Raw genomic sequence first — 52,898 nt, 5'->3', positions numbered from 1 at the left:
CACCCCGCATGGCATGTTACAGGGGCTGTCGATCACCATCTTCCCACAGCCCTCACATATGAACTTGGAGGTGATGTCCAATCATAGCCCGGAACTTTCGGCATTGGTATTGCTTTCTTTTTATATCATGTGGAAATGCGCGGCTGTTCTCTTGCGATAACTGGCCTGTCTCCATTGTGACCAGCGTTCTAATCCCGCGAGGACAAACGATTGCACCCAGGGCCCTGAGCGCTGTCTTCACCTGCTTGTTCATCTGTCTCAACGCCACCCCGTGTCTATACCTGACAGCAACCGTGGGCAGTTCCTTTTGGTGTTTTTAGTTGTGTTTACACACCGATGATCATTTTGGCTATAGCGCTCGGATTTCTGGTGCATCTTTCTCCTAGTTTCTGATCATGTGATCACTGAAACGGTGACGATCATGTGATTTTTGCCTACAAACAGACCTCCCGACTTCTGCTGTCACTGTGCTGCCCACACAGGAGGGCTCCATGACCTCTGAACCCAGCAGCCTTCAGATGTCGCAGTGCAATACGGTGTGTAAAAATGAATTTAAATCAAAGTTTACAAATCTGTAAGGCTGGTAAATATCAAATGACCAGAAATTTTGTTTTATTTTTTTTTCATTTATTTTTTATATCTGTATGTTGCTTTATAATTAATACAATTTGTGAGCAGGCAATTTATTAAAGTGGTTCTATAGGCAGAGGATTTTTTTTTTTTTTTTTTTTTTTCTTCTTAATATAACCTTCATGCATTCTCTCCCTCCTGATCGGCTCAGATGCAGCAGTGGAAGCCATTGGCTCCTCCTGCTGCTGTCAGTCGCAGCCAGTGAGGCGGGGGCAGGGCTGTGCTGTGTGTGTGTGTGTGTGTGTGTGTGTGTGTGTGTGTGTGTCAGTCAATTGACACACAGAGCGGTGCTCAAGAGCAAGCATGCGTGAGTGCTCATAGCAAGTGGCTTGCTATGGGGGCACTCAGAAAAGGGGAGGAGCCAGGAGCGCCAACGGGGGACCAGAGGAGGATCATCATGGCTGCTGTGTGCAAAACCACTGCACAGTGCAGGTACGTATAACATATTTATTTGTTTTTCTTAACCGCTTGCCGTCTAGCTGCCCGTCATTATACTGCGGCAGGTCGGCACAATCCCGCCAGCCGTCGTAGCCATACATCGGCCCCTTTAAGCGGGATAGCAGGCGCACGAGCGCCCGCTGCATTGCGGGAGTGCCGATGCTCGTGGCCAATGACCACCAGCCATGGGCGATTGCAGGCATGAGAGGCAGAACAGGGACGTGTGTGTGTGTGTGTGTGTGTGTGTGTGTATATGTATATGTGTGTGTGTGTGTGTATATACATACATACACAAATCCCTGTTCGGTGAGGAGATGCAGATTGTGAGTTCCTAATAGCTAGGAACCACGATCTGTCATCTCCTCTAGTCAGTCCCCTCCCCCTCCAGTTAGAACACACAGTCAGGGAACACACTTAACCCCTTGATCGCCCCCTAGTGTTAATCCCTTCCCTGACAGTGAGTAATCAGTGCATTTTTATAGCGCTGATCGCTGTATAATTGTTAAGCATCCTAAAAATGTGTCAAAAGTGTCCGATGTGCCGGCCATAATGTTGCGGTGATGATAAAAATCGCAGATCGCCGTCATTACTAGCAAAAGAAAATAATAAAAGTGCCATAAATCTATCCCCTATTTTGTAGACGCTATAACTTGTGCGCAAACCAATCAATATATGCTTATTGTGATTTTTATTAACAAAAATATGTGGAATACCTATTGGCCTAAACTGAGAAAAAAAAAATAGGGATATTTATTATAGCAAAAAGTACAAAATATTGTATTTTTAGTTTTTTCGAAATTGTTACTTTTTTTTATAACGCAAAAAATAAACCGCAGAGGTGATCGGATACCACCAAAAGAAATCTCTATTTGTTGGGGGGAAAAAAAGACGTCAATTTTGTTTGGGCACAGCATTGTACGACAATACGCAATTGTCAGTTAAAGCGCTGCAGTGCTGTATCACAAAAAATGCTCTGGTCATTGAGCAGCCAAATCTTCAGGGGCTGAAGTGGTTAAATTAGAGTTTACAATACTATATAAGGTGCCTATTGAATAAGTGGTAATGGAGTGGATCTGTGAGCATAGCTTGCTTAGGCGTCGGGCTGTCAGGAACTTCTGCCATTTTGCCCTTTAAATAGGCTGGTGATCGCATGTCTTTAACAACTTACAAGAGTCTGTTCTCAGCCTCACCCGACCCACAGAGCCTTGAATGGAGAAAATGCATGAATTGCAAGAAGCACAGTCTGTATTATTATTATTTTTAATATATAATGTGTGTGTTGTGTACACCGGCATACATACAGGTGCATCTCAATATTTGAATATCGTAAAAAAATTATTCAATTCAAAAAGTGAAACTCCTATACAGTGCCTTGAAAAAAAATTATTCATACTCCTTGCAATTTCCCACATTTTGTCACGTTACCACCCAAAACGTAAATGTGTTTTATTGGAATTTTATGTGATAGACCAACACAAAGTGGCTCATAATTGTGAAGTGGAAGGAAAGTTTTATAAATGTTTTTTCAAATTTTTTTACAAATAAATATGTGAAAAGTGCATTTGTATGGCGCCCCCCGGAGTCAATACTTTTTAGAACCGCCTTTCTCTGCAATTACAGCTACAAGTCTTTTTGGGGATGTCTCTACCAGCTTTACACATCTAGAGAGAGACATTTTTGCCCATTCTTCTCTGCAAAATATCTCAAGCTCTGTCATATTGGATGGAGAGCGTCTGTGATCAGCAATTTTGAAGTCTTGCCACAGATTCTCAATTGGATTTAGGTCTGGACTTTCACTGGGCCATTCTAACACATGAATATGTTTTGATCTAAACCATTCCATTGTAGCTCTGGCTGTATGTTTCGGGTCGTTGTCCTGTTGGAAGGTGAATCTCCGCCCCAGTCTCAAGTCTTTTGCGGACTAACAGGCTTTCTTCTAAGATTGTCCTGTATTTGGCTCCATCCATCTTCTCACTCTGACCAGCTTCCCTGTCCTTGTTGAAGAAAAACATCCCCACAACATGATGCTACCACCACCATGTTCCACAGTGGGGATGGTGTGTTCAGGGTGATGTGCAGTGTTAGTTTTCCACCACATAGAGTTTTGCTTTTAGTCCAAAAAGTTCGATTTTGGCTCATCTGACCAGAGCACCTTCTTCCACATGTTTTCTGTGTCCCCCACATGACTTCTTGCTAACGGGATTTCTCAAGGCCCCTTTCACACTACCACGACTTAAAAGTTGCGTGATTTTACTGTGAATTTGCCACAATTTCAGGGAATGTCTGTTTAAACGAGGTCTATTGACATCAACTCACATGAAAGTCGGACCAAAGTAGTACAGGGACTACTTTGAAGTCGGCACAACTTGAAGTCGCACATATATGAATGGTTATCATTGGAAATCATGGGGAACAACTTGTCATGTGACTTTGCAGTCCCAAGTCAAACAAGTGTGAAAGGGGCCTAAGGCTTTCTTTCAACAATGTCTTTCTTCTTCCCACTCTTCCATAAAGTTCAGATTTCTAGAATGTATGACTAATAGTTGTCCTGTGGACAGATTCTCCCACCTGAGCTGTGGATCTCTGCAGCTCCTCCAGAGTCACCATGGACCTCTTGGCTGCTTCTCTGATGAATGCTCTCCTTGCCCGGCCTTTCAGTTTAGGTGGACCGCCATACCTTGGTAGGCTTGCAGTTGTGCCATATGCTTTCCATTTTCGGATGATGGATTGAACAGTGGTCCCTGAGAGGTTAAAAGCTTTTTTATTTTTTATAACCTAACCCTGCTTTAAACTTCTCCACAACTTTCTCCCTGACCTGTCTGGTGTGTTCGTTGGCCTTCATGATGCTGTTTGTTCACTAAGATTCTCTAACAAACCTCTGAGGGCTTCACAGAACAACTGTATTTATACTGAGATTAAATTACACACAGGTGGACTCTATTTACTAATTAGGTGACTTCTGAATGCAGTTGTTTCCACTAGATTTTAGTTAGGGGGTATTAGAGTAAAGGGGGCTGAATACAAATGCACATCACACTTTTCACATTTATTTGTAAAAAAGATTTAAAACCATTTATAATTTTCCTTCCACTTCACAATTATGTGCCACTTTGTGTTGGTCTATCACATAAAATCCTAATATCCTATTGTATGTTTTTGTTAAAAATTGTCGGTGTAACATGACAAATGTGGAGAATTTTAAGAGGTATGAATACTTTTTCAGGGCACTGTCGTATGTAAATTCATTACACACAGAGTTATATATTTCAAACATTTCTTTCTTTTTAATTTTGATGATTATGGCTTATAGCTAGTGCAAGCCCATAATTCAGTATCTCAGAAAGTTAGACTATTGTGAAAAAGTTCAGTAGCCAATGCCAGTGTGACATCGTGAGTAGACTCACGGTGTCACACTCGAATTGGCTACCTAAAAGGGTGTCTCAGTCTGGTTTAGTAGGTTACACAATCACGGGACAGACTGCTGTCCAGAAGACGGTCATTGACACCCTCCACGAGGAGGTTAAGTCACAAAAGGCCATTGCTAAATAATCTGGTTGTTCACAGGGTGCTGTATCCAAGCATATTAACGTAGAGTTGAGTGGTAGAAAAAGGTGCACAAGCAACAGCTATAACTGCAGATTTGAGAGGATCGTGAAGCAAAGGCCGTTCAAGAATTTGGGGGAGATTCACAAGGAGTGGACTACGGCTGGTGTCAGTACTTCAAGAGCCGCAACACATATACGTATCCAGGACATGGGCTGCAACTGTCGCATTCTTTGTGTCAAGTCACTCCTGAACCAGAGACAATGTCAGAAGCATCTTACCTAATCTAAGAGAAAACAAAAGGCCTGGACTGTTGCTCAGTGGTTCAAAGTCCTCTTTTCAGATGAAAGTAAATTTTGCATTTCATTTTGAAATCAAGGTCCCGGAGTCTGGAGGAAGAGCGGAGAGGCACAGAGTCCAAGTTCCATGAGGTCCAGTTTGAAGTTTCCACCGGCTGTGATGATTTGGGGAGCCGTGTCATCTGCTGGTGTTGGTCCACTGTGTTTTATCAAGTCTAAAGTCAGGGCAGCCCTCTAGCAGGAGATTCTAGAGCATGGGTCTTCAAACTCTGGCCCTCCAGTTGTTCAGGAACTACAATTCCCTTCATGCCTAGTCATGTCTGTGAATGTTTTACAATGCCTCATGGGATGTGTAGTTTCGCAACAGCTGGTGGGCCGTAGTTTGAGGATCCCTGTTCTAGAGCACTTCATGCTTCCCTCTGTTGACCAGCTTTATGGAGATGCTGAATTCATTTTCTAGCAGGACTTGGCACCTGATCACACTGCCAAAAGTACCAACACCTGGTTTAATGATCATGGTATCGCTGTGCTTGATTGGCCAGCAAATTCGCCTGACCTAAACCCCCCATAGAGCAGGGATATGCAATTAGCGGACCTCCAGCTGTTGCAAAACTACAACTCTCATCATGCCTCTTCCTCTGGGTGTCATGCTTGTAGCTATCAGTGTCTTGCTATGCCTCATGGGAGTTGGAGTTCTGCAACAGCTGGAGGTCCGCTAATTGCATATCCCTGCCATAGAGCATTGATGGCAAACCTTGGCACCCCAGATGTTTTGGAACTACATTTCCCATAATGCTCCACTACACTGCAGTGTAGTTGAGAATCATGGGAAATGTAGTTCATAAACATCTGGGGTGCCGAGGTTTGCCATCACTGCAATATAGACTCGATGGGGTAATGTCAAGAGGAAGATGGGAGACACCAGGCCCACCAATGCAGAAGAGCTGAAGGTTGTGATCAAAACAACCTGGGCTTCCATAACACCTCAGCGGTGCTACCGGTTGATCCCCACCATGCCACTCCCCATCAATGCAATAATTCATGCAAAAGGAGCCCCAACCAAGTATTGAGTGCTTACTGTACTGTACATGGACAAACTTTGCAGGAAGCCAACATTCTTGTATTAAAAATCCTTTGATTGGTGTTATGTAATAATCACATTTCCTGAGATACAAAATTTTTGGGCATTCAGTAGCTATATGCTGCCATAATCAAAATTAAAAGAAAGAATTGCTTGAAATACAGTATATCACTCTGTAGTAAATCTATATAATTTGAGTTTCACCTTTTGAATTACTGAAATAAATGTAACTTTTTGATATTCAATTTTTTTGAGATACAACTGTGTGTGTGTGTGTGTATGTATGTATGTATGTATGTATATATATATATTTATTGTGTGTGTTTATATATATAAACAATCTACACACGCATGCGGCCGTCCATGTATAGAATTAAGAAACTACACCAGGATTTTTATTTTTTTAAACAGATATATAAATCTGTAATAATTTACATTAAACTGATCTGATTCACTCACAAGAACTGTAAAAAGTCTATAAACCTCTTTGATGTCAGGCTGTAGTTTTAGTGGGGTGGGTGAGGACCTTGGCTGGGTGATAATAAACAGGGCGAGCGAGGAGATGGTGCTTCTTCTGCCTTTTCCTGATGGCCAGGTGGACCGGGACAGCGAATGAGCCGAGGGAAAGTGCCAGGAACGCCACATGAATCTGCAAAAAAAAAAAACATTTATTTATTTTTTATTCTTTAATTCTTTTCGCCAAGCTAAATATGTGCGGGAGGATTAGGCCATAAAGAATGCTAACTCATAGTCATAAACTGGTGGGTCATCAACCCGAAAAAATTCAATGGAGGAAGCGTAAAGAATGATGAGGTTTTTTCACGGATGATTGACCAGTATTATAGTACATAACACCAAATTCATAAAGGGTAGATATTTTATTACAAAAAATATAGCAAATAAAAGTAGCCATGAGGGTGATAACCCAAGCATAGTATCATGGAAAATAGTAAAGGCAGTTATGTAGCCAGATGTCAATGATTTCTTTGATTCCTTTCCACGCTTATCCATTTCAGTTGTGTTTTGAAACAGCTGCCATTTTCTCTGGTGTCGTATTAAAATGGTACCCCGGGTCTGGAATATTTGGCCTCATTTAAACCCTATTCCACGTTACCATTCTAAAGGATGCTTGGATAGCTCTTTCGCATGATACAATTCAGGGGATTGCTAACAAAAAAATATACTATAGCTCAGTGATGGTGAACCTTGACACCCCAGATGTTTTGAAACTACATTTCCCATGATGCTCCACTACACTGCAGAGTGCCTGAGCATTATGGGAAATGTAGTTCCAAAACATCTGGAGTGCCAAGGTTCGCCATCACTGCTATAGCTAAAGCCTGAAAGAAGACCACATTAGACTTAGTTAATGGGTGCTCAACCTGTGGCCCTCAAGCTGTTGCAGATCTACAAGCCCCATGAGGCATTGCAAGACTGACAGGTACAAGCATGACTCCCAAAGGCAGAGGCATGATGGGACTTGTAGTTGTGCAGAAGCTGGAGGGCCACAGGTCGAGCACCCCTGACTTAGTTTGTGGGTAAATAAGAGAACGCATGAATACAGTGCTAGTCACTGAGAAACTATACATCTACCCAGCACCCTCATAAGCGGGCCTTCTCCAAAGTCAAAATGCCACTTAATCAACTTCCCACCCCTGTCCCTAACCCTTTTTCTTTTTTTTTTTTTTATAGCGAGTACCTTTTTTGACAGGTACCTGTTCCCACTTCTTTAACTCTTGCTTAGGTGAGAATGTTCTGCATGCTCCCCACCTGCAGCCTCCTGGGACACATCACACATCCCAGGAGATGCAGGACCAGTCCCGCGCCATGTGATCTCTCTAATGTGTAGTGGAGAGTTGGCTGTGTTTCCTTAGGATGTCACTGTTGACTCCCATATCCAAAATGGTGGTGCTGAGGACCCACAAGGGTAAGAAGAACCAGCTGCTGCAAGACAACAATGGACCCAGGCAGTGGTAAGTTCTTTATTGTTAAAAGATAGCAGCTACAATATTTACTGTCATCTTTTAATTTGTAAAAAAAAAAAAAGGATACACAATCCAAATTCCTCAATCTGGGAACCCTGGCTCAATTACGCCCTTTCCTCTTTTAGCCCTGCCTATCTATACATTTTTTGCTGCATGTTAAACTTAAAGCCCTTGTGGGAAACCCCACCCCCTTTACCTCTCCGTTTACCACCCTGTTCCGTCGCACTGCCTCCCTTCCTTCTCTTTTTTCCCCCTCTCTGCCCCCCCCCCCCCCCCCATTCTTACCTTCCCAAAAGGTCCTCATCTTTTTGTGGCTCCAGCTTGATATTCCCATGTTTTGGAAGTTCACAACCCCTTCAACTTGGACTTGGACAACTCACTGGCCATTTTAGTGTAGGTAGGCACCCTTCACATATATACCGTATCTCACAAAAGTGAGTACACCACTCACATTTTTGTAAATATTTTATTATATCTTTTTCATGTGACAACACTGAAGAAATGACACTTTGTAAAGTGTTGAGTGTACAGCTTATATAACAGCACACTGCATCAAATTGGTCTGCATGGCTGTTGTCCCAGAAGGACAAGGATTACTGGAACCATGTCCTGTGGTCTGATGAGACCAAGATAAACTTACTTGGTTCAGATGGTGACAAGCATGTGTGGTGGCAACCAGGTGAGGAGTACAAAGACAAGTGTGTCTTTCCTACAGTCAAGCATGGTGGTGGGAGTGTCATGGTCTGGGGCTGCATGAGTGCTGCTGGCACTGGGGAGCTACAGTACATTGAGGGAGCCATGAATGCCAACATGTACTGTGACATACTGAAGCAGAGCATGATTCCCTCCCTCCAGAGACTGGGCCGCAGGGCAGTATTCCAACATGATAACCACCCCAAACACACCTCCAAGATGACCACTGCCTTACTAAAGAAGCTGAGGGTAAAGGTGATGGACTGGCCAAGCATGTCTCCAGACCTAAACCCTATTGAGCATCTGTGGGGCATCTTCAAACAGAAGGTGGAGGAACGCAAGGTCTCCAACATCCACCAGCTCCGTCATGGAGGAGGGGAAGAGGTCTCCAGTGGCAACCTGTGAAGCTCTGGTGAACTCCATGCCCAAGAGCGTTAAGGCAGTGCTGGAAAATAATGGTGGCCACACAAAATATTGACACTTTGGGCCCAATTTGGACATTTTCACTCAGGGGTGTACTCACTTTTGTGCCAGTGGTTTAGACATGAATGGCTGTGTGTTGAGTTATTTTGAGGGGACAGCAAATTTACACTGTTATACAAGCTGTACACTCACTACTTTACATTGTAGACAAGTGTCATTTCTTCAGTGTTGTCACATGAAAAGATATAATACAATATTACCAAAAATGTGAGGGGTGTACTCACTTTTGTGAGATACTGTAGGTGCCAGAGGTTAGAATTTGGCAAACTTAAGCAGGTCTAGCAGGAAGTTGCGCCTGTTTGTTTTTGGTTTGTGTGGGCTGGGAGTGGCTCAGAATAGCAGCTATGACTCATAGACCGTATCACTTCACTGTTACCTCCCTCTTTCTTCTATATCAGTGGTCATCAACCCTGTCCTCAGGGCCCACTAACAGACCAGGTTTGCAAGATAACTGAAATACATCACAGATGATATAATTTTATGCTCAGTGATTGCAGTACTCTAGTCTGCATCTCCCCAAGGTAATACATAAAACCTGGCCTGTTAGTGGGCCCTGAGGACAAGGTTGATGACCACTGTTCTACAGGATTCTAGAAGAAGAGGAGGGAAGAGAGGTGGAGCTGTATGGGGTTTCTCAGAGAGCCCTGACCAATTCCCAGCTAGCATTGGCAAGGCACAGGCCTCCTTGAAATACCCAGGGTCAGCCCATCTGGGGGGAGTTGACTGGGTGGAAGAACTGAGGATGGAGTACTAGGCTGTTGGGGCCTTTGAGGGAGCTCCTCAGTCTGAGGGGGGTGACCTTGGGCCTGTGACTCGGGTTCAGGATGGAGCTTTTCAAGTACTCATGAAGGATCTGAACAGGAGGCATAGGAGAAGTTAGAGAGGACAGCAGGAGCTAGTACTGCCGGGGAAGTCTTCAGGAGGGAACCACAAGTTGCAGCCAGGAGGGCTGGTGAGTGACATTCATAGTCAGGAGGACTGGGAGTGTGCAGTCTGGGAAGGGTGCAGAGCCAGTAGTATGGACTGTGATGTTGCGGGCAGTGAAGTCAGGCAGCTGCAGCCATGGGGGCTGGCAGGACCTGAGGAAGGTTGTCTGGGAGCAGAAGTCCATCTGTTAGGACAGCTAGCACTAAGGAAACTTCATATTTTCTACTTCACTATAGGCGCCTGCGGTCCCTGCCTGCAAAGGGCCATTCCTAAGGCCTGGCTGAGCCAGTGTCAGGCCTAACCATGTGAGAGCAATAGTCTGCAAGCACGAGTTGTGCAGGAGGATTCTGGAGAAGTGTACAAAGGGTGTATACAGTTGGCAATTTTGCTATTATTCTACTGGGCACCCCATATTTACCATACCCCATCTAAGTTAAATTCCCTCAATAAAACAACAAAACAAAGCCAAAGGACTGTTCATTGTCTTGGAGTGTCTGGGAAGTGAAAATGTTTAACCATTTGAAGCTTATGATGATTCCATTTTTCACTTGCACTCTGTGAGCCCTGATGAATGGTTGCCTTTCAGAACCTCCAAAACGTGTTGGCTCGTCATTCTAGAATTTGATGAATGAACTCATCGATTGGTTTGGCGCTCTTCTGACCTAAGAAAATAGCTGCGGCCGCCTCTTACCCAGAAAGGATCACTCTCCAGTGGGCCAGTAAGCAGCAGGAAGAGCGGATGTTGTAGAAGTGTAAAGAGGGATGTGATGACCATATGGATTCCCAGCAGAGATCCAAAGTGATCCTTGTGGAACCTGGATAAAAAAAAAAGAAAGAATTAAATAGATGAGCGATCCTTATCATTGTATAGATCCCAGCAAACCCATAATTCCTGTTGTCAGGACTATACTCACATGACGTGATACAGGCTGGTGCTAACCATAAACATGGACGCCCGTACAATGATGTGAAAGATGAACGAAAGGATCTGAGAGATGAGAATTAAATAAGGTGGAAGTCAATAAGATACCATACAATCTTAGAAATTCTGTCACCAACTTCAATGACATGCCTAAAATTATTTACATTCATATATGATCTTAAAGGAAGATTAAGGATATTGAGAAATAAATGGTCTGTTGACAGAGCTGTCAGAAATAAATAAAAAAAAAGGAGGTGGAGAGCTGATTGGACGGAAGGGACTACCCCTTCACACAGCAAAAGTGTCTGTCAATCACAGGCTGTGTTCTGGAGCTCCTTTTCCCTGTCACCTTTTTCCTCTTAATGTCAGGAAAACTTGTCAGAAATGAGTCACGCAGATAGCAGAGGAAGGAAGCAGCAGACAGAAATCACACTTAGTGCTCTGGATTGAGACAAGTACACACTATAGAGCAGTGATGGAGAACCTTGGCACCCCAGATGTTTTGGAACTACATTTCCCATGATGCTCAGGCACTCTACAGTGTAGTTGAGCATCATGGGAAATGTAGTCCCAAAACATCTGGGGTGCCAAGGTTCGCCATCACTGCTATAGAGGGATAACCACTTCAGCCACGGAAGATTTGGCTGCTCAATAACCAAGCCATTTTTTTTTTTTTGCAATTTGGCACTACGTCGCATTAAATGAGAATTGCGCGGTCATGTGACGTTGTACCCAAACAAAATTAATGTCCTTTTTTTCCCACAAATAGAGCTTTCTTTTGGTGGTATTTGATCACCTTTGCGGTTTTTATTTTTTGCGCTATAAACAAAAGAAGAGCGAAAATCTTGAAAAAAAACACAACATCTTTTACTTTTTGCTATAATAAATATCCCACATTTTTTTCCATAAAAAAAAAAAAAAATGTTTTCCTTAGTTTAGGCTGATACGTATTCTTCTACATATTTTTGCTAAAAAAAAAATCACAATAAGCGTATATTGATTGGTTTGAGCAAAAGTTATAGCATCTACAAAACGAGATAGTTTTATGGCATTTTTATTATTATTATTTTTTTTTTTTACTAGTAATAGCGGCGATCTGCGATTTTTAATCGGGACCGCAATATTGCAAAGGTCAGATCGGACACTTTTGACACATTTTTGGGACCATTGATAATTATACAGCGATCAGTGCTATAAAAATGCACTGATTACAGTGGAGCCTTGGATTACGAGCATAATCTGTTCCAGGAGAATGCTTGTAATCCAAAGCACTCGCATATCAAAGCGAGTTTCTCCATAGAAGTCAATGGAAACGCATGTGGCCAGAGATGGGGGGGGGGGGGGGCACGGAAATACTCAGGGACAGCTCAGCTGAACTCAGAAACCCTCGGAAAGGCTTGGGAATGGAGTATGCGAATGGCTTCGAAAGTTTTGAGTGTCACCGGCGCCCCCGAGCCTCTGGCCAAATGTGGTACTGCGCAGCCCATTAGCTTGAATTCTGCTTGTTTTGTGAGACAACACTCGCAAACCGAAGCAGAATTTAAAAAAGAAACAAATTGCTCGTCTTTCAGAGCGCTCGATAACTGCGTTACTCGTTAACCAAGGTTCCACTGTATTTTATAAATGTCACTGGCAGGGTAGGGGTTAACACTAGGGGGCGATCAAGGGGTTAAATGTGTTCCATCGCTGTGTTCTCACTGTAGGGGGGGATGGGACTGTCTAGGAGGAGAGAGAGATCGGTGTTCATACTTAGTATGAACACATGATCTGTCTCTACTCCCCTGAAAGAACCAGAATCTGAGTGTTTAAACACACAGATCCCGGTTCTCCCTCTGTCACGAGCGATCGCGGGAGCCCTCGCATCGCACCCACTCGCATCGGCTCCGGGCACGAGCTGTGGGTGTGCGCGCGTGCGCCCCTAGTGGCCAGAACGCGAAGCGACATAAGGTTACGTCATTTCGCCCAGCCGTGCCATTCTGTCGCAGGAAAACTGCGGCGGCTGGTCGGCAAGTGGTTAAAATGCATTTTTGTGAGTTTTGTTACATTAAAAGCAGACAGGTAGCTTTTAGGTGCAACGTATGCTAAACGCACTTGAATGGTGTAAACAAGACACATAGATAACAATTGTTTTCTCAGTGTCCTTGAATTGATCAGGGCAGATCAACACAAGCCTATATCACCCGGTGTGTGTGAGCCAGAGGTAAGTGACCCCCGAAGGTCCTAGCGATTTTAGCGGTATTACTATATTGTAAGCACTGACCTGTTTTTGATGTAAAAAAGGGAGGATGATAGTTTTGTGAATTTTCTTTTAGGCGGGGGGGGGGGGGGGGGGTCACAATGCAGACGGATGCGGCCGACAGCGGGGGTCCGGTGCATTCCTGTTCTCTGTATCAGGGACTGAAACAGAACCAAAGACGCACAGGACCATACCTCCCAACTGTCCCTGATTCCGAGGGACTGTCCCTGATTTGGAGCAAAGTCCCTCTGTCCCTCTTTCCTCCTCATTTGTCCCTCATTTTGGTCTGATCCATATAGATGTATATAAAATGCACTTTTTAAAACCCACATCCAATTCGCACTTGTGTGAACCCGGCCTTAATGTCAGTTTTCTGCAAATTTTTCACATCCTGAGCAATTTAAACACTTCCCCAAAATCTGGTTCTGGCAGGAGGCTATCGCTAGATTTGTGGTTTTCTTCCCTGGCAATTCAGTTTCGACCAGAATAAATTACAGATTTTAGCACGCTAGTAAAGGTTTCTGAATAGGGTAATATGGGCTGAATTCCTTTTTTAGGGTTCAAAGTGAAATATATATATATATATATATATATATATATCTATATATATATATATATATTTATTTTAAATGATTATTATACCTAATATTATATAGATATATTATGTCAGAATCAATTAAAGATTTTAGCATGCTAATAAAGGTTCATGAATAGGTTAATGTAGGCTTTTTTAAATTTTATTTTGGATTTCAAAGCGATTCATAAAATGTATTTATTATTATTGTAATATAATTAATACTATATAATGTATTTATTTGTGCTTTCAGATGCCTATAAGCCCCCCCTGCCCGCAGACCCCCCACAACCACCGCCCAGGGTTATGGGGAAGAGGCCCTTGTCCCCATCAACATGGGGGCAAGGTGCTTTGGGGAGGGCAAATTATGAGGGCATGTGGCCTGGTAGGTTTTAGGGGGGAGGGGTCACTCGCCCATCCCCCCGCCCAAGTGTCTGGTATGTATTTTTTAGGGGGGGTGGCACGCCTTTTTTTTTTTTCAATACATTTTGCAATGCTAACAGACCCCCACAGCAACACACACCACAGCACATAACAGGAGGGGCTACAGGAGTCGGGGGTCATTCGGGGAAGTTTGACCTCGGAGCACATGTTGGATCATTTAAGATGGGGATCAGACTTGGATGCGACTTTCATTCTACATATGCATTGGTAAAAACCTACATGTGATGCTGAGCCTCCATGATGGAAAGAACTGAAAGCCAATGAATGAAAGAGGTGAACCAAGGCCAGTCAGGCTGGAGAGGAAAGGGATTGATGCTGGACATCCCCCATCCAGGAAATTAAGAGGGCTTTATTGGACTTGTTGCAGCTTCTAATGCACATTGTGAGAAGCTCACAGTGTGCAGTGAAATCAGAGTTAAGCCATTTCAGTCCAGGAGAGGAGCCGGTACAACTATGCAAAAAGGGAAGGATGGGGGTTGGGTTGGAAACATTCAATTTGTATCAGTATTTACCTGGAGTTCCAGAGATGAGACCAGACACACCACACCAAAGCCACAAACTACGAGAGTCCTGAGGCTGTAGACTACGCAGAGTCTCTTCACACTGCACACAATTCGGTATGAAGCCCTGAAAAACATTCAGATCATCGGAAGTAAAAAAAACATGGACCTGGAACCCTCAATGGGACAGGATCAGCCCTGCCATCTATGTATGAAGTACGCAGATATCTAACTTGAAATGTCCTTCATAAAGGATTCATAGACTGTCATTTGCCAGCCGTTTACCCGTAAAATGATTTTCAGGTCTCCGGGAACCCTGCTAAAACCAATACATTGGTGATTAGTGGGAAGAATGCTCCTTACATTGGTGGTCACTGGGAAAAGGGCTCTTTATATTGGCGGTCAGTGGGAAGAATGTCTTACATTGGCGGTCAGTGGGAAGAATGTCCCTTACATTGGCGGTCAGTGGGAAGAATGTCCCTTACATTGGCGGTCAGTGGGAAGAATGCTCCTTACATTGGTGATCAGTGGGAAGAATGCTCCTTATATTGGTGACCAGTAGGAAGAATGATCCTTAGATTGGTGATCAGTGGGAAGAATGATCCTTAGATTGGTGATCAGTGGGAAGAATGATCCTTAGATTGGTGATCAGTGGGAAGAATGTTCCTTACATTGGTGATCAGTGGGAAGAATGATCCTTACATTGGTGATCAGTGGGAAGAATGATCCTTACATTGGTGATCAGTGGGAAGAATGATCCTTAGATTGGTGATCAGTGGGAAGAATGATCCTTAGATTGGTGATCAGTGGGAAGAATGTTCCTTACATTGGTGATCAGTGGGAAGAATGATCCTTACATTGGTGGCCAGTGGGAAGAATGCCCCTCACATTGGTGGTCAATGGGAAGAATGCTCCTTACATTGGTGACCAGTAGGAAGAATGCTCCTTACATTGGTGACCAGTGAGAAGAATGCCCCTTACAATGGTGGTCAGTGAGAAGAATGCTCCTTACATTGGTGACCAGTGAGAAGAATGCTCCTTACATTGGTGACCAGTGAGAAGAATGCCCCTTACAATGGTGGTCAGTGAGAAGAATGATCCTTACATTGGTGGTCAGTGAGAAGAATGCTCCTTACATTGGTGATCAGTGAGAAGAATGTTCCTTACAATGGTGGTCAGTGAGAAGAATGCTCCTTACAATGGGGGTCAGTGAGAAGAATGCTCCTTACAATGGTGGTCAGTGAGAAGAATGCTCCTTACATTGGTGGTCAGTGAGAAGAATGCTCCTTACATTGGTGATCAGTGGGAAGAATGCTCCTTACAATGGTGGTCAGTGAGAAGAATGCTCCTTACAATGGTGGTCAGTGAGAAGAATGCTCCTTACAATGGTGGTCAGTGAGAAGAATGCTCCTTACATTGGTGACCAGTGAGAAGAATGCTCCTTACATTGGTGACCAGTGAGAAGAATGCCCCTTACAATGGTGGTCAGTGAGAAGAATGATCCTTACATTGGTGGTCAGTGAGAAGAATGCTCCTTACATTGGTGATCAGTGAGAAGAATGTTCCTTACAATGGTGGTCAGTGAGAAGAATGCTCCTTACATTGGTGGTCAGTGAGAAGAATGTTCCTTACAATGGTGGTCAGTGAGAAGAATGTTCCTTACATTGGTGACCAGTGAGAAGAATGCCCCTTACAATGGTGGTCAGTGAGAAGAATGATCCTTACATTGGTGGTCAGTGAGAAGAATGCTCCTTACATTGGTGATCAGTGAGAAGAATGTTCCTTACAATGGTGGTCAGTGAGAAGAATGCTCCTTACATTGGTGATCAGTGGGAAGAATGTTCCTTACAATGGTGGTCAGTGAGAAGAATGCTCCTTACAATGGTGGTCAGTGAGAAGAATGCTCCTTACATTGGTGGTCAGTGAGAAGAATGCTCCTTACATTGGTGATCAGTGGGAAGAATGCTCCTTACAATGGTGGTCAGTGAGAAGAATGCTCCTTACAATGGTGGTCAGTGAGAAGAATTCTCCTTACATTGGTGACCAGTGAGAAGAATGCTCCTTACATTGGTGATCAGTGAGAAGAATGCTCCTTACAATGGTGGTCAGTGAGAAGAATGCTCCTTACAATGGTGGTCAGTGGGAAGAATGTTCCCTACATTGGTGATCAGTGGGCAGAATGCTCCTTACGATGGTGGTCAGTGGAAAGAATGCTCCTTACAATGGTGGTCATTGGGAAGAACGTTCCTTACATTGGTTGTCAACAAGAAGAAGAATGCCCCACTTACAGATAACTAAAAAATCATTGGTGCATTGCCGCTGATCCTGCCAAGTGATGTTGGCCCAGGAGCTATGCCTTTACATCAAATGGGAGCTCAATTGGCTACAGCTCAGGAAGCCCCTAGCAAACTCTTGGGGGACCCTAGAACCCTTGTTGAGAATGGCTACCATAGATGTTTTAGAGACACTGCTATGACTCCCTCAGCTGTTTATGGAAATTTCAGCCTGAGCTGTTGAGCACTATAAACATCAGAGCTTACACAGGGATAACTTATCCCTCCTTCTCATCAGGTGACAATATTCTGAGCACTGCATTCAGAGAAGTGGCCATGTACTCCCGATACGCAGAAGCAGCGATGGCTCCTGAATGGGCAAACTGACAGGTTCACTCTGAAGCCCACGTTTGTTCAGAAAAAAAGACAAAAACATTCCTCTCCAGAAAACGTATGGACTTTGTGAACACAGCCTTGTGCTACCAACCTGTTCTCGCCCTCTGGGTGCTTCCCGGGTCTCTTCCGCAGGTGGTGGTTATGGAGCAGGATGCAGATTAGAGGGGCTGCGAACAAGCCAAGCATTTGCAGAGCCCCAAACAAGGAGGAATAGATATCTGCAGAGACAAGGTGCTGTTAAAGGAACACCCCAGCCAAACATGAACAATTATAATTCAAGCTCCTTTATGGAATTCCACCAACTTCCTAATCTCTCTGTAGCTTCACCCATTTAAATGATTGATGTTATGAGTTTATACAGCCTAAACCACACTTTGAAAAGTTACTAGATGGATGTGGCTTGGCGTGAATCCTTTTTAAAATGGCAGTTCCTTGGCTTTACCCTTCCCAGAGCACTATGGGTTTTCCAATCAAAGAGCAAAACAAAAATGACTCGCTTTCAGACTCTCGCTCTCTGATTGAAACTACGCACAACAGCAGTCTGAACAGAGCAGCCAAGGGAGGGGGAGGAGTCACTGATTGTACTTATTCAGATGTGTATGTAAATTTCAGCTTGAGCTCCTGAGCTCTATAAACAGGAAAATCTGGTAAAATAGTCTGTTAACAAGGTAAGTTCACCTTTTTGGAACAAAAATGTAATAATGAACTAACTCTGAATACCCTCCCATTCACCCAGTCTCCGCTATTGGTCCCAAGCCTACATCCTGCACCATCCACCGGTCGCTATAAAAAGGGGATATTTACTAAACAGCCCCAGTGGCAGTCTGGCCTAATCGTGATTGGTCAGCATGGCCAAATGACTGTGCCAACCAATGGGAATCTCTACACTGCTCAAAGACCAGATCCTGAAAGAAATACTCAGCATGGCACACATTGATCGCCACATGCACTTTAAACACAAGAATATAGGAGCCCAGCTACCAAGCTTCTGGATGAAAATGAGAGTGCCATATATTCATTAGCAGTTGTTCATATTTACCTGTCTTAATGCAAAACTCTAATAAAAAATAGATCAGTAAAATAAAAGAAGAGCTTTTGCTGCAATACTTACCTTTGACCTGGTGCTGTTTCCACAGTACTTCTTTTCCACCACTAGATGTCCTCAGTCATCTGTAATACTTACCTTGGTGTTGTCCTCTATGGTACTTATTTGCCACCACTAGATGTCCTCGGTCTTCTGTGATACTTAGGCCTCATGCACACGAGACGCAGTTAAACGCGCGTTCAGATGCAGTTGGACAGTTTTTTTCAACTGCCCCTGAACTCATTCAATGTTATCCTATGTGTCCATGCACACAGTCTCGTTTTTTTCCGTTTTTATGCAGTTGCGTTTAATCTCGTTTTTCCAGAAGCAAAAAAATGCGTTCAGAAGCAAAAATTTCCACGTTTCAGACGCAAAACGCGGCTAAACGTGGCTAAACGCGGCACCCACGTTTAGCCGCATTTGCGTTTATATGCGTTTTTAAAGGTGACCTTTTTTTTTACATTAAAAATCTCAAAAATGATTGCAAATGATGAAAAACCATTAGAAAAATATTTTAAACAATTACAATTGCAAGTGGACAATCCACAACTTGTGGCAAGTGACATGGCAGGTGGCAAGTGACGTGGCAAGTGGACAATCCACAACTTGTGGCAAGTGACATGGCAGGTGGCAAGTGATGTGGCAAGTGGACAATCCACAACTTGTGACAGGTGACGTGGCAAGTGATGTGGCAGGTGATGTGGCAAGTCACGTGGCAAGTGGAAATCCACAACTTGTGGCAGGTGATGTGGCTGGTGACGTGGCAAGTGGACAATCCACAACTTGTGGCAGGTGGCATGGCAAGTGATGTGGCAGGTGATGTGACAAGTGGACAATCCACATCTTGTGGCAAGTGACGTGGCAGCTGACGTGGCAAGTGACGTGGCAAGTGGACAATCCAAAACTTGTGGCAGGTGATGTGGCAAGTGACGTGGCAGGTGACATGGCAAGTGACGTGGCAAGTGGACAATCCACAGCTTGTGGCAAGTGACATGGCAGGTGGCAAGTGATGTGGCAAGTGATGTGGCAAGTGGACAATCCACAACTTGTGACAGGTGACGTGGCATGTGATGTGGCAAGTCACGTGGCAAGTGGAAATCCACAACTTGTGGCAGGTGATGTGGCTGGTGACGTGGCAAGTGGACAATCCACAACTTGTGGCAGGTGGCATGGCAGGTGACATGGAAAGTGGACAATCCACATCTTGTGGCAAGTGACGTGGCAGGTGATGTGGCAAGTGACGTGGCAAGTGGACAATCCACAACTTGTGGCAGGTGATGTGGCAAGTGACGTGGCAGGTGATGTGGACAATCCCCAACTTGTGGCAGGTGACGTGGCAAGTTACGTGGCAAGTGGACAATCCACAACTTGTGGCAGGTGACGTGGCAAGTGGACAATCCACAACTTGTGGCAAGTGATGTGGCAGGTGATGTGGCAAGTGACGTGGCAAGTAGACAATCCACAACTTGTGGCAGGTGATGTGGCAAGTGACGTGGCAGGTGATGTGGCAAGTCACGTGGCAAGTGGACAATCCACAACTTGTGGCAGGTGATGTGGCTGGTGACGTGGCAAGTGGACAATCCACAGCTTGTGGCAGGTGGCATGGCAGATGATGTGGAAAGTGGACAATCCACATCTCGTGGCAAGTGACGTGGCAGGTGATGTGGCAAGTGACGTGGCAAGTGGACAATCCACAACTTGTGGCAGGTGACGTGGCAGGTGATGTGGCAAGTGGACAATCCCCAACTTGTGGCAAGTGACGTGGCAAGTGACGTGGCAAGTGGACAATCCAAAACTTGTGGCAAGTGAAGTGGCAGGTGATGTGGCAAGTCACGTGGCAAGTGGACAATCCACATCTCGTGGCAAGTGACGTGGCAGGTGATGTGGCAAGTGGACAATTCACAACTTGTGGCAGGTGACGTGGCAGGTGATGTGGCAAGTGGACAATCCCCAACTTGTGGCAAGTGACGTGGCAAGTGGACAATCCAAAACTTGTGGCAGGTGACGTGGCAAGTGACGTGGCAGGTGATGTGGCAAGTCACGTGGCAAGTGGACAATCCACAACTTGTGGCAGGTGACGTGGCAGTTGGACAATCCACAACTTGTGGCAGGTGATGTGGCAAGTGACGTGGCAGGTGATTTGGCAAGTCACGTGGCAAGTGGACAATCCACAACTTGTGGCAGGTGACATGGCAGTTGGACAATCCACAACTTGTGGCAGGTGATGTGGCAAGTGACGTGGCAGGTGATGTGGCTGGTGACGTGGCAAGTGGACAATCCACAACTTGTGGCAGGTGATGTGGCTGGTGACGTGGCAAGTGGACAATCCACAGCTTGTGGCAGGTGGCATGGCAGATGACGTGGAAAGTGGACAATCCACATCTCGTGGCAAGTGACGTGGCAAGTGGACAATCCACAACTTGTGGCAGGTGACGTGGCAAGTGACGTGGCAAGTGGACAATCCACAACTTGTGGCAGGTGACGTGGCAAGTGGACAATCCACAACTTGTGGCAAGTGATGTGGCAGGTGATGTGGCAAGTGACGTGGCAAGTAGACAATCCACAACTTGTGGCAGGTGATGTGGCAAGTGACGTGGCAGGTGATGTGGCAGGTGATGTAGCAAGTCACGTGGCAAGTGGACAATCCACAACTTGTGGCAGGTGATGTGGTTGGTGACGTGGCAAGTGGACAATCCACAGCTTGTGGCAGGTGGCATGGCAGATGATGTGGAAAGTGGACAATCCACATCTCGTGGCAAGTGACGTGGCAGGTGATGTGGCAAGTGACGTGGCAAGTGACGTGGCAAGTGGACAATCCACAACTTGTGGCAGGTGACGTGGCAGGTGATGTGGCAAGTGGACAATCCCCAATTTGTGGCAAGTGACGTGGCAAGTGACGTGGCAAGTGGACAATCCAAAACTTGTGGCAAGTGAAGTGGCAGGTGATGTGGCAAGTCACGTGGCAAGTGGACAATCCACATCTCGTGGCAAGTGACGTGGCAGGTGATGTGGCAAGTGGACAATCCACAACTTGTGGCAGGTGACGTGGCAGGTGATGTGGCAAGTGGACAATCCCCAACTTGTGGCAAGTGACGTGGCAAGTGACGTGGCAAGTGACGTGGCAAGTGGACAATCCAAAACTTGTGGCAGGTGACGTGGCAAGTGACGTGGCAGGTGATGTGGCAAGTCACGTGGCAAGTGGACAATCCACAACTTGTGGCAGGTGACGTGGCAGTTGGACAATCCACAACTTGTGGCAGGTGATGTGGCAAGTGATGTGGCAGGTGATGTGGCAAGTCACGTGACAAGTGGACAATCCACAACTTGTGGCAGGTGACGTGGCAGTTGGACAATCCACAACTTGTGGCAGGTGATGTGGCAAGTGACGTGGCAGGTGATGTGGCTGGTGACGTGGCAAGTGGACAATCCACAACTTGTGGCAGGTGATGTGGCTGGTGACGTGGCAAGTGGACAATCCACAGCTTGTGGCAGGTGGCATGGCAGATGACGTGGAAAGTGGACAATCCACATCTCGTGGCAAGTGACGTGGCAAGTGGACAATCCACAACTTGTGGCAGGTGACGTGGCAGGTGATGTGGCAAGTGGACAATCCCCAACTTGTGGCAAGTGACGTGGCAAGTGGACAATCCAAAACTTGTGGCAGATGACGTGGCAAGTGACGTGGCAGGTGATGTGGCAAGTCACGGGGCAAGTGGACAATCCCCAACTTGTGGCAAGTGACGTGGCAAGTGACGTGGCAAGTGGACAATCCAAAACTTGTGGCAGGTGACGTGGCAAGTGACGTGGCAGGTGATGTGGCAAGTGACGTGGCAAGTGGACAATCCACAACTTGTGGCAGGTGCCGTGGCAAGTGACACGCTAAATACAAGTACACTGCAGCTCTCACAGCTGCTGCTACTCACTCTGGTCTCACAAAATTGCTGAAATAGTTAATAATACTGTTTTTTTGAGCTGGGGAGGGTCTATGATGTTAGCTTAACTAAACGCTTCTAGACGCAAACGCGGTAAAACGCGGTAAAACGCCGCTAAATCGCGGTAAAAATCGCGGCAAAACGCGCGTTTCTAAACGCCGGTTTCAACATGTGTCCAGCAGCGTTTGCATCTGCTTCTCGTGTGCATGAAGCCTTAAAGCGGAACTTCAGTAACTTTTTTTTAGCTTTCCATCTATTAAAGTGTTTGTTAACCCCAAAAAAATAAAAATAAAAATTCAGATCCCTGTCCCTTAGACCCCTTTCACATTGGGTTGTTTTGCAGGCACTACATCGCTAAAAATAGTGCCTGCAAACTGACCTGAAACAGCTGCTGCTGTCTCTCCAATGTGAAAGCCCCGAGGGTTTTCACACTGGAGCGGTGCGCTGGCAGGACGGCAAAAAAAGTCCTGCTAGCAGCATCTTTACACCGCTCCTTCACATTGAAATCAATGGGACAGCGTGGCTATATCGCTGGCATAGTGCCTCTGCAGAGGCATTTTGCTGTGTTTTTTAACCCTTTCTAGGCCGCTAACGGGGGGTAAAACCACCCCCGCTAGCGGCCAAATAGCGCCACAAATCTGACGGAAAAGCGCTGCTAAAAATAGTGGCGCTTTACCGCCGACGCTCCTCTCGCCCCAGTATGAAAGGGGCCAAAAAGCAGATTATACAGCATAGTGCTTGTGCTGTGTAATCTGCCCCCCTCTAAACAGTAAAAAAAAAAAAAAAAACTTCCTGAACCTGCCACTTCCCGTATACTGACCACAATAACCAGGGCTACTCAGCCCTGATCACCGTGGTCAGAGTGCGTCCCTCTGTCATACGCTGCCCTGCTCTCAACTCTCACCCCCTCTTTCCTGCCTGTCAGCTCCCTCTCTCCCTACAATGGTCACTGCCAGCCCCTCTATTATAGTGCATACCACACTAAAATCCTTTTCCAAAAACGAGTGTTCTAACTAGCTATTTAGAGCTGTCTTCAGGCCGGTCACGTGACTCACGGACGCCTTACAGCTCCGATGGATGGCCATGACATCACCTGACTTTTGGAAAGAGGTCTATGTGTGTTTTTTTCGGATACACCATCTCAATGGAGTATGAGAAGGAGGTTGCACAGCACAGAAACATATGACCAGAGTCTGTGCATTCCCTGAACTGGGAATCTCCTAATTATAGACCAGTGATGGTGAACCTTGGCACCCCCAGATGTTTTGGAACTACATTTCCCATGATGCTCAACTACACTGCAGAGTGCATGAGCATCATGGGAAATGTAGTTCTAAAACATCTGGGGTGCCAAAGTTCACTGCTATAGATTGCGACTTGAGTTCTCCTCCAGGATTTTACATCCTCTTGCTTGGAATTGGTGCGAAAGTTGTGATGCTAGGAGATTACCGGGGAGAGGCTTTGTCCTCACCTGCTTGTCGATGGAGATCAGTCACCCTTCCCAGTTGTAAGTTCAGCGAGGAAATATAGAAATAAATCCAGGTAAGCAGGACGGAATCAGAAAAGACGTGCAGAATGAAGGTTAGAGTCATGAGACTTTCCTGGAGGGATGGAGTCGCTGAGCCTGCTGGGAACAGAAACATTTAAAATAATTGTCTAAAAACCACCAACTTTCCTTGTATTTGTAGAACTCCTCCCACATTTTGCTTATATGGTGTATCGTGGCACCAAGCCCTCCCTAAGGGAGAGGAGACTTATGCCGCGTACACACCACCGGACTTTTTGTCAGCAAAGGTCTGCGGGACAGTGGTGTAGTGTTTAGCACTCTCGCCTAGCAGCAAAAAGGGCCGCTGGCTCGTATCCCAACCATGACACTACCTGCCTGGAGTTTGCATGTTCTTCTTGTGCAGGCGTGTGTTTCCTCCGGGTACTCCGGTTTCCTCCCACAATCCAAAGACATGCAGGTAGGTTAATTGGCTTCTGTCCAAAAATTGGCCGTAGTATATGAATGGGGATCTTAGATGGTGGGCCCCCCTGAGGGTAGGGACCGATGTGAGTGTGCCATATACAGGGATAGGGACAATTGTAGACACTCACCCTGGTTGAATTGGATGGACTGGTGTGTTTATTCAACCTTACTAACTATGCAACTATGGAACGAATCCGCCGGAAAATTTGATCGTGTGTGGGCTTCATCGGACCTTTGCTGTCTAAAAATCAGACGGACTTTAGATTTAGAACATGTTTCAAATCTTTCCGATGGACTCGAGTCCGGTCAAAAAATCAGTTTATCTAAAACCGACGCGAGGGCAGCTATTGACTACTAACCATGAACTTCCTTATTCTAGTCCGGTTGTGCGTCATCACGTTCGAATCCGTCGGACTTTGAGATTGTGTGTGGCCAAGTCCGTTAGTTTTTGAAAGTCTGTCGGAACCCCGCTGAAAAGTCCTTTGGGAAGACCGCCGGACCTAGTCTGCCGGAAAGTCCGGTCGCGTGTACGCGGCATAAGACTTCCTACTTCCTGCAGCAGACTGATGACATCATCTCAGCCTAGACAAAGTCACCTGTCTGGCGTTCAGGGATGGGCCTGCTGCTTACCTACCCTCTGGCCTCTTGAAGCTCAGGGTCCTCTTTCGGCTGAGGAGCCGGTCCCGGTCCCGCAGAGAGGCGTGGAATTTGGACTTCAGAGATTTCTGGCACCACTCCTCCTCCTGTTCTTCCTTCTTTCGTAGCATCTCATAGCAGTTCAGGCGCAACCGCACCCTGCGAGGGGCAGATAATAATGATCATTCTGGGTTTTAGGCTCAGAAGGACAAAGTTACCCCTTCTATTGTTCCTCATTATTGCTGTCTATTGCTTTCTATAACACTCTATGTACAGTGAAAAAGTATTCATACCCCTTGAAATTTTCATTTTCATGTTCTCATGTTACAACCAAAGACATAAATGTATTTAATTGGGATTTTATGTGATAGACCAACACAAAGTGGAACATAATTGTCAAGTGGAAGGAAAATGATAAATGGTTTTTAAAAATTGTTACAAATAAATATGTGAAAAGTGAGAGGGTACATTTGTATGGCGCCCCCCGGAGTCAATACTTTGTAGAACTGCCTTTCACTACAATTACAGCTGCAAGTCTTTTTGGGGATGTCTCTACCAGCTTTGTACATCTAGAGAGGGACATTTTTGCTCATTCTTCTCTGCAAAATATCTCAAGCTCTGCCAGATTGGATGGAGAGCGTCTGTGAACAGCAATTTTCAAGTCTTTCATAGTCAAGATTCTCAGTTGGATTTAGATCTGGACTGTGACTGGGCCATTCTAACACATGAATATGCTTTGATCTAAACCATTCCATTGTAGCTCTGGCTGTATATTTCGGGTCGTTGTCCTGCTGGAAGGTGAACCTCCGCCCCAGTCTCAAGTCTTTTGCAGACTAACAGGTTTTCTTCTAAGATTGCCCTGTATTTGGCTCCATCCATCTTCCCATCAACTCTGACCAGCTTCCCTGTCCCTGCTGAAGAAAAGCATCCCCACCACATGATGCTGCCACCACCATGTTTCACAGTGGGGATGGTGTGTTCAGGGTGATGTGCAGTGTAAGTTTTCTGCCACACATAGCGTCTTGCTTTTAGGCCAAAAAGTTCAGTTTTGGTCTCATCTGATCAGATCACCTTCTTCCACGTGTTTGTTGTGTCCCCCACATGGCTTCTCGCAAACTACAAACAGGACTTCTTATGGATTTCTTTCAAACAATTTCTTTCTTCTTGTCACTCTTCCATAAAGGGCAGATTTGTGGAATGCACGACTAATAGTTGTCCTGTGGACAGATTCTCCCACCTGAGCTGTGGATCTCTGCAGCTCCTCCAGAGTTGCCATGGGCCTCTTGGCTGCTTCTCTGATGAATGCTCTCCTTGCCTGGCCGGTCAGTTTAGGTGGACGGCCATGTCTCGGTAGGTTTGCAGTTGTACCATACTCTTTCCATGTTCGGATGATGGATTGAACAGAGCTCCGTGAGATGTTCAAAGCTTGGGATATTTTATTATGGCCTAACCCTGCTTTAAACTTCTCCACAATCTTTTGTCTGGTGTGTTCCTTGGCCTTCATAAGGCTGTTTGTTCCCTAAGGTTCTCCAACAAACCTCTGAGGGCTTCACAGAACAGCTGTATTTATACTGAGAATAAATTACACACAGGTGGACTCTATTTATTAATTAAGTGACTTCTGATGACAATTGGTTCCTCTAGATTTTAGTTAGGGGTATCAGAGTAAAGGGGGTGGAATACAAATGCCCCCCCCCACACTTTTCAGATATTTATTTGTTAAACATTTTAAAAACCATTTATCACTTTCTTTCCACTTCACAATTATGTGCCACTTTGTGTTGGTCTATCACATAAAATCCCAATAAAACACATTTACGTTTTTGGTTGTAACATGAGAAAATGTGGAACATTTCAAGAGATATGAATACTTTGGTTGTGTTGTTAGGAGCACCTAATACAAATGGTTGTAGGAATTCATTACTGAACAACAATATCACACACAGCCAACATGTTTCAGGCTAAATCCTGCTTCCTCAGGGCCTGAGCAACGGTTTGTGAAAGAATCAAGACAAGGTTTATTAAATAGTCTAGATTAAAGTGCATCCTGGGAAGGCTATGTCACCAGTAACTTCCAGGGAGATCTCTTCTATGGACTGCGAGATTTCATAGGATTTTGCAAAATATCGTAAGATCTCAGGGAGAAGGAAAAGAGCAGCAGATCTTGCGGCACTGACGGGCGGATTGCAAAAGAAGAAGTCGCTCGCGGATCACGTCTATGAGGCAAGATAACAGTGTGGGCTAGAGGAAAAAGGAGCATTAGCACGGGGCACTATAGAGGCAAAGTGGGCAAGTAATTGTCAGTAAATGTGCGTATTTTGCAATAGTTATTACGGTGATGGTGGCAGTTAAGAATAAGGGGGAGGGAAGGAAGGCATAGTCCCCAACTGTCCCTGATTTGGAGCAATGTCCCTCTGTCCCTCATTCCTCCTCATTTGTCCCTAATTTTGGTCTGATCTATATAGTTGTACATAAAGTTAAAAAAATTTTCTTTCAAAAAGTGTTTCCCGGTGCTAAACCTTTCATCCAATTTCTAAATTGCTGCATTTGTACATTTCAAAAGCCAATATAAAGGAATAGCAGTTAAAAAAAAAAGCCCTCGTAGATGTAATCAACCTTTTTTTTTTTTGGGTTAATTCTCCTTTAAGGGGGTGTGGCAAGGGGGCGTGTCCTATGCCTACATACATTTGCTGGTAGGTGTGCCTCGTTCCCATCTCAAAATGGGAGATATGGGAAGGTACTGGAATGAAGCAGAGGCCAAAAATATGGATCTCATGCGGAGTCCCCTGCTCCCATGGAGAACACCCTCTCCGTTGGGTCAGGCAATTGGCATATCCACTTGACTATATGTACCTGCATTTGGAAATATTTCATATGTATGTATTGCTATTTATTATGGACCTTTATATGTATGACTTTGGATTTGGGGAGAAAAAAAACAGTACAGGAGCCAATCAAGTGTGCTGCCGTCATCAAGAGTGTACAAAGAGCATGCTGATAGGAGGAGAGAGCAGAGAATTAACTTATCACTGTGCCGCTTCTCCATTCACTGTTCAGTCACAGGAAAAGATCTGTAAATGTTACTTAACAGCAGGAGAGAAAAAAATAGGTCTCCTCCCCTGCTAGACAGGCCTCGGCTGTGTGACAGAGCTGTGCAAATCCCAGGACTGGATGGATAGATATACAAATCCTTTGGCAGCTCTGTACTGTACATGTAAAATGTAAACACTAAAATGCAGCGATAATTTGAGGATGTAGTAGAACCTTTGCCCTTACCCCCCTTCCCTTACCCTTTACCTCCCTGACTATCTAGCTAAACCTATCACCACTCACCGCTGTCCGGGCACCCACCTGTACATATTCCCTTCATCCGAATTGTTCTCCTCCAGTTTCCAGCAGAAGAAGCTGTTCAGGAACATGATGGAAGAAATGGCCCCGTACCCCAAGACTATAGGGACAAAGGGAACCCCACAATTGTAGAGGACCTGCAGAAACAGAGAAAGGTTGGAAAGTCTGGTTAATATAACAGCCGTGCAGCTAGCATTTTCAGAAAGAGAAAGCTTCCTCCATATACTCTAAGCGCAAGTTCTCTTTAAAGAAAGGGGGGGGCACAAACTCAGCACCGCCTCTGAGGAACAAGTTGAAAGTTTATAGTTTAAAGGTGTGATAGCTGTAGCTGTTGAATCTTTAGAAATGTTTTGTTTCAGCCCCTGTCCATAGAGACTACCATTGTCTGAGAGCGGGCCACAGTGACCAATGGGCTTCTTCTTCTACTTTCCTTACCTTGACGATGGTCAACACCGTGGCCGATGCTGCAAAACTCGCTATAACCAGAGAGGGGTAAACCGCACCGACATCAGGCAGGAAATGTGGAAGCTGAAGGGTAAAAGGACAATGTTAGACCCTTCGGAGGAGTGGTTAGGTAGCGCTAGGGTTGTCCTACTGGTATTATTATCCAATAGTGTTGCAGCAGTGTTTATGCAGGATTCAGGGCTGGCGGCTTCTACACACCAAAGGATTCCCACTGTTGGTTTGTAATGTCAAAATATGGATCTGGGGTTGAAGAGCCACAACACGGGTTAATAGTCCAACCATAAAGTCATTCCAATGTATGGAAAATCCATGGGTGGAAGACCAAAGAAGAAAGCCAACATGTTTCAGGGGCCAAAACGCGCCCCTTTCACCAGAGCCTGAGCATAGGAAACAATGTATATGGTCTGAGCATAGGAAACAATGTATATGGTCTGAATAAAGGATAGGAAACAATGTATATGGTCTGAGCATAGGAAACAATGTAAATGGTCTGAGCATAGGAAACAATATATATGGTCTGAATAAAGGATACAATGTACAGTATATGGCTCGAACACTGTGCTTCATCACTTGGTGTACATCAGGGTCTCCATACTGTTCAGCATTTAAATATTTAAGGGATAAAAATAAATGATTCCCCCTTACATGGGGGTCCTCATTAGAGTCCTCCCTTTCATCAGAGTCCACATTATAGTTCCCCTTACAAGAGGGTCCCCACTAGGGCCTTGTTCCTTACATCAGGGTCCCCATCACACTTCTCCCTTACATTAGGGTCCCTATCAAAGAGCCCTCTTACATCAAGACCCCCATCAGAGTCCCCCTTACATCAGAGTCCCAATAAGAGTACCCTCTTACATCAGAGTCCCCCTTACATCACAATCCCCATCAGAAACCCCCCTTACATCAGGATCCACGTCAAAAATCTACATATCAAGGTCCCCATTAAGCCCCGTACACACGAGCGGACTTTTCAACATCCAAAGTCCGACGGACTGATTCCGTCAGACTATTCAATCGTGTGTGGGCTGCAACGGACTTTTGACTCGCCAAAGTCTGACGGACTTTAGAATATGGAACATGCTTCAAATTTTTCCGAAGGAACTCCGCCGGACCCGGTCCCTTCGAAAAATTCGCTCGTGTGTATGCTATTCCGACGGACTAAAACCGACGCTAGGGCAGCTATTGGCTACTGGCTATGAACTTCCTTATTCGAATCCAGTCGTACGTCATCACGTTCGAATCCGTCGGAGTTTAGTGTGATTGTGTGTGGCCAAGTCCGCTCAGCCGAAAAGTCCGTCAGAACTCTGTCGGAACTCCGGCGGAACTCCTTCGGAAGTCTGTCGGACATAAGTCCTCTCGTGTGTACGGGGCTTTAGAGTGTCCCTTTACACCCGGGTCCCCATCAGATTCCCCCTTACATCAGAGTCCCAGTAAAAGTACCCTCTTACATCAGGGTCCCCATCAGATTGGCCCCTTATATCAGGGTCCTCATCATGATCCTCCTTACACCAGGTTCCCCATCAGAGTCACCCCTTACATCAGGGTCCCCATCAGAATCCACCCTTATATCAGGATCTACATCAGGGTCCCCATCAGAGTTCCCCTTACATTAGGGTCCTCATCAGAGTCCTCCCTACATAAGTGTCCCAAACAGAGTCCCTCCTTATCTCAGTGTCCTCATCAGAGTAGCCCTCACATCAAAATCCCCATCAGAAACCCCCCTTACATCAGGTTCTGCATCAAAATCTTCATATCAAGGTCCCCATTAGAGTGTCCCTTTACATCTGGTCCCCATCAGAATCCCCCTTATATCAGAGTCCCAATCCAAGTGCCCTCTTACATCAGGGTCCCCATCAGAGTCCCCCTTACATCACAATCCCCATCAGAAACCCCCCTTACATCGGGATCCACGTCAAAATCTACATATCATGGTCCCCATTAGAGTGTCCCTTTACACCTGGGTCCCCATCAGAGTCCCCCTTACATCAGAGTCCCAATAAAAGTACCCTCTTACATCAGGGTCCCCATCAGAGTGGCCCCTTATATCAGGGTCCTCATCGTGGTCCTCCTTACACCAGGTTCCATCAGAGTCACCCATTACATCAGGGTCTCCATCAGAGTCCACCCTTATATCAGGATCTACATCAGGGTCCCCATCAGAGTTCCCCTTACATTAGGGTCCTCATCAGAGTCCACCCTACATAAGTGTCCCAAACAGAGTCCCTCCTTATCTCAGTGTCCTCATCAGAGTCGTCCTTACATCAAAATCCCCATCAGAAACCCCCCTTACATCAGAATCTGCGTCAAAATCTACATATCAAGGTCCCCATTAGAGTGTCCCTTTACATCTGGTCCCCATCAGAGTCCCCCTTATATCAGAGTCCCAATCCAAGTGCCCTCTTACATCAGGGTCCCCATCAGAGTGGCCCCTTATATCAGGGTCCCTATCAGAAACCCCTCTTACATCAGAGTCCACATCAGTGTGCCCCCTTTACATCAGGGTCCTCATCGGGTTCCTCCTTACACCAGGTTCCCCATCAGAGTGCCCCCTTACATCATGGCCCCCATTAGAGTCACCCTTACATTTGGGTCCCCATCAGAGTCCACCCTTGTATCAGGATCTGCATAAGTGTCCCAAACAGAGTCCCTCCTTATCTCAGTGTCTGCCCTTACATCAGAATCCCCATCAGAAACCCCCCTTACATCAGGATCCGCATCAAAATCTACATATCAAGGTCCCCATTAGAGTGTCCCTTTACATCTGGGTCCCCACCAGAGTCCCCCTATACATCATACCCCCACCCATCCCCCGTGCTCCCCCCCCCCCCCCACGGATCTCAGGGATAAAGTTCCACATTGTGTGTCTGGCTGTGAATGGAGCTGGTGATACGGATGTGTTATGTATACAGGCCGTGTTATTATATGACACAGAGGACGTCACGGTGTGTGTACACTCACTTCTCACCAAACACATTACATCTCACTGATAAGGAAACCATTCATACTGCTACCGGCATCATTTATCCCTCTCTTACCATCAATGAGGAGAAGGCAACACAACTTCCCCCGACCCCCTGAGACACCAACGCAAAGGGCAGAAACATGGACAGACCTGGAACACAAGAGAAGTGGTACTGTGCAGAGTCCATATATACAGAATAAGAACAGATACTGAGAATTACACTCAGGATGGCATATAGGAAAGGAGTAGTACTGTGCAGAGTCCTTACATACAGAATAAGATCAGATACTGAGAATTACACCCAGCATACAGGACAGAAGTGGTATTGTGCAGGGGTTCATACATACAGAGTAAGAACAGATATTTAAAATTACACCCAGGACAAGAGAAGTGGTACTGTGCAGAGTCCATACATATAGAATAAGAATATATACTGAGAATTACACCCGGCATACAGGACAAGAGAAGTGGTACTGGGCAAAGTCCTTACATACAGAATAAGAACAGATACTGAGAATTACACCAGACATATAGGACAAGAGAAGTGGTACTGTGCAGAGTTCATACATACAGAATAAGAACAGATACTGAGAATTACACCCAGCATACAGGACAGGAGAAGTGGTACTGTGCAGAGTCCATACATACAGAATAGGAGAAGTGGGACTGTGGTCTGGTATACAGTTTATGACTCTCAGTACTTACTGGGAGGGTTGGTGCAGCAATAGGCCAGCATCAGGCAAGACACGGCTATCAGTGCCCTGTGGGGTGACATGAGAATGTAGACAGATGTAGACGTGTAAATGACATAAGGCGGGTAGAATAGTATGTAAGAAAATAATTGGGGTGTACACGCCACTCACCCTCCAATCTGCCGCAGTGACCTGATCTGGACATATCCCAAGAGCAGCTGTAGGGGGAGAAAGGATCCCCAGAGGAAAAAGGACCCCAGGCTGAAGGCCAGGTTCAGGTTCTGCTCCTGAGAGATGCAGAAGTCCTGCGGTGCTGGCTGACCAGGTCCAGGGTCAATCCGAACCGGTGACGAGGACACCTCTGCATGAAAACCAAATATAATAAACTCAGAATACTTGTTTAAAGCTGAACTCCAGGGACAAAAAAAAAAAACTATTAAATTAAATATATTCATCAATAGCCACAGAGGATATAAATCCTCTTTGTGTGCACCAAATGCCTTTGCAAACCCAGATATTTCCTTGTAATATAACATAGCCTGTGCAGAGATATGGGAGGGGCCTAGCAGGCTCCTCCCACCACAGGCTGCCTGCAGAAAACTACAGGAGGGGGGCGGAGACCAGACCAGTCACCCGGCATAAGGAGAGAGAGCAGCAGTGAGCGGTCTTTAATAAAGGAAGCCAAAGCATTACACTTTCACTAGGTGACTAGATTTTGTCATTATTCTGTTATTAAATCTTGGATAGGGTCTCAGATATTGACAGGAATTGAGATGAAATCTCTCCAGCATGCAGGGAAATTCCTTATTTGACAGTTGTCACCAGAACAGTTGTCCCCATTGGAAGATTTCCCCTCTATTCCTGTATCGGTGACACTTGGTAAACTTTTGATTGGATTCGCACTCTTCAGACAATGAAGCCCAGGAGAACCAATAAGCAGACCTCTACACAAAAAAAAATAGTTTGCACCATTATAACACCCTCCCCTTTTTTTATTGGGGTGGGGGTCTTTTGTTTATTTACTTTTTTTATTCTTCACACTCTGGTCCTATCCCCCTTCCTCCTGGGTGAGAATGATGTGGACCCTCCTCCTGTTGCCTCCTGGGATATAAATACTGAATACTCCAGGAGGCATCGTCAGAAAGCAGAACCTGGCGGCACATCATTGGGTCGGTGGGGGGTTGGGGGTTGGGGCGCTGGCAGGACCTGGAAGAGTTCTGTCCAAATGTCGTAAAAATCGATGCTCTCCGGCTATATTCTTTGCAGATTCAGCATGTAAATGGGGAAAGTGCAGCACTATGGCCACTAGATTGAGCTGAGGAGCATGCTTATTTCTGTTGATTCTCAGCCCCATCTGGTGGCCATAACGCAGAAATTTCCCATGTGCAGATCCGATCTGCAGCAACTATATAACATTCACCCCCCCCAATTCACACAGAACTAATTTACATGCAATTTCGATGGAAGTGAATTTTTTATTTTTTTTTACCCACTTTTTGTGTCCCGAAAAATGTTGGTTTCAGTAAACTTTCTTGGATTCCACTTTGGCGAGCTCACTTTAACAACCTATTATTGGTATAACCCTGAAATACCTTTGCTACCTAAAATGTATTGTACAAAGAGAGCTTGTATGCAGTGATCATTTATAGGTGTATATAATGTAATGCAATACATCACCAACCAAATCTGTGATACAGTAACATTCATACCAGCGGTGTAATTGCTTTCATACACCGGTGCTGAGTAGTTGTCTGTCTCCGCAGGAAGCCCGGAATCTGAAAGATGGAGGACATCATTATAAGTGTCATTCCTTTTTAAAGATTTTAAGGTAGGTTAAGGACCGAGCCTCTTTTTGACATTTGTTGTTTACAAGTTAAAAACAGTATTTTTTTGCTAGAAAATTACTTTTACTAATTTTACTAATAACTATTACCCTAGAGAATAAAATGGCGGTCGTTGCAATACTTTCTGTCACACCGTATTTGCACAGCGGTCTTACAAGCGCGCTTTTTTTGGAAAAAATACCCATTTTTTTTATATTGTGAAAGATAATGTTACGCCGACTAAATTGATACCCAACATGTCGCGCTTCAAAATCGCGCCCGCTCGTGGAATGGTGACAAACTTTTAACCTTAAAAATCTCCATAGGAGACGTTTAAAAAATTCTACAGGTTGCATATTTTGAGTTACAGAGGAGGTCTAGGGCTAGAATTATTGCTCTCGCTCTACCGATCGTGGCTTTTCTGAACATTAAAGTCCCACTGATGCTCATAAATACTGAAGGGATCCATTTATAAATATTCACTGGACAATGTCACACACATTTGCCCAGCCTGCATGTATTTTCTCTAATATAAGTATTTCCTATGTTGGTCAGCTCCATCTAGTGGGCAAAATACAGTCATTTTTATGAAATACTTCAATCAGAAAAATAAATACTGCATTTTGGCCACTAGATGGAGCTGACCATCATAGAAAATAAATGGGTAAAATTTGTGACGCTTGTAACCTTCATCCAATAAATGTTTTATAAACAGACCCCATAGAATTTATAAAAGGGACATCAGCTCAAATTTATGGGCAACCGTTCTTAACCAGGGTTCGTTCCGTGAAACCCTAGGATTCATACAGTGCCTTGCAAAAGTATTTACCCCCCTTGGCTTTTTACCTATTTTGTTACATTAGAAACTTTAGTTCAATGTTTTTTTAATCTGAATTATAAGTGATGGATTAGAACACAATCGTCTAAATTGGTGAAGTAAAATTAGAAAAATATATACATAAAACTATTTTTCAGAAATAAAAAATGGATAATTTCCATGTGTGTATGTATTCACCCCCTTTGTTATGAAGCCCATAAAAACTCTGGTGCAACCAATTACCTTCAGAAGTCACATAATTTGTGAAATGATGTCCACCTGTGTGCAATCTAAGTGTCACATGATCTGTCATTACACACACACACACACACACACACACACACACACACACACACACACACACACACACACACACACATTTTTGAAAGGCCCCAGAGGCTGCAACACCTAAGCAAGAAGGCGCCACTAACCAAACCCTGCCATGAAGACCAAGGAACTCTCCAAACAAGTAAGGGACAATGTTGTTGAGAAGTACAAGTCAGGTTTAGGTTATAAAAAAATATCCAAATCTTTGATGATCTCTAGGAGCACCATCAAATCTATCATAACCAAATGCCAAATGGAAAGAACATGGCACAACAGCAAACCTGCCAAGAGACGGCCGACACACCAAAACTCACGGACTGGGCAAGGAGGGCATTAATCAGAGGGGCAGAACAGAGACCTAAGGTAACCCTGGAGGAGCTGCAGTGTTCCACAGCAGAGACTGGAGTATCTGTACATAGGACAACAATAAGCTGTACGCTCCATAGAGTTGGGCTTTATGGCAGAGTGGCCAGAAGAAAGTCATTACTTTCAGCAAAAAACAAAATGGCACATTCTGAGTTTGTGAAAAGGCATGTGGGAGACTCCCAAAATGTATGGAGGAAGGTGCTCTGGTCTGATGAGACTAAAATTTACCCTTTTGCCCCTCAAAGAAAACGCTATGTCTGGCGCAAACCCAACAAATCACATCACCCAAAGAACACCATCCCCCACAGTGAAACATGGTGGTGGCAGCATCACCTGTGGGGATGTTTTTCAGCAGTCGGGACTGGGAAACTGGTCAGAGTTGAGAGAAAGTGCTAAATGGATGGTGCTAAATACAGGGATATTCTTGAGCAAAACCTGTACCACTCTGTGTGTGATCTGAGGCTAGGACACAGAGGTTCACCTTCCAGCAGGACAATGACCCCAAACACACTGCTAAAGCAAGACTTGAGTGGTTTAAGGGGAAACATGTAAATGTGTTGGAATGGCCTAGTCAAAGCCCAGACCTCAATCTAATAGAAAATCTGTGGTCAGACTTAAAGATTGCTGTTCACAAGCGCAAACCATCCAACTTTAACGAGCTGGAGCAGTTTTGCAAGGAGGAACGGGCAAAAATCCCAGTTATAAGACGTGGAAAGACTCATAGAGACTTATCCAAAGCGAATTGGAGCTGTGATATCCGCAAAAGGCGGCTCTACAAAGTATTGACTTTAGGGGGGATGAATAGTTATGCATGTTGACTTTTTCTGTCATTTTGTCCTATTTGTTGTTTGCTTCACAATAAAAAAAAAAGATCTTCAATGTTGTTGGGCATGATCTGTAAATTAAATGATGGAAATCCTCAAACAATCCATGTTAATTCCAGGTTGTGAGGCAACAAAATATGAAAAAACGTCAAGGGGTGTGAATACTTTTGCAAGGCACTGTAGATACATAGTTAGGTTGAAATAAAGACACACGTCCATCTAGACCAGCCTTTCTCAACCTTTTCAACACAGAGGAACCCTTGAAATAGTTCTTTGGTCTCGGGGGAACCCCTACTAAAAATTTGAAATCTACAACTCCTGATACATTATTGTGATGGTCAGTGGGAAGAATGGTCCTTACACTTGTGGTCATTGGGAAGAATTACCGCCTTACAGATAGCTAAAAAGATCAATGGAGTCAGTGGGAACTTATCTGAGAGGCAGAAATTGCCCAGTGTTGAAGGAACCCCTAGCAACTTCTGGAGGAGCCCTTGGGTTTCACGGAACCCTGGTTGAGAATCACTGATCTAGATCAACCTCCATGGTTGAGAAAGGCTGACCTATATTATCTACTCTATTGCATTGAGGATTTAATTTGGCCATTTTACAATTTGGGCAATTTTTTGGCCAGTTCAAGATTTTTGAACGTTCACAGAAAAATCTTTCATCAGAACATTCCTTCCTGCCATCATTAAAGCATCAAATGTCATTCGAAAAGCCCTTAAAATTTCACCCAGACCCAAAATCTGAATGGAATCCAAGGTGTATAATAATAATAATAATAATAATAATAATAATCTAATAAATAGATTCCATTACATATGTTCCAATTTCCAATATAATAATAATAATAATATAATAGATTCCATTACAATATTACTATATTTCCCTCACTCGGTTAGAAATTTGTTCATTTGAGAAAGATTTTCCATCCTGCTCCTTCAATTTGTTTTAAAACAAATGTCAATTTGGCTCCACTATCCATCATAAAATGAAACGAATTTGTCAAAATACTCAATACTGATACCAGTATTGGTGCCGGTGCAACTCTACCACTAACCATTAGAGAATTAAACGAACATTACAAAAAAAATGAAAATTTTCTAACAAAATTCTCTGGGTCTCGGGCCGGCTTTACACTAAATCTTGATATTCCTATGATTCGTTTAGTTCCGAATCAAAATTCTCATTATTCGAAGATACGGATGTATCTGAATTTCCGAATCAGTAACAGTAACGCATTCAAAATAAATCATAATAAAATGAAAAAATATAAGGAAATAACCACTTTGAATTTGAAAATATTCAAAAATGGATTTAAATTTGAATTAAATTAGAAAAAAACGTGACAATGAATTTGAATTAAAAAAATTGATTTGAATTTGAAATGGAAACATATTGCAAATAAATACTATAAGGTATACAAGTGAAATAAGATAAGAGTTGAAAAGAATTGAATAGAAAAAAAATTTAATAGAATAGAACAAATACAGCCATTTTCCAAAATTCGAAATTGATTTGAAAATAACAAATATACTAACCGAATTTGAATTCGAAACAAATTCCAAATATACAAAATTCATTTAGAAATGAATCGTTCTGTCATAACGATACCGGATGTTTATTGGCGAGTAGGAGTACCGATGCTTTCAGTGAAGTGCTCACTTTGCAGTGCGATTTGAGCTTATACAAAATGAATGGGCTCTAATCGCACTGCAAAGAATCGCATGCAATTTGAACAGGAACGCGGTGCAATCCCTGTCCGAATTGCATGCGGTTTCCCCCAACCGCTCCTGTGTGAACTCAGGCTTGTTTTAGAGACTTCAGCCCGAGTTCACACAGCGGTGTGCGGGGAAACTGCATGCAATTTTTGGACAGGTATCACATATTGCATTTCTGTTCAAATCGCGTGCAATTCTTCGCAGTGCGATTTGAGCCCATTGAGTTTGTATGGATGCAAATCGCACCGCAAAGTATCGGTTTACGGCATCGGGAGCATTTTCACGAGTACGAGCATTCGTGAAAATACTCGGTATCGATACCGTTACCAGTATTGGTGCCCATGCAACTCTAACACTAACCATTAGAAGATGAAATAAACATTCTAAAAGAGGAACATTTTCTAACAATATTCTCTGGCTGGCTTTTCACTGAACTAAACATGTGCGATGCGTTTCATTACGAATCTCCTAATTTGATCTGAGCATACGTGGCACTTTGTCCGATCGGAATTCTCTACAAACGATCGGATCATGTTGTTGGAAAATTTTATATCCAGCTCTCAAACTTTGTTGGTCGGACATTCCGATGGAAAAAGTCCGATGGAGCCCACACACGGTCGGATTATCTGACAACATGGTCCGATTGGACATTTTCTGTCTGAATTTCCGACCGTGTGTACAAGGGCTAATACTACGGGTGGAAGCTGCTCAGTGCTTTGGATTGCGCCGCAAAGCAGGTTAAAAGCCTGCAAATGAAGTGCCTCGCCTGCAATCTCCTGATTGCATTGACATGGCGCTTCCCATAGTGTACTGTGTCCGGCGCCCAAACACAATGCACCTAAAGAGTGTCCACTATAGACGGGCCGCCACTGGTACCGAGGCCAAACATTCCAGGGTATGTAAACTTTTGATCAGGGTCATTTGGGTAGATTTTGGTGTATTTATGACATAAAAAGAGTAAAAACGAGCAAACACTAACCATGAGTGAAAAAAAAGTTTTTGTGTTATCATTCATATTCTCTGAAAAATGGCAAAGAAATCATACATTCTGCCAGGGTATGTATGAGCACATCTGTATAATGAAACAAAATAATGTAACGAAATAACGAAAAATTTGAAAATGAATTCAGATTCGAAATGGAAAAACATATTGCACTGAATACAGTAAGGCCGCGTACACACGCGGGGACTGTTCGCCCAACTTTGTCCGCTGAACAGTGTTTCGGCAAACAGTCCGCTCATGTGTGGGCTTTCAGCGGACAGTTTCAGCGAACAGTCCGCTGAACAAGGTTTTTCGGAAATTCCGAAAAACTGTCCGCTGAAACTTTGTTTCAGCGAACAGTCCCCTCGTGTGTAGGCTTGTTCATCAAACTAAGTTCCGCGCATGCTCAGAAAGGATTTACACGCCGAAAGTTATAATGCAGTGTATAGGACGTCGTATTTTTCGTCCCGTCGTACGTGCCGTTCACGTCATCGCGCACGGTTTCAGCAAACTGTTCGTTCGTCGTGTGTGGCCATGTCCGTCCATGCTAATTTTGAGCGGACTGTTTGCCGAAACTGTTTGACGGACAAAGTTGGGCGAACAGTCCCCGCGTGTGTACGCGGCCTAAGGTGTAAAAATAAAATACGATGATGATCAGAACAGAAAAGAATATACAGTTAAACCTTGGTTTGAGAGCGTTGTGCAAGACAAGCAAACTTTTTAAATACATTTTGACTTGATATACAAGCGATGATGTCTTGATATACAAGTAGCATCATATCACAACTGAGTATAAAAGAGAAGAGAGGCACCTCTAAGGGCCGGTTCACACAGCGAGGCGAGGCGACACGGCTCGCCTCGCCTCGCTCCCGCAAGTCGCCCCCATTCAGTACTATGGAACCGTTCTGAGAGGAGCGACTCGAGTCGCTCCGACTCAGAAAAAAGGTTCCTGTACTACTTCGGGGCGACTTCGGGGGCGACTTGCATTGACTTCTATACAGAAGTCCTCTGCAAGTCGCCGCTGAGCTCCCCGCAGGTCGCGGCGAGGTAAGTCGGAGATGCCTCGCCGCGCATCGCTGTGTGAACCGGCCCTTAGTGTAGCAATATGGTTACATTTAATGAAGGTATAACATTTAGCAACATATCGCTACACTTAGAGGCGCCTATCTTCTCTCTTATACTCTGGAGCTTCTGCTGGATTTTGCTTTTAATCCCCTTGTGGAGGCTTCCATTTGTGGATGGACATTTTATGGTTACATAAACTATCACATTGCTATAATCTTTTTATAAGGACTATAAACTGAAGGATTTATGAATAAATGGTTGTGGAACGAATCATTTAAGATTCCATTATTTCTTATGGGGAAATTTGCTTTGATATAAGAGTGCTTTGGATTACAAGCATGTTTCTGGAACGAATTATGCTCTCAATCCAAGGTTTTACTGTAGAAAATGAATTTAGATTCAAAATGAAAAAAACTTATTGCACTAAATACAGTAAGGTGTAAAAAATAAAATAGGATGATGATAAGAATAGAAAAGAATATAATAGAAAACAATTGAATAGATTAGAACAGAATAGAATACAATAGAATAAATATAGCCATCTTCTGAAATTCGAATCAATACAAAAATAACTAAATTTACTAACTGAATACGAATATATGATAAAAATTCTAACATAACGAATATGACAAAACAAAATTATTAACTTAAAGTGGTGTTGCCACCAAAAAATAAAAAATAGTTTAAAATTCTTAAATAATAAATAATTGGAAATTATTATTTTTTTTACTCACCTCTAAATACCTGTTGCTAGGGGGTCCCTCGTAGTCTGCCTTCTTCATTGTCCGGGCTGGTGACATCACTTCCCCTCACGCCGCACAGTCATCTGGGACCTGTCATGTTTCCCAGATAACTGTGCAGCGCATGCGCAGTGTGTGCCCGGCTGTGAAGCCAAAGCCGGGTGCCCACAGTAAGAATGACGGCGCCGCGAGCGGAGCGGGGAACGAGGTGGGAGCTTCGTTCCCCCACATCGCTCGACCCTGGGACAGGTAAGTGTCCGATTATTAAAAGTCAGCAGCTGCTGACTTTTATTTTTATTTTTTTAGGGGGCCCTTACTTTAACGAACGGATTCGAAAAAACGAAACACATTTTTCCGCGTGCACATCTCTACACTGGCATCATGCCTGCTTAGTTCTCCTTTGTGGGCTACAAAACATCTTCCCCCCCCTATGTTATGGAGAGGTTAGGAGGAGGTGTGCTGTACTCCTGTCCTAGAACGACAATGCCTACAATTCTCCGTAGGCGCAGTCCGGTGAAGGTTGTCACACTAGGACAGGAAGTGTCCATTAGGGCCCCATTCACACCTGAGCGTAGCGTTTTCAGGCAGAGAGTCACGCGGTTTTAACACGATTTTTGCCACGTTTTTTTACTGTATTTTTTTACATAATTTACATGCGTCTTTGCTGCAATTTTGTACAAGTCGAAAGGTCATCAAAGTAAAAATTAGAAGAACGCCCCAAAAAAAAAAAAAGTTCAAGAAGTTGTTTGAGCTTCAGGCGCTTTGGAGCTTCCGGCTTCAGACGTTTTGGGCTGATGTGAACCATCTCCATAGAGAATGATTGATTTTTTTCCCCCTCCAGCGTTTTGTATAGCAAAGAAAAGACACAACGGGAGATGGAAGAATGCTGCTCACCCCGAAAATACAACACAAGGGAGAAGGGTTCCCCCAAAGTTGTTTTTTTTTAGGCGGCAAAGTGAAAAAATTCGTCGATATTGTATAAAAAAAAAAAGGGTTGTTTATTAGTAGTACCAAAGGGCCAAAGGCTTCAAGCTACAAAACGCTCCTGTGTGAATGGGTTCCGGCTCACAGGGTGAAAGTAGTGGGAAAAAAAGATGCATATAAAGACGGTTACAGACCTGAATAGCAGTTCCGAGCGAGCACCCCCAGCTCCACCAGGATGGGGCTCAGCGAGTTCCAACCAAGAAGACACCCAGAAAATAGCAATGTCTCCACCAAGGCTGAGCCGAGCACCCACAGTCTCATGATGCCCCCCATATCTCTGGACCGGGGGGTGGCCACGGGGCACCTTCTATGCCAGGTACAACAGGCGAGGAGCTGTGTGTGAAATCAGTTAATGATGGGGCATTGTGCTCCAACCTTCGTGAGACACAAGTCCATGTTTACACATAACACGTCTGTGCTCCTCACCCATAACGGGAGCAGCCAATCCTGAGCGAGGGAAGACGGCCGGACGTAGGGCCACAGTGTGTACACTACAATCGTAGCATAAACAGACAGAGATTACCGAGCAATTACCTGTTCACACAGCGAATCAAAGAGAAAGGTAGCTGAGGAATTTCAATATTCAATGTTGATAAGGAGAATTTGTTGACCTGCGCCACGGTCTATAAAACTCAACCAAACAGGGGAACGGCAGCTATTCGGATGATGTGTATCAATACATGATGTTTGGATCAGCCTTTTTTTTAACACTTGGGGTTTACAGGTTAAAATCATTTTTTTTTTTGCTAGAAAATTACCCCCAAACATTATATATTTTTTTTGAACACTCTAGAGCAGGGGGTCTCAAACTGGCGGACCTCCAGCTGTTGCAAAACTACAAGTCCCATCATGCCTCTGCCTGTGGGAGTCACGCTTGTAACTGTAAACCTTGCAATGCCTCATGGGACTTGTAGTTTTGCAACAGCTGGAGGGCTGCCAGTTTGAGACCCCTGCCCTAGAGAATAAAATGGCAGTTGTTGCAATACTTTATGTCACACCGTATTTGCGCAGCCACCTTATGCCCCATATACACTTTCTGACGGAAAAAGTCAGATCGGATTATGTTGTCGTAAAATCCGATTGTGTGTGGGCTCTAGCGGACTTTTTCCGTCGGTAAAAAAAAAAAAGTTTGAGAGCTGGATCTAAAGTTTTCCGACAACAAAATCCGATCTGACTTTTTCCGATCGTGTGTAGAGAATTCCGAAGCACAAAGTGGCACACATGCTCAGAAAAAAATTCGGAGACAAAAGCCATTGGCTCCTGGCCGCTACGTAGGCCCGTCGCACGTTTTGTACGTCACCTCATTCTTTGTGCGACCGTGTGTATGCAAGACTAGTTTCCGCCAAAATCCGTCTGAAAAATCCAACGGATTTTGTGGTCGGAATGTCCAACCGTGTCTATGGGGCATTACAAGCACAATTCTGTTGGGAAAAAATACACATTTTTCTATTAAAAAATAAGACAACAGTAAAATTAGCCCAATTTTTTTGTATATTGTGAAAGAGATTGTTACGCCAAGCAAATTGATACCCAACATGTCACGCTTCAAAATTTTGCCCGCTCGTGAAATGGCAACAAACTTTTACCCTTAATAATCTCCATAGGCGAAGTTTCCACACTAGGTTGACAATGCCGCTCTACCATAGATATGGTTTGCAGTATCAATTAACCGCCTCGCGCCCGCCCGCCGTCATATGACGTGACGGATTTTGAGCGGGGATGTCTGAATAACGCTCGTAGCTACAGACATCATTCAGATATTGCCGTTTTCAGACGGTGATTCCCTACACGATAAGAGCGATCATAGCGGCTGTTCCGCCGCTCAATCGTTCTTACGGGAGGCGTCCCCTCCTCCAGCCACCCTCCGTTGCTTCTACCGACTCACCGCTACGATCGCTGATTCGGACAGAGGATCCGCCAGCCCTGGATGGAGATTTCTGGTGGACCAGATGGTTGCCGGAGTCTCTATGATCGTCAAAGGCCGGACGCGATGTTATGACGTCATGCCCGGCCTCTGCAATCGAAAAAACGCCGCCGCTTCGGCTGGGAAGCAGCGATTGGTTTATTTATTTTTTTATTTCAGGCTTCCCAGTCTAGTGGTGAGATCTTACTGACCCCCATATCTCACTATAAAGAGGACCTGTCATGTCCTATTCCTATTAGAAGGGATGTTTACATTCCTTGAAATAGGAATAAAAGTAATCAAATTATTTTTTTTCAAAAAAAAGTAAAAAAAAAAAAAAGTATAATTAACAATAAATTTTTTTTTTTTTTTTTAAAGCTCCCCAGTCCCCATGAGCTCGCACACAGAAGCGAACGCATAAGTAAGTCCCGCCCACATATGAAAACGGTGTTCAAACCACACACAGAGCAATAATTTTGTCCTTAGACCTCTTCTGTAACTCAAAACATGTAACCAGTAAAAAAAAAAATTCAAGCGTCGCCTATGGGGATTTTTAAGTACCGAACTTTGGCGCCATTCCACGAGCGTGTGCCATTTTGAAGCATGACATGTTAGGTATCTATTTACTCGGCGTAACTTCATCTATCACAGTATGCAAAAACATTGTGCTAACTTTGCTGTTTTTTCTCTTTTTTTTCTTTTTAAAGCACAAAACTGTTTCTTTTCCAAACAAAAACGCCTTTGAAAAATTGCTGTGCAAATACTGTGCGTGATAAAAAGTTGCACCATTGTATTCTCTAGGGTCTTTGCTAAAAAAACAAACAAAAAAAAAACAAAAAATAAATAAAATAAATATATATATTGTTTGGGGGTTCTATTTAATTTTCTAGCAAAAAAAATAATGATTTTTACATGTAGGAGAGAAATGTCAGAATTGGCCTGGGTGGCAAGTGGTTAAAGCGGTTGTATAGTTAAATTTTTAACTTTGACCATAATTATATTATTATTATTGACTATTATAGGCTTACCTGTAGGTAAAAAGAATATCTCCTAAACTTGTACGGTTTAGGAGATATTCCCCTCGCAATGAGCCGCTGACTTCAGCGGCGCATGCGCACCAGGCATTCTTGGCTGAAAGTCCGGTGTTCTGTCCAAAAATGTCCGCCTATCGAATAGTGTCCGCTGTGTACTGCGCAGGGGCAGCGCTTGCGCACTACGGAGCACAAGGAGATTCGGAAAGTCTCCGGAGATGAACGGCGCCTGCGCCATGAGTCCAGGTGCTAGCCCCACCATCCAAGTGGACATAGGGCTGCATATAGTAGAGTGCCGCTCGCCGCACTTCAGGCACAGCCTTGCTTCGCTCGGCTCTTTTATATTCTAACTCTATGTCCACTTGGATGGTGGGGCTTGAATCTGGACTCACGGCACAGGCGCCATTCATCTTCGGATATTTTTGGAATCTGCTTGTCCTGTGTACTGCGCATGCTATCCGATGGGGACAGTATTTGACAGGACACTGGCAGACGCCAGACCCTGCCGGGAAGAAAACTCCCGCACACATGCGCGGGAGTGACGACATCGTGGCTCCGGCCACTTACAGCGCCCGGAGCCGCCATACCTGGAAGACACGCCAAGGGAACATGTCCGCTCCCTCGGCGTGGACCGAGTGAGATGCTGGCGCCTCGTTCTAAGGTAAATATTTCATAATGAGCTAGTATGCGGTGCATACTAGCTCATTATGCCTTTTCCCTTACAGGTGTAAAAAAAAAAAAAGTCAGCGGGTTTACTTTACTTTTTACTTTAAAGATAGGTAGAGTTTTTACAAAAAAAATATTCCCACTGACACCGAACGGCACCAGGATTTACATGATCGTGTCATCTCAATCCAGGAATAGATGGCGACCCTGGATTATGCCTGAATAAAATATGGTGCTGCCTTTCTGGAGAGAAAAGCAGATGAAGGCATTGATAGGGGGAACACCCTCAGAAATAAGTACTAAATAACTGGAAGCGCTACACCGACACATGAAAATAGAGCACCTTAAAGTCAAAGAGGCCATATGACGAAACGCAGCGAACGAGCTTCTGCAGGTCAGATTTTATTACGAGCGCGACGCGTCCCTGATCTCGATGTGACTGTGATCTGCATTTATGTTTGCTGCGGAAATAACCAATGTTAAAACGTTAACAGGAGGTTTTTTAAACACGTTGGCAGTACTAGGACACAAACACTTCACGGTACTTTCCGGGCCGCTAATTATGGAAGGAACTTCAGCCTGTGTAGCTCATTTCTTTCTATAGTAAATTTTAATAAATTTTCCATCATAAATTATAGAGAAAGTGTGCAGGAGTGAGAACTTCCCCTCCAACAACACAGTGAAATCAGAGCGATCAGCACTTTCACAATGTAACACAAGAAATGTGGAAGGGGGGGCAAAAAAAATTGCGCTTAATGGCATTTATAAATTTTCTGATGTTTAAGAGGTTAAAGCAAGACAAATCTTTTTGTCCCTTATGTGATTAAAAAATGTTAGTTAAAAAATAAAAATAAAAAAAATAAATAAATAAAAAATGGTTACATCTAATTGCACACTTTGCCAACACGCAGAGAAATGCGATGCCATTTAGCAGATGTGCAGCAATGCCAATACCCGCCTATGTTGTAGCAGTGTAAATATATTGCCTTGAGACTTCTGCTACATACTGACATTAACCCTATAGGGGTTGATTTACTAAAACTGGAGAGTGCAAACCCTGGTGCAGCTGTGCATAGTAGAGATTAATCTTCAAGAATCGTTATCGCAATTTTTTTCCCTGTTGCGATCTTGTCAAACGTGTTTCACGATTCTTTCTATGCAAAGAATTCTCTGTGCTCTTCTGAAGCCACAGCCATAAAAAGAAAAGAAGAAAAAAAAAAAACGGGCAGTCTGCCAAGAATCACAACATTCTTTAGCAGTGGAACTTAGAGCGGAGTTCCACTTAAAAAAAAAAAAAAAAAAGTCAGCAGCTACAAATACTGCAGCTGCTGACTTTTAATAAATCGGACACTTACCTGTCCCAGGGTCCAGCGATGTGGGGGATCGAAGCCCCACTCGTCCCCCCTCTGCTCGTCGGCACCGGCGTTGTAACTGTGGGCGCCCGGCTGTGAAGCCATTGCGCATGCGCGAGCGCCGCCACGCGCCATGATTGGCGGACCTGATATGTGTCCTAGATGACTGACAAGAGGGAGGGGGCAGAGCTGATGTCCCTTCCTGCGCCGAGGGAAGTGACGCAAGGAGCCCAGGCATTGAAGGAGGCAGATTACAAGGGACCCCCTAGCAACAGGCATTTAGAGGTGAGTAAAAAAAAAAAAATTCTCCAAATGTTTTTTTTTATGCACATAAATGACATATTTTTTATTTTTTTAATTTAGAGTTGAGTAAAACAAATTTTTTTTTTTTTTATGATTTGCACATAAAATATATATATATATATTTTTTAGGGTGTACCTCCACTTTTGGTATAAACATTGTAACAATTTGTCAAAGGAATAGACTTCATGTGTAAATGAGGAAGGTTTAATCACTAAAACATTAAACCTTTTTCTGACATCTGTTGGTTTCAAATTAAAACCTTTTTTTTTTGCCATAAAATTACTTAGAACCCCCAAACATTTTATATATATATATATATATATAATGTTTGGGGGTTCTAAGTCATTTTCTAGCAAAAAAAAAAAAAAGGTTTTAACTTGAAACATTTTCTTAGTAGAGTAGAGATGGTGAACCTTGGCACCCCAGATGTTTTGAAACTACATTTCCCATGATGCTCATGTACTCTGCAGTGTAGTTGAGCATCATGGGAAATGTAGTTCCAAAACATCTGAGGTGCAAAGGTTCGCCATCACTGCCCTAGAGAATAAAATGGTGGTTGTTGCACTATTTTATGTCACACTGTATTTGCGCAGCGGTCTTTCAAATGCAATTTTTTGGGAAAAAATTACTTTAATTAATTAAAAAAAAAACTAGCCAGTAAAGTTAGCCCATTTTTTTTTGTATGATGTGAAAGATTTTACGTTGTGAGAATCGTGATCTTTTTATTCTAAGCAAAATAAATCGTGATTCTCATTTTGGCCAGAATCCTGCAGCTCAAGTGCATAGAAACCAATAAGCTTCCAGTTTTTCTTTCTTTTTCTCCCATCCCCATCCAAGTTGTTAACCCCTAATAAACCACAAAAAACAAAGCTACGGACTGCTCCCTGACTCTGTGTGCCTGTGAAGATTCGGTGTGCCTGGCTGTGCAGGAGTGGGGGATGCCTTTTATCTGTATTTAAAATATTCTAATAATAATATTAATAATTATTATTATTAGTACAACCAAGTCTATAATACACTCCTTAGTATTATACTAAACAGTGGTGGCTGGTGCTCAATTTTTTTGGGGGGGGGGCTAAAAAATTGCTGCCACTTTCCCCATCATATGCAGCCAACTGTGCCCATCATATGCAGCCACTGTGCCCATCATATGCAGCCTCTGTGCCCAGCAAATGCAGCCTCTGTGCCCAGCAAATGCAACCAACTGTGCCCATAATATGCAGCCACTGTGCCCATCATATGCAGACTCTGTGCCCAGCAAATGCAGTCAACTCTGCCCATCATATGCAGCCAACTCTGCCCATCATATGCAGCCAACTCTGCCCATCATATGCAGCCACTTTGCCCATCATATGCAGCCTCTGTTCCCAGCAAATGCAGCCAACTGTGCCCATCATATGCAGCCACTGTGCCCATCATATGCAGCCACTTTGCCCATCATATGCAGCCACTTTGCCCATCATATGCAGCCTCTGTGCACAGCAAATGCAGCCAATTGTGCCCATAATATGCAGCTATTTGTGCCCATCATATGCAGCCAACTGTGCCCATCATTTGCAGCCTCTGTGCCCAGCAAATGCAGCCAACTGTGCCCATCATATGCAGCCACTGTGCCCATCATATGCAGCCATTTTGCCCATCATATGCAGCCTCTGTGCCCAGCAAATGCAGCCAACTGTGCCCATAATATGCAGCTAATTGTGCCCATCATATGCAGCCAACTGTGCCCATCATTTTCAGCCTCTGTGCCCAGCAAATGCAGCCAACTGTGCCCCATCGATTGCAGCCTCTGTGCCAATAATATGCAGCTACTGTGCCCCCCCCCTTCCCGCTCGCCTGCCCACTGTCTGCCCGGCACGAGCTGTGGGATGGGTAGCGCAGTGATGGCTCCTCTGTCCTCCGTGCATGCTTTCTTCATGTTGTGCTAGGCGGCCAATGGGATCGCCTCTGCCTTCAACCAATCAGGTAACCACCATTACATCCTGGGTGAACTGTGAGCGCAATGGATGGTTTTCTTGAATCCTGTTAAAGCCTATGGCTCTAATCAGGTACTTCAAAAACATCCCCCGCCTCTGTAATTCAGGTGTCCAGCGTCCGAAAAGGGGCCGGACACCTGAATAGGGGTTGGCTACAGCGGCCATGGATAGATTCATGCAATGCAAAAATCTCCATACTACACAGAGGGAGGTGGCTGGGGAGAAGGGGCGGCGCCCGCGCATCCTTAATGGACGCACCGACACTGGTACTGACTTTCCAGACACTTCTCCTGTTCTTGATTTCGAAACCCTTCTGTTAGGAATAATGATGGGTATTGTCACAGCTACTACAGTGATGCCGTGTACACCCGGCCGGACTTTTCAACAACAAAGGTCCGACGGAACAAATCTGCCGGACAATTCGATCGTGTGTGGGCTTCATCGGACCTTTGCTGTTTAAAAATCTGATGGACTTTAGATTTAGAACCTGTTTCAAATCTTTCTGAAGGAACTCGAGTCTGGTCGATAAATCAGTTCGTGTGTATGCTAGTCCGACGGACGAAAACCGACGCTAGGGCAGCTATTGGCTACTGGCTATGAACTTCCTTATTCTAGTCCGGTGGTACGTCATCACGTTCGAATCTGTCGGACTTTGGTGTGATTGTTTGTGGCCAAGTCCGTTCATTCGGAAAGTCCGTCGGAACTCCGCTGAAAAGTCTGTCGGGAAGACCGTCGGACCTAGTGTGCCGGATGGTCCGGTCGTGTGTACGCGGCAGGACAGTTAGCTGGGGGCCCCATCACAGACGGCGTCAGGGTTGGACTGAGACAGAAATTTGGCCCTGGACTTCATCCAGACCGGCCCACTTACATTTTAAGTGTCCCATCAGCACTCCCTTACATCAGAGTGTCCCATCACCAGCCCCTTTACAACAGAGTGTCCCATCAGCACCCCCTTACATCAGAGTGTCCCATGAGCAGCCCCCTTACATCAGAGTGTCCCATCAGCACCCCCTTACATCAGAGTGTCCCATCACCAGCCCCCTTACATCAGAGTGTCCCATCAGCACCCCCTTACATCAGAGTGTCCCATCAGCACCCCCTTACATCAGAGTGTCCCATGAGTAGCCCCCTTACATCAGAGTGTCCCATCAGCAGCCCCCTTACATCAGAGTGTCCCATCAGCACCCCCTTACATCAGAGTGTCCCATCACCAGCCCCCTTACATCAGAGTGTCCCATCAGAAGCCCCCTTACATCAGAGTGTCCCATCACCAGCCCCCTTACATCAGAGTGGCCCACTGAGCCATCGGCCCACCGGGAAACTCCCGGTAGTCCCAATGGCCAGTACATGCCTGGACGGCGTGCACCTCTACATGATGTCCATTTTCTGTCTCCTAAAAACTCAGTTCTGCTTTGTGGGAAGATTGTAGTAGAAGGCGATGATCTGGTGATGCTCAGATTAGTATCGGCTGGATGAAACTCTGTGCGCACACTCAGCAGTTTCTACAAAACTCTCTAATACGGCTCTCTTCTTCAAGTTTTCTTGTAACTTTCCTTCCTAAAATGTTATACACTATTTCCCACACCCTTGTTGATGTTTTTTTTTTTTTTTGCAGAAAAAAAAATCACTTGAAGACCAGGCCTTTTCTGACACTTGTTGTTTACAAGTTAAAATCAGTATTTTTTTTTTTTTTTGCTATAAAATTATTTAGAATCCCCAAACATTATATATACTTTTTAGCAGATACACTAGAAGCAGTGATGTGAACCTTGGCACCCCAGATGTTTTGGAACTACATTTCCCATGATGCTCACCTACTCCGCAGAGTGCATGAGCATCATGGGAAATGTAGTTCCAAAACATCTGGGGTGCCAAGGTTCGCCATCACGGCCCTAGAGAATAAAACGGCGGTTGTTGCACTATTTTATGTCTATGTCGCGATTTTTTTGGGTAACGGAAACCTGGTTATATCAGAGGGGGGCGGGGTCACCCATACGTCATTGGGGAACCCCTGGCTTCCCTCACCAGCATCAGAGGGGGTGGGTCAGGTGACGGGTGGCCCCGCCCTCCTAATATAAGAAACGTCAGTGCTGGGATCCCCGCAGTGTCTCCACAGTGGATGCATGGATGGACTGCGCTGGACTGAAAATCACCCGTTACTGGATCAGATCAGCCATCGCTGGACCCCGGAGAGATGATCATCCATCGCTGGATAGCAAGAGTGGATTACAACCACTGGAATCTTTTTTTTATTTTTAATAAAGGAATTTTTCAAGTGTGTTTGTCTTATTTAACCATTTTTTACACTTTCTTTGTGAAATGGTAGGGGTACTTTTGTTCCCCCTTACCATTTCAAACAGGGGGGGCGGGATCTGGGGGTCCCCTTGTTAAAGGGGGCTTCCAGATTCTGATAAGCCCCCCCGCCCGCAGACCCCCACAACCACCGGCCAGGGTTGTGGGGATGAGGCCCTTGTCCCCATCAACATGGGGACATGGTGCTTTGAGGGGTCACATACCCCCAAAGCATGCTCCCAATGTTGAGGGCATGTGGCTTGGTACGGTTCAGGAGGGGGGGGGGGCGCTCTCTCATCTCTCTTTTCCTGTGGCCGCCAGGTTGCGTGCTCGGATAAAGGGTCTGGTATGTATTTTTAGGGGGACCCCACATCAATTTTTTTTTAAATTTGACACGGGGTTCCCCTAATATCCATACTAGACCTGAAGGGTCTGGTATGGATATTTAGGGGGACCCCCCACGTAAATTTTTTTTTAAAAATTGACGCGGGGTTCCCCTTAATATCCATACCAGACCTGAAGGCCTGGTAATTGAATTTAGGGGAACCCCACTTTTTTTTTTTTTTTTTTTATCAATGAATGAATTGTCGGCTTCCGTAATACAGAGAACACTCATTGAGTGTGCTCTGTATTACGGGAGCCGACAATTCAAAGTGATTTTAAAAGACTTTTTTTCCTTGCGAAATGGCACTTTGTGCAGGGACAGTTCTAAGCACGGGAAACATGCGCCTCTTCACAGGCATACTATAGATACCCCCCCAGGTACCACATTTAAAGGAATATTACACTTTTATTGTTTCACTTTAATCATTATTAAAATCACTGCTCCTGAAAAAACTGCCCTTTTTAAAACTTTTTTTTGCATTGATCCATGTCCCCTGGGGCAGGTCCCGGGTCCCCAAACACTTTTTAGGACAGTAACTTGCATATTAGCCTTTAAAATTAGCACTTTAGATTTCTCCCATAGACTTGTACAGGGAGTTCCGGCTTTTTGAATTTGACGCGAACAGCCCAAATTGTTCACTGTTCGCTGAACAGGCAATGTTTGAGTCGAATATGAGTTTGACTCGAACTCGAAACTCATCCTTAGTACTTTGGTGGAGAAACCCTTGTTGGCAAGTACAGAGGTCAGACCTTTCTTGTAGTTGGTGACTAGGTTTGCACATCTCAGGAGGGATTTGGTCCATTCTTCATTACATATCTTCTCTAAATC

General features: G+C 44.5%; 1 protein-coding gene across 2 annotated transcripts; it reads right to left on the bottom strand.

Annotated features, from left to right (window-relative positions):
* Positions 1-6,025: 6,025 nt before the first annotated feature.
* LOC143923628 (large neutral amino acids transporter small subunit 4-like) lies at positions 6,026-42,517 on the bottom strand. 2 transcript variants are annotated; one of them, XM_077447427.1, is made up of 14 exons: positions 42,296-42,517; positions 34,222-34,287; positions 32,684-32,873; positions 32,526-32,581; positions 31,894-31,970; positions 28,829-28,921; positions 28,397-28,530; positions 25,044-25,204; positions 23,912-24,067; positions 17,516-17,642; positions 14,768-14,882; positions 10,994-11,067; positions 10,771-10,894; positions 6,026-6,640 (listed from the first exon to the last, which is right to left on the bottom strand). In XM_077447427.1, the coding sequence occupies exons 1-14, from the start codon at positions 42,432-42,434 to the stop codon at positions 6,485-6,487; spliced, it is 1,668 nt and encodes a 555-aa protein (XP_077303553.1). In that variant the 5' UTR covers positions 42,435-42,517; the 3' UTR covers positions 6,026-6,484. The 2 variants fall into 2 exon arrangements, with proteins under 2 accessions (XP_077303553.1, XP_077303554.1); XM_077447428.1 differs by having other exon boundaries at positions 23,912-24,064; positions 42,296-42,516.
* Positions 42,518-52,898: the final 10,381 nt, after the last annotated feature.

This window comes from Lithobates pipiens, unplaced genomic scaffold (assembly GCF_037356315.1).
Source record: "Lithobates pipiens isolate NorthernLeopardFrog02 unplaced genomic scaffold, aLitPip1_a1.2 Scaffold_22, whole genome shotgun sequence".
In the NCBI taxonomy this organism is placed as follows: Eukaryota; Metazoa; Chordata; class Amphibia; order Anura; family Ranidae; genus Lithobates; species Lithobates pipiens.
The sequence above is the reverse complement of the archived record's forward strand: the minus strand, read 5'-3'. Positions and strand labels throughout refer to the sequence as shown.

Excerpts from the sequence above, each read along its gene's own strand:
- LOC143923628 (XM_077447427.1), bottom strand. The coding sequence starts at position 42,434 with ATGGGGGGCATCATGAGACTGTGGGTGCTCGGCTCAGCCTTGGTGGAG. Across the intron at positions 11,068-14,767 it reads TCTCATCTCTGGAACTCCAG|ATCCTTTCGTTCATCTTTCA; the intron begins GTAAATACTGAT and ends CTCATCTCTCAG. Across the intron at positions 6,641-10,770 it reads TGGAGAGTGATCCTTTCTGG|ATTCATGTGGCGTTCCTGGC; the intron begins GTAAGAGGCGGC and ends TTTTTTTTGCAG.